This window comes from Panthera uncia, chromosome C2 (genome assembly GCF_023721935.1).
Source record: "Panthera uncia isolate 11264 chromosome C2, Puncia_PCG_1.0, whole genome shotgun sequence".
In the NCBI taxonomy this organism is placed as follows: Eukaryota; Metazoa; Chordata; class Mammalia; order Carnivora; family Felidae; genus Panthera; species Panthera uncia.
In genome coordinates this window covers 91,520,651-91,592,739 of record NC_064810.1, presented here as the reverse complement: position 1 = coordinate 91,592,739, position 72,089 = coordinate 91,520,651, and the positions used below count along the sequence as shown (strand labels likewise).

General features: G+C 39.3%; 2 protein-coding genes across 2 annotated transcripts; both read right to left on the bottom strand.

Annotated features, from left to right (window-relative positions):
- Positions 1–11,898: 11,898 nt before the first annotated feature.
- On the bottom strand, positions 11,899–15,228 carry GHSR (growth hormone secretagogue receptor). The gene is made up of 2 exons (XM_049629598.1): positions 14,433–15,228; positions 11,899–12,283 (listed from the first exon to the last, which is right to left on the bottom strand). The coding sequence occupies exons 1-2, from the start codon at positions 15,226–15,228 to the stop codon at positions 11,979–11,981; spliced, it is 1,101 nt and encodes a 366-aa protein (XP_049485555.1). The 3' UTR covers positions 11,899–11,978.
- A 35,675-nt stretch (positions 15,229–50,903) lies between these two features.
- TNFSF10 (TNF superfamily member 10) lies at positions 50,904–69,185 on the bottom strand. Its single transcript, XM_049629599.1, has 5 exons — positions 68,956–69,185; positions 63,249–63,386; positions 60,611–60,650; positions 54,696–54,800; positions 50,904–53,055 (listed from the first exon to the last, which is right to left on the bottom strand). Exons 1-5 carry the CDS (start codon positions 69,157–69,159, stop codon positions 52,622–52,624), a joined length of 921 nt encoding a protein of 306 aa, XP_049485556.1. The 5' UTR covers positions 69,160–69,185; the 3' UTR covers positions 50,904–52,621.
- Positions 69,186–72,089: the final 2,904 nt, after the last annotated feature.

The following is a 72,089-nucleotide window of genomic DNA, read 5'->3' as shown; positions in this document are numbered from 1 at the left end:
CATCAAAAGATTCAACTCAAATTTTGAGATGTTCCAAAGATCAATTCTAGAATATCAAAATTAAACCTATACAATTTATAATCCTCCTTACATAATTTGTTCAGTTTCTTATTTTCATAAGCATATATTTTAATGTTTTCCTGTTGTGAGCTGTGTTTTCAGTAACTTTACACATGTCTCAGAGCTTCAAACAGAGATGTTTTTAGTTTTTAGGGTTTTTTCTTGGTATTCCATTTGTTAACTACTCTGATTAAAGATTTTAACTGATTTTAAGCAAAAGATAAATATAGAAGACTCATTTACAATTCTATTTGAGAACATAAGGTTGATTTACAAAGTAGTTCTTCAAAAGCACAAGCATTATTGAAATTCAATTGATGATGGGAAGAAAAAAGAGAAAGAATGAATACTACCATTCTGAGACATTTTATTTTGTGTCTCAGTTTGTGTGTGTGTGTGTGTGTTGTAAATTTTGGCAACATATCTTCTATTTTAATTCGTGCAATATCACAACTTCTTTGGATGAATTGTAATTACGCAAGTACAATTCCAAGTTCTGCTGTCTGTTCCATAAGATTCATAACTTTAGTAAGAGTACTATTTTTATCATGGCACTTTGCCTCACCAAAATTATAGTTGTATTATCACTCCAAAATGAATACATTTAACTTCATGGGGAAAAGCTTAACTAAAATTACAATTATTCTCAATAACATAAGATGTTTCACTTTGGCAAAATGACTCCCAAAAGCGTTATTTCAACTTCATCAACTGGACGAGAAAACTCAACCCATTAGTGAGATTAAATAATCTTTTATTTCAAGTGTCTGATAGCATGGATATAAAATTGGCCTTGTTCAACCTTGGGCCAAGATCATTTTCTGACAATAGAACCAGCACAGTAACAGCTGTCATGAACTTTTGGTGCATGTGCAAGAAACTACAGAATCAAAAATGATTAAGATTAATTTGAAGAACAATTATTTAAATGAATTATTTACATTCACATGCTGAAATGTAAATGTATCTTCTGCAGTGCTTGCTATGTGTTAAATTATTGGCTCAAGCACAGTTTTCTTAAAATAATTACTGACTCGAGCAGATTTAGAGCAAAGTTAAAAGCCTGTTACCATTGTAACAAGAGTGTTTAGGGTGTGCTCTACATGAGGACTGTTCAGCTTCTATTTCCTGGACTTATTACACATATTCCTATAATTTTCCCCATTTCCCACTGACCCTGCTGACTGGCAGCCTGGTGAGTATGCATCTTTAAGACTACAGTGAAAGCAAAGGCACAAGTGGAGGAAAACAACAACAACAACAACAAAAATGCTTAAATATTTCCCCTGCCACCACTCCTGAGATAGGAAGAAGTTGACTTTCCTTACAGTATGTATCAAAGTCCACTTTTTTTTTTCTTTCAGGAAGTGTTTTGCATGCTTTAGTGGGAATAGAGATGGGTTGGTCATCTCTCAGTTTACTATGTGTTAAGGAGAGAGCTCTGTTCACTGAGCATGCACTACACATGCACCTAGACAAGATTATGGCAGAAGCTGGAAATACCAACTGGCGGTCTGACAACTGCACCCAAGCTTTCTTTAATGCGACTATTAATGACAAGTCCTTAAAAAAAAAAAAAGAGTCCGACTTCGGCTTAGGTCATGATCTCGTGGTTCATGAGTTCAAGCCCTGTGCCAGGCTCTGTGTGGACAGGTCAGAGCCAGGAGCCTGCTTTGGAATCTGTGACTCCCTCTTTCTCTGCCCCTCTCCCACCCATGCTATATCTCTCTCTGTCTCTCAAAAAATAAATAAATGTTAAAAAAAATTTTTTTAAAGAAAGAAAGAAAAATCCATCATAAATGCAAAACCAGATGGGATGCCTAGACAGGAGGAGTAACCCGTACTGTCACAGGCAAAAGGGACACATTGTCTCCCTAATGTCCTTCCTCAGCCAAGTTTCTGGGAGCCTACTACCAATTGATGGGAGTTTGCCTACAGCATGAAACCTTCTAGAACCCCTAGGACTGTAGACAATCTGTAATGTGTTCTGCACTAGGACTTATTCTGTTTGAATGGAGCCAAAAAGTTACTATATTTGAAGTGCTTTCACATAGGAATTAGAAGTGTTCTTAATCAGATTGCTAGGATCCAGTGTCCTTCCTCCCCTGTCAAGGGTCCTGAATGTGTCATGTGCCAGAAGGCCATGCTCTAGCTCACTCCTGCACTTCTTCTCCACCAGCTTTTTGTTCTCAAATCTATCTACGCCAAAGTGCCCCTGTTATTCTAACTACTTGATTTAAATTATATAAGTTGAATAAAATATGACTGCAAAAAGAGAATCATTATTTCTTGGAAAACTACACTGAATTCTTTGGAAAGTCTCAATAAAGTAAGTCACCAAAGAGCTCATTTAATTAGCAGTGGGTAAAACTGTCAAAATTGGGGTTGGGGAACTTTCTTACACCATACACGAAAATAAATTCAAAATCGATCAAAGACCCAAGTGTGAGACAGGAAACCATCAAAATCCTATAGGAGAACACAGGAAGAACCTCTTTGCTCTCTTCTTACTAGACACGTCATAGAGACAAGGAAAACAAAAAGAAAATTGAACTGTTGGGACTTCATCAAGATAAAAAGCTTCACAGCAAAGGAAACAATTAACAAAACTAAAAGGCACCCTATGGAATGGGAGAAGATATTTCCAAATGACATATCTGATACAGGTTAATTATCCAAAATCTATAAAGAACTTATCAAACTTAACACCCAAAAAACAAATAATCCAGTGAAGAAATGGGCAGAAGACATGAATAGACACTTTTCCAAAGAAGACATCCAGATGGCTAACAGATGCATGATAAGATGCTCAACTTCACTCATCATCAGGGAAATACAAATCAAAACCCTGATGAGATAACTAACCTCACACCTGCCAGAATGGCTAAAATTAACAATGCAAGAAACAACAGGTGTTGGCGAGGATGGAGAAAGGGGAACCCTCTTACACTGTTGGTGGAAATGCAAACTGGGGCAGCCACTCTGGAAAACAATATGGAGGTTCCTCAAAAAGTTAAAAATAGAATCTACCCTACAACCCAGCAATAGCACTGCTAGGTATTTACCCAAAGGATATAAAAATAGATTCAAAGGGGTACATGCATCCTGATGTTTATAGCAGCATTATCAATAATAGCCAAACTATGGAAAGAGCCTAACTGTCCATTGACTGATGAATGGATAAAGAGGATATGGTGTGTGTGTGTGTGTGTGTGTGTGTGTACATATAATGGAATATTACTCAGTCATCAAAATAATTAAACTTTGCCATTTGCAACAATGTGGATGGAGCTAGAATGTGTTATGCTAAACAAAATAAGTCAGAGAAAGACAAATACCATTTGATTTCACTCATATATGGAATATAAGACACAAAACAGATGAACATATGGGAAGAGGGGAAAAAGAGAGGGAAACAAACCATAAGAGACTCTTAAAGACAGAGAACAAACTAAGGGTTGATGGAAGAAGGTGGGTGGGGGATGGGCTAGATGGGTGATGGGTGTTAGGATGGCACTTATTACAATGAGCACTGGGTGTTGTCTGTAAGTGATGAATCACTGAATTCTACTCCTGAAACCAATATTGCACTGTATGTTAACTAAGTAGAATTTAAATAAACATTTAAAAAGAAAAAAATTGAGGTTGGGAGACACTAAAACTATAGAAGGATTCTGCATTCAAATTTCTTCACACGTTTTGGGTTTTTTCTCTGCTTTAAGGAAACTCAAATTGGAAATTGGAAATTCTAAACAACCTAATAGGTTGCTGTAATAAAAAGAGTTAACGTATATTGGGCTCTTCTATGTGCCAAATGCTGCCCCTTGACATAAATTATGTCACTGAAACTGTCAAAAACCACAAAAAGCAAATACTTTTATGGTTTCTATTGTAGTGTTAAATCATCTGAGATTCAGAGAGGTTAATGCTAAGTTTTGCCCTGTGTCACATGGCTGGTTAATAGTTAAGCCAGGAGAGAATTCTGTAACTCTTCAGCTCCAAAGCCTATGCATACTTCACTTTTCATGCTTTGTTCCTAGGAAGTAAATTCTGAAAGAAAAAAGTTTTTTTAATAAGGGTTTGGAAGAGGGGCACTTGGGTGGCTCAGTTGGCTCAGCATTGGACTCTTGATTTAGGCTCAGGTCATGATCTCATGGTGGTGAGATGTAGCTCCATCTGGGGCTCTGTGCTGAGCCTGGAACCTGCTTGAAATTCTCTCTCTCCCCCTCCCCCTTCCCTCCCTGCTTGTGCTTGCACTCTCTCTCACTTTCTCTCTCTTGAAAAAAAAAAAGGTTCTGAAGCAGTTACACATGCCAATATAACGAACATGTGGCCATGAAGAAAGGTATACTTTCAGGAAACGGATTTTGCCAAGCTCTTGTTCCCTCTCTTCCTCCCCCTTGCTGACTGAGTCTGAAATTATCTTTTTATTCCATAAGTAGAGGTGCAAATGTCTCCTGGGAGAGAGGGTCCAAGGGTTCACTCCAAAATATGTCTGCTGTATTTTGAAAACCTGACAGAGGCTTGTCAACACCCTGGGCAAAGCAATTATCCAGCATTGTTAAATTTGCAGCTGCTCTTACCAGCCTCTCTAAATATCTGCACATGGTCAAAAAAGTTGTGGGACACCTCGGCTAGACAACCTAGGAGGGTGGGCACACCATGGTGCTGTTTCATGCTGTGCCAAGTAACCAAATGATAATAGCAGCCATTTAATAAGCATCTGCTAGGTTTTGGTACTTTTCATGGGTTTGGTAAAGAACTTGCCCAAAGCAATGCAGCTCCAGAACTAGAATGTAAGCCTAGTTGATGAGTGCTGGCTTTCCTCTCCCACCGCTTCTCTGTAACTTTCTCCCCTGGAAGAGCAGGTGTCCCAGTCAGGAGCTGCAGGGGTTAGTGTTGGGTATGGAAGATGTCATCCTGAGGATGATACTCCTCAGAGAAACCAGGCAAACCCAAGTTGCTAGAGGCAAAAAGCAGAGAAAAGTGTAAGAACAGAGCAGGGCTGGGAGGGAAGCCAACCTCTGAACTGTTGTAACGCAGTTTGCTATTTGCCATTATTACAAGGATAGTACACATTCTTTGTAGAAACAGTGGAAAAAATAGAGGAAAGTCTTTTCACAGATCAGAGAAACACTGTTAATACTTTTATATTGCTGGATCTTTTCAGTCTTTGGCTTTGTGAACATCTTTATTTTCCTTTACAAGATGGGACAGTATTTTTTTTCCACTTACTAATAGCAGGTAAACATTTCCCCCACATTATTAAAATTCTCCTACATGATCATTTTTTTAAGTTTAGTTATTTGAGAGACAGAGACAATGTGAGAGGGGGAGGGGCAGAGAGAGAGGGAGAGAGAGAATCCCCAGCAAGCTCCATGCTGCCAGCGCAGAGCCCATGGAGGGTCTCGAACTCACAAAACCGTGAGATCATGACCTGAGCTGAAACCAAGAGTTGGACACGTAATCAATTGAGCCACCCAGGCGCCCCTCCTACAATATCATTTTTAATGCCTGCCTAGTACTCTAGAATAGGGGAAGTGAAAGCGCTAGAACCTCGCTGGTCTGGGGTCCATTTCTAGCTCTGCCATTTCCTGGCCATGTGACAAAACTCTCACCTCAGTTACCCCCTCAACACCCATGGGTATAATAATCAAACCTCCTCCTAGGTGTGTTGGGATGATTATATGTGAAAAAGAATTGAAAGCATGTATCACAGTGCTACGTACAGGTTAACTGTTATCGTTGCTGGGATTTATTTAACCAATTTCCTATTCTCCAACATTAGAGTTTTTCAGGTTTTCACAACTATGAACAAGATGCAATGAACACAATTACAGGTAAATCTCTGTGTTCCTCCGTAATTATGTCTTGATGTGCAATTACTGCATCAAGAAATATGCAAAATTTGTATGTATTTGATACATACTGTCCAGCTATTCTTCAGGAGACGTGTATTGATTTATAATTATTTTGACGACCCCTTGAAGGAAGCTGGCTATGAAGTCGGGAACTGATGATGGATTATGAGTCAGGAGGCCAGGAACAATCAGCATGTGAACACTGGCCTCGGAATGTGAGACCTGCCAAGTCCCAGGCAGACATGCTAACCTCTCCTCTCTCGGCCTTAGAGTCAGTCTCCTCTTTTGAACTTAGGACACAGGGATGGACTGAGAGAATGTGAGGGGCAATGGCTGACACTGAATTGAAGGAGGGATGGACAGAAGGGGTCAGAAGACACTGGAAAGGGCCTTAGCAAATCAATAAAAGTGTATCTCATGTAGGATTACTTTACTATATTATTAATTATTGCCAGATATTATTTGTACATTTTAACTCAGATACTGCCTTAAAGTTGTAATTAACTCTCATGTTAATAGCATATGTGTACGAATACATTGAACTTTCACACTATGATTATCCTTTATTCACTTCTCATGTTCTTCTTAAGTAGAAATAATGATAGCGGCAGGGCACCTGGGTGGCTCAGTCGGTTCAGCGACAAACTTTTGATTTCACCTCAGGTCATGATCCCAGGGTTGTGGGATCAAGCCCTGCATTGGGCTCTGCACTGAGTGTGGAGCCTGCTGATGATTCTTTCTCTCTCTCCCTCTGACCCTCTCCCCCACTCGCTCTCTAAAAAAAGAAAAGAAAGAAAAAGAAAAAAAAATGATGGTGGCAATAGGTAGTAGAGTATTTTAAAATCATTTAATCAGCAAATTAAAGTTGGCCACCTTATTGGTCCTCCAATTTTAGTTTTAAATTTTATTGGTCCCAGGAATCCATATGTCTAGAAGATAGTGCCCAGGTAACACATACCCAGTCTTTAAACCTTCATTTATGCAACCAGCATTCAGTGAGGGGCTGACTGCTGTATGCCAGATGTACAGGAAGTCTGCCTTTGACTCAGAGAGCTTGTGGTCTTTGGGTCTCACATTAGGGTAGCACCATGCAGGTGCAACACCCTTGGCTCTGGGGATTACAGACTGTAAGGGACAGAGAAGTGAAGAGGGCGTGGGGATTACAGTCCATCACAGGGTCCTCGACTTTTAGCTTAGAAGCCACCTCTTCTTCTAGAAATTGTTTCACTCATTATTAAATATTGGAGTCCTTGGGAAAATAATGTTCACTATAATAAACACCTCCTCATTGTGGCAAAATACATTATTTCAGAAATTAAAAGGACAAAGAAGAATTGAATCTAGGATAGGGGTAGGGGCAAAATATCCCAGACACCAAGATTTATAACTGCACATGGAAGAAATTATCTATAGGCTTTTAAAATATATTTATTAAGCTATTGTTTGGTTTAGAACATCCATAAGAAGGAAAACCAGTGTCTAATTTCATAAGACGTATGAGCTAGAATAAACACCTCAACATTTACAAAAGCCTTAAATAAAAAGAATCACAAATCAAAATACCAGTAGTGACATGACACATTGTAACAACACAAATCAACAAAGTTGTAAATTCCACATTACGTAGAACACAGCAGGTTATGAGTGAAATAGGAGACTATGCTGCTTGGATTTATTTATATGAGCAAGTGCTCTCTAGTGTGGTAAACGTGCCATGCTCAAAGGGTTAAATATAAGTGTTTTTGTTGTTTGAGCCAGAGAAATGTTTGGATTTGAGATACTAAAAATCACAGAAAATCTTTCAAACTATTCTTCACAAATGCTTTCTGTGGGGCTGAGGGTAGAGGGTGAGTACAGGGAGACTTCTTCTAGAAGGAACATTTGAAAACATTTTGGTAGAACTTTCTGAGCAGTTGTGTGAGGCATGTTTTCTGAGGGATTTACTGGTTTACCAGTTTTGGGGACAGTCGGTAGCCCCTTGTGCAATGGGTATACTATGTCATAGTGTGAAACATTAATTGAAATTCCAGCAAATATCCAGGCAATTGGGAGGGACATAGGCTTGGCAGCCTTTTTTGTTTCGGTTTGGTTTTTGGTTTTTTAAGGGTATTTTCCTCAACCAAAAATGACTAGCTTCCAAGACCCTTCAAGAGTTTGCATTCAAAAGGAAAAACACAATTGGGGCACCTGGGTGGCTCAGTTGGTTACATATTTGACTTCGGTGGCTCAGGTCATGATCTCACTGTTTAAGATTTTGAGCTCTGCGTCGGGCTCTGTGCTGACAGCTCAGAGCCTGGAGCCTGCTTCAGATTCTGTGTCTCCCTCTCCCTCTTGTGCTCTCTCCCAAAAAGAAATAAACATTAAAGAAATTTTTTAAATGACATTTGATTTGTATAAAATCTTTAAAAAAAACACAAAATAAGCCTTAGGCAAACTTCCTCCCTCACCTGCTCCAAACTTCGATTACTGCCAAGAATTAATATGACTGAATTCATTTAATATGAATACATAAGTGACGTGAGCTTAAAGTGGTTGGCCTTTGCCACCAGCACATCCCTTTCTGTTGATTTTGACTTGCAGCTTATTCTCCAGATAAAGAATATTTGTGTTATCAATTCATTGAATTAACATCGGTTACTAATTATCTAGTTAAGTTATAATTGGAAAGATTCTCGCCAGTGTTGCAAATTAAATTGCAAAGAAATCATGGGAGGATCATTAAAAATCTTTATCTTTAATGACATTATTTACACTAGATACAGTGTTTCTGAAAGCAGAAAGCTCTGTTCTAATCATTTAGACAATGTGAGAAGAAATGTTGATATATGTGTACATGTATGTCACGTTTTAAAGATATACACACTGTTTTTTAAAGGACAAGTGTTTTCAGGCACCAGTCTTGTGATAGATTGTTTTTGTTGTTGTTTTAAACTAAGTTCTAGTATATTGCTAAATGAAAAACAGCCAAAAATTATAGCAAAAATTGCCGATGTTAACTAACAATTGTAAATTGTTTGTAATGATCTCAGCCTCTTAAGAAATGCATTAGAGTCAAATAGCCTGTGTTTCAAGAAAAATCTCATCGCTGCGACCTTCACTGCAGTAAGAATGTGACCATAAAGAAATGGTTGCCAAGTCTGACCAGTCATTGGAAGTGTTTCTTAATCTCAGTGCCACAAAACTGTGATTTTAAATAACTCATGGCAAGAATGTTTTCTTTAAAGAAATTATTAAAAAGTTCTTAGTCATGTACAGTCACTTCCTATAATGAAAAAGACCCAACCCTTGATTCTGTGACCTGGTGGAAGGTATAGTGACAGATGCCTCATTGCTGGATAACCAGGAAAATGGAAACACAGATTAAAACTGAAACCAATTCCTTTACTTGCCTTACATTAATGAAGGACGCTGTGAGTGTAATTACTGCCAGCAGACATACTACGTGCATCTACAAATTTGACTGGTTTGTGTAGCAACAGCCCATTTTGAACTTCTTTTGAACCAAATACACAACAATACAGGGAGATGAATAACCCCTTAAAATACTGGAGAATAATCTGATTCAGGGTCAACTGGAGATGTTTATTTCATAACTTAAAGACATTTATTAGTTATCTACTGCAACACAAGACACAAGTGATCATGAGCTCATTAAGGATAAAATCCTTGGCTTATGAGTCTGTAGAGCTTAGAATATACCAGGCACATACTAAACATTTGTGACATGATAGACTTTTAGAAACAATTTTCCTCATCGCAAGGTCCTCTTTTCCCTGAGTCTTAAACAATTTATGAAGTATGATGATACGATGTTACAAACAATAAAAAAGGCAATGATACAAGAGGGCAAATTAAAGACCTGTTTCTCTAAACATTATCTCTGAGTTTGCTCATCAACACCAATGAAGGGCATTGGTGGTCCTTGCTATGTAAACTATGCCCTGTAAGTGAGTTAGGCTGAGACTGTAGGCTGAACTCACAAGACAGGAAAGACCATTAAATAGGTAGGTAACAAATTAAAAGTTAGATGTGGTTTTCTCCAAAGCAATCAGCTGTGTGATAGAAGTCAAGCCTTCTTTGCTTATTTTCTCTCAAATAGGATATACTTGTAGACAAAAACTCTAAGGTTTTGGGAAAGTGAATTACATCTTTGGGATTTGCTGGACCCTATTTAGGACAATAATGCTGAATGACCTAATTAGTATCTCATAGGCTTAAATGAATGAGAGTATTTTTTAAAATATTGATGTACTCCCAAGAGTAGCTGACTAATCAATTTGTGAAAGTTCTGAATTTAGACTAAATTGGTGCAATTTTAGTGTCAGGAAGGATTTCAAAAATATTTTTCCCCAGAAATCTTTCTAATTGTAATGATGTTTTTCATTTTTTTAAGATGAATAGTCAATTATTTCAGCATAATAATCTTTACTTTTGGTAGGGGAGAAAATCAATCATGGCAATAATTTCCCTAACTGGTTCATGCACTTCCATAGTTGAACCAATAACTTCATGTAGGAATTGCTTCTATGGCTTAATATTATACAGGATTATGACAAAATAATTTTTAGAATAATATAAATATGCAAAGAGTTGCCTATGCAGGGAGCAATGTCAATACAAATGAGAAGTTTAGTTTTATGACCAAAATGCTCAATATTTAGTTGAAGGTGCTTAATCATTCATAAGTATGAATCAGAGGGAGACTGGGAATCCAAGTAAACATATCTATCAGGCAAGCAGTGAGATGGAAATAGCAAAACTAATTTGGAGACAGGACATGGCATAGGCATTTTGAAATAAATGGCTATAAGATTTTTTAAAGTTTTGAATATCAATAAGCGGTAGCATTTAAGAGATTCTAAATTTTTCACCACTTGACAAATGTCTATGTTCACTAAATTCCTGTAAGCTTTCCAGAGTAAGTTATAAATTATTCCTTTATTCACAAAGCAAAGCCTTATGATTGGCTTAAGTATTTTTGTTAAGCCAAATAAGGCGGTTTGTGATTTTCTATAATTTCTATAAAGTCTCATTTCCTGAATATATAAATACACATGTACTTCAACCTAATTTAAAAAGGCCTCTTCTATTTCATATCCATTTTCTTCCAAGCATGAAGACTAGGGCATTTAGGTGTAATTTTGAAGGTTTACCACTCTAACATTCTGCTATGCTAAGTTCACTATTAAAAAACACTTCAGGGAATGAGTTTTATTTGTAAACATTTTTTATAAGATTAACAATAATTTCACATATACTCCTGAGCTGCACTGTCCAATATGGTAACCACTAACCACATCTGAAAGGTGGCTTGAGCAACTTTAAAAACTGAATTTTTAATTTTAATTCACTTTAAATTTTAAAAATTCCAGTAGTTTATTTATTGGAAAACCTTTAGGTGTGTTTGGGCCACTTAGATTTATGGAATCTACTTTTTCATCTGTGAATTTCATGAACCCTAAATACATCCAGTCTTACTGGTGAAAACTTAGCATCCAAATTAAGGTGCATTGTAAATGTAAACATTTGAGAGACTCTGTCCAAAAAAAAAAGAATGTCAAATTCTCATTTATACATTTTATATGAATTACTTAAGTACCTTGCATTATATTTATCTTGGACAGCACTGATCTGGAGCTATATGAAAATTGCTAGTAGTTAAAAGATATGTCTTAAATGTTTCACTTTAATGTCATTCTCTTGATCAAATTTTTTTTATCATTATGAACAAGTAAATCAGATTTAGTATTTACACAGTACAAAGTACCCTAATTGCCCCTCTGCACACCCTCCTTTCTCCAAATTGCCAAGTCCTTGCTAGCACCAACAGCAGAATGCAAAATCATAGACAGTGAATACGCAGAAATAGTGTATGAGAGCACTGATGAGCGTGCAGTCGAATAGAACGCTGCAAGTTCTATCTTTTCTTTCCTCCCAATTGTTTCCAGCTCTATGTGTTCCTAATTCCAAAGTTAACCTTCAACTTCTTCCCAAGTTCTGCTGTGCTATGGCTTCCGGTTTAGAATAAGCGATGACTTTGCTCAGCAATGTGCTCGGTCATGTATTAATGCTAGATTCTGTCCAGGCCCGAGAACTTTCATCCTTCAGAGTGGAGAGCTTCCTCTGGGGGAAGGGTTCAAATCCCAGAAGTCTGAACACTGCCACCCGGTACTTCTTGGACATGATGTTGTACAGGATGGGATTGATGGCAGCGCTGAGGTAGAAGAGGACAAAGGATACCAGGTTGCAGTACTGGCTGATCTGAGCGATCTCCAGGGAGCCAGGCTCGAAGGATTTGGAAAATAAATATCGCCCTACGTGGAAGGGCAGCCAGCAGAGGATGAAAGCAAACACCACTACAGCTAAAAGGACAACGGGAGAGAGAGTGTGAGTTCAAGACATGTCATAGCAAGCCACATTCTATTTTGAAGACACAGTTTTGTTTTGATTATGTATAGTATGACCATTGATTTCAGAGAAACATTACGTTCTGCTTTTCCCTATTGCTACTTTTTAACCAAGATTGGACTAACAGTTCAACCATTTTTATCGAGCTTCCCGATCATTTCTACTTAACAACTGTTTGAGTGGTTTTGTGACTAGACTGGCATATTGACACAACAGTTTGTTCACGAGAGTCCACCATTTCACATGTGTTAGATACAACCAGACACACATGAAGTACAGTGGTTACACTCAACGGCTGGTGGGTATCAGAGTTCCTGGGGCACAGATTCCTTGTATGTACTATAGACTCACAAAATTAATAACCCTAGGAAGGAGACCAGGACACCTGCCTTTTTCTTTACTGTTCTTTTTTCTTTTTTAAAGTTTCACAGAAGACTGGATATGCATGCAGTCAGGATTGAGAACCTCTCAGATGGACGATGCTCTGCCACGTACAATAGGCATAAGTGACCGTGAAAGCAACTAACGCTGATTATCCTCCATCCAAGTCTTCATTTTGCCCAGGCCAGATGATTTTTCCCAGGACCTCTGAATTTCTAGATTAGGTTTTTAAAATTCAGAAGTCAAAGGAAAAATAACAGAAAATAAGACTTTAGTCTTTCTACCACTTTAGTGATTCCCTTTATAATGTCAAGGCAAAAGAAAATTAGTGTTGCTGTTGAGACACAGTGAGGATAGTCAACAGCTTAAAAAGAAAACTGGAGGAAATTACTAAACTTCTCCTCAAAACTGACTGCCACAGTAGCAACGTGAATATTAGAATCCCCTGGAGGTCACTAGCAGGTGTGCAATGTGTTAGTCATATTGTGAGAATCACTGGTCTAGAAAATGAAAAAATTTCACATTCTTTGAAAAAACTGTGTCCCTTTAATATACAGGATTCCAGGAACTATAAAAATACAAATACAAAATCAACCTGGAACTTCTAAGAAGCACTAAATAGGTAAACAAATACAAAACGTTAGACTATAACGAGGAATAATAAAACATACAGATCCTGGTTTTGACAGAGCAAGTAAAATCAGTATTTTGCTTGTATGTGAACGCATTTTTGTATCACTTCACTTGTACTGAACACACATACTTAAATTTATGTAGTAAATAGGCAGTGCACTCGAGGCCTGATACTGCACCTCGATGCTCTTGGAAGGACCGTTTGGGGAGGGATAGTAAGTCCTGTCAGCTCACGCAAAGTCATCTTTTCTCATGTGGGAAGCCTGCATGTCTTAACTTATCCTGCTTTATCCTGGACTATCCTACCAGAAGAAACAGGTGGTCACAAAAACAAATGGAGACTCCAGCACTGATTTGTCATTGACTTCTTTTCAAAGCTAAAATAAACAGCAGCAGGGTAAACAGAACTGATGCAATTATCTAAAAAAAATGCAGGTCAGAAAGCCTACCGCAACATTGAAAGAAAAATGAATCATTTCCGACAGAACTACCCACATTGATCATGTCTTTGGTTAAATTTACCACTAAATGCTTTCTAGATCCAATGCCTACTCCTCCCCCCACCCCACCCTACTTTTTAAATGCAACTTGATATCCACAAATTGAGGCAGGAAGCTTAACCTCACCTTTAACACTTAAAGACCACAATAGACTTTTATGAAATATCTCATTTTTAAGGCAGTGTTTCTGGGCTGATAACATTCATTTAAGGGAAATATAAAGGTGGGGCATCTTTTCCTGAAAAAAAAAAAAAGGGAGACCAAAAGAAAGACACGAAGAGATAGAGAACAAAAGAAAGAATGGAGACCCTGACGTACTGGGGCTGTGGGGGGAGGAGCAGGGGACACAGAAAAACAGAACAAAAAACAGAACACAGAGAGAAAGAGGGAGACGCACACACCACAGAGAAACTAAGAAACCAGAGAGAGTTCAAGACAGAAACAGGAAAGAGTAACTGACAGACCTACAGATTGAGACTGAGAAAAACAGGGGAAAGATGTAGAGGCTCCGGGAGAAGGGGAAAGGGGGGAAGGCAAGGGGAGAGGAGAGGACGCGGGAGCGCGAGCTCGAGGGCGCGCTGAGACCCACCCAGCATTTTCACGGTTTGCTTGTGGTTCTGGTCCCTTAGCGAGGCGCCCACCGCCGCCTCGCCGCGCTTTCTCCGCCACAGCTTTCTGCCGATGAGGCTGTAAAGCACAGTCAGGCAGAAGACGGGCAGAAAGAAGAAGACGCTGGAAACCCATACCATGACCGTGAGCAGTCCGGAGCGCACCGCGAACTCGGTGGCGCGACACTCGTTGGTGTCCCGAGGGTCGGTGCCGTTCTCGTGCTCCACCCCGACCAGCACGAAGATGGGCCCGGCGCTGCAGAAGGCCACGGCCCAGATGACCAGGATGACCAGCTTCACCCGGCCCTTGGTGACTACCACCTTGGCCCGCAGCGGGAAGCAGATGGCGAAGTAGCGCTCGACGCTCAGCGCGGTGATGGTGAGCACTGTGGCATAGGTGCAGCTCTCGCTGACGAACTGGAAGAGTTTGCAAAGCAGGTCGCCGAAGTTCCAGGGCCGGTACTGCCACAGGCGGACGAGGTCGAGGGGCATGCAGAGGAAGATGAGTAGGTCGGAGAAGGCCATACTGGACAGGTAGAGGTTGGTGGTGGTGCGCAGCTCGCGGAAGCGCGACACCACCAGCATGGTGAGCAGGTTGCCCGCGATGCCCACCACAAAGAGTGCCACGCAGGTGGCGGTGACGCCGGCCAGCAGCGGCGCGGGGAAGAGCGGCAGGAGCTCGTCGGCAAACGAGTCGTTGTCGGGGGGAGCGTCCCAGCCCAGGTCCGGCAGCGTGAGGTTGTACCCCGGCTCCTCGCTCGGCGTCGCGTTCCACATGCTGCGGGCTCCCACTTAACAGCCTCTGGGATGCGACTGCCCTGAGAGGCTGGATCCGGCTGGCCCCAGAGGGTCCCTTTGGTCGCGAGAGAGTGCGAAGGAGGAGGCGGCGCGGGCTGGCGGGGAGGATGCTTGGAGAGGAAAAGAGAGGGAAGTGAGAGGCAGAAGCGCAGGGAGGTGAGATTGATAGCTTGGGGCGAAAAAGGGGAGGGAGGGAGACACACGCGCACGCACGCACGCACTGGTGGTGAGGACGAGTGACCCACCGCTCTTTCTGGCACCTCTATTTTTCCCCATTATCTCCCCCAAACCTAGCCTCTGGCTGGCCCCCACTCGCGTACCTTCACCTTCTCAGGGGAAGCCCCGCCAGTCCCTCCTCTCCTGCGTCTTCTCGCCCCTTCTGCATCTCGCACTTCCCCAAAGCGTCCCGGCTGGTGGCGGCCTCGGAGACCCGGCACTGCGAAATGGGAGCGAAAGGCGCTCTCTTTCCAGCCTTGGGCGCTGTCAGCTTAGAGTGGTCCAGAAGGACAGGTCACACCGGGGGCGGGGGCGGGGACGGTGGGAGTGGCGCGGAGAATGCCTTCAGTGGCCGGGACCTGAGTTTTTCCTCAAAAAGGGGTAAAGAGTTGGTTATGGACCTTGTGGGAAGAAGAAGCGAGTGTGCCCCACCGGCACACTCCAAAAGAGAGATCTCCAAAAGAGAGATAGGGAAGGAAGGAAGGAAGGAAGGAAGGAGAGGAAGGAAGGAGAAAGAAAGAAAGAAAGAAAGAAAGAAAGAAAGAAAGAAAGACCTAGTATTTGTGTTCCGACCAGAGAGGAGACCAGTGCGCACCTGGGAAGAACCTCACGCAGTTCTAGAACCTATCATCGTGTTAACCAAGACAAACTGGCTCAGAGTCGTGTAGCCACTTGTCCGAGGTCACACAGAGAGTTGGGGGACCCAGAGACTAGACTTGGAGCTCTCTTCGGATTTGGACTTCTGAGCACGAAGGACAGGATGTGCTGAATAAACTTTCTTCTGAATCCTAGCCCTTTGTAGGTCCTTCCCTTCAGCGGCTAGCTGTGGTAAGCGATTTGTTGTGTAAGAGATTACTTGCCTTATGCAAATCTCAGGGTGGAGGTGGGAGCGGGGAAGGAGGGGCAAAAGGAAAGGGACATGGAGGGAGGGTGGGGAGGGCAAAGGAGGAGCACGGGCTGTGAGGCTGGCACGTGGAAGGTGCGCAGTAAACAATTTTTTGAGGAATGATTGAGAGAGATCAGCTCTGTGTAGCTGTGTTCACATGGTCAAGGTCATTAACTTTTTATTTTAAACTGCAAGGATGCTTTGAGGACCACTGGGACTGGGTGTCAAGTGTCGGGGGCAGAGTTGGATCACAAAAAATACATATATATATATATATATATATATATATATATATATATATACAAACTCTATATATATATATATATATATATATAACCTGTATATATATATATATATATATAAATACACACATACACACACACACACACGCATACATCCACGGGCAGTATTACTGTTATGTGATAGCTGTTCCAGGAGCAGGAGCTGTGTCCCATGGAAATGCGTCGGAGGCCACTTGCAAGGTGACGCCCTTGGACGCGACCTGTTATGTCCCTCTGTCCGGAGCCCGGAATCTACAACCTAAGACGTGAGACTGGCGACTGCCAGCGATCTCACCAACCAGCTGGGCCTCTTCCTGCCAGGCATCTTGGGGCCAATTGAGGGCGTGTTCAGCACCGCGGCCAGCGACTGGTCCCCGCTTACAGCTCTCCACAGCTTTCAGTAGCCGCTGCCACACCGCCCTCCCCTCTTTCCACTTGCGCCTCAGCACCTCAGTCCTCCTCCACGCGGCACGCGGAAGCCGGAGAGGTTCCTCCCAAGCACAAAAGGGGTTAAGCCGCTGCACTGTACACACCTATTAGTGCTCACCTGCCCCTGGCCTAGATGAGAATCCTTTCACTGTGTATGAGAAGGCTTCCCGAAAGCATTTTAGTGTGCTTGCATATGACTTTGACAGGTGTTTTGCATCACATCTGCCGTCTAAATTGTTAATGCTTAGAAGTCCGCAAAGACCTATGGCTGAATGAATCCACACTTGCATGAAAGATTCCACACATAGTGAGAGACTGGATGAAGGAGGTTTGATACAGCCTGCTAGAGAACACACTACATAAGTTATCAGTGGTGTGTTACAGATGTTGTACCAAATTGACTTTTATTATTATTTTTAAATGTTTATTTATTTTTGAGAGAGACAGAGACAGAGAGACAGAGCGTGAGCAGGGGGAGGGCAGAAAGAGTGAGACACAGAACTGGAAGCCGGCTCCTGGGTTCCACGCTGTCAGCACAGAGCTTGAGGCGGGGCTTGAACTCATGAACAATGAGATCATGACCTGAACCAAAGTCAGATGCTTAACGACTGCGTCACCCAGGCGCCCACCAAATTGACTTAAAATTTTTTTTTATTTCAAACTACTAACTACTATTTTAAAAAAAGATTACAACCAGGTCAGGCCACCAGTTACAGTTGACTTTTAATACTTCCCACCCTACATATCAGTAGATCTATGTGTGCAGACAGGTCTTTAGCGCAGAAAACAGAGTGGGATAAATAAAAATACTGTAGGAAATTACTGTCTAAGAATAAAAATCAGAAAAAGATTGTGGGGCATATTTCTAGTCTACTTAGTGCTAAAGCAATAGATGATAGGAAAAAAAACTTTAAAAAAATCCATGGTGATAAACATTGGGCATGTTGGCTAAAATAGCCAGGTATTTAACTGCATTCGAGCATTTTCTAAAATATAGACAAATTTGTATTGTGTGATGAAGAAGAAACAAGAGATAATATTGAGATTGATCCATTCACCTACAACAAATAATGTTATATAATATATAAAATTGTCTATAAGTATGTGTTAGGCACTGGAATAACAAAATAAATAAAACTCAGACAGGCCTTATATTTATAAACTTACAGTCTAGAGAGAAAATACAGTTAAACAATCAATTCCAGTACAGTATGATACATGTCTTTGAAGAAGCAGATACAATGAGCTCTGTTGAAATATGGAGAAACAATGAATTACATAGAGTTTTAGGGATGGCTTCTCAGAGGAAGTGGTATCTGAGCTGGATCTTGAAAGTTGAGTTTTATCAGATTAAGCAAAGCATGCTCAACTGTTCAGACAGGGGCACAAAGGCCCATTAGAGCAAATGAGCCCAGCATGTCTTGTCCTTTGAATGGTGTCGGGAGTATTATCATGGATTTGTGGATTTTTATATAGCCAATGCACACCAATCAATTATGGTTACTTCTTTTTTTCTTTCTGATTCTCTGGTTTTCCTGTCTTTGGCCTATGAGATCCTTTTCAAGCCAGCTTCAGAGTCTTTTGACATGACTCACTTAGATTTTGAGAACTTCCTTGCTTTGTGGTACAATAAGATACCCCTAACTCACCTTGTAAATTCCCTACTCTAGACCTAGGGTAGCCATTTCTCCAAGAATTCCTGGTATCTTGTACTGAGAATGGCATTTAGAGACCTAAATTTGGGCAATAGGGCTGGTTATTGCCCCTGGAGCATTGTGGACTAGACCCTGTCTGTGGACAGAGCTAGAATATATGTTTTTAAAGAAATCATGGGATGATAATGATGATGATACAGTAGATAAATCAGAAGTACCCTTATCAAGTGATCAAAATTAGTATCACCCATGTGATACTCTGGGAAGGACATAATGTCACTTACACAGTGGAATGTACAACCTCAATCTAATCACAAGAACATCAGACAAATTCAAAATGAGGAATATTCTATTCTAAAAATTCTCTGTTTTATAAAACAAAGAAAGACTGAGAGAATGTTCCAGACTAAAGGAGACCAAAGAGGTGTAACCTCCAACTATAATTCCTGATTCTAGACTGGATCCTAAACTGGAGGGGAAAAAAACTGCAATGCAGGACAATTTTGGATCCTTGGCAAACTTAGAATATGGCACATAGATTAAATAGAAATATTGAATCAGTGTTAAGTTTGCTGAAGTTGGTGATTGTATAAGAGAAAATATCCTTATTCTTAAAAATATACACCCATCATGATTTATGCACCTGTTTCTGAAAAATAATTATCTGTGTGTCGATAAATTGAACAAATGATAAAGCAAATGGAGTAAAATATTAATAATAAATGAATTGAGGAAAAGGGTTAAAAGATTTCTTTGTACTTTTCTTGTAACGTTTCTTTAATTTGGAATTATTCCATATAAAAAATTAAGAAGTCATAGTTTACATAGGTACTTCCATTTCCAATTATTTCCTCAACTTATTTGATTTTATACTTACACCTAACACCCTGGTTTCTAACAACATAAACATAAATTATTTGTTACAATATTCACTAAATGATTTCAAGCTGATAACATCAGCATTACCACTAATAGTAAACTTAACAAATAAAGTTAGAGATTTTTTTGAAGATCTCTTTTGTCTTCAGAATATATCCCACTAAGTGTATATAGCTACTATGTTCTAAAATTACTTGAAATAATGCTTTTCTATGTGTGGTTATGTTACCAATTTGACAAATAATTAGATTTATTTGTTTCAGTTCATCTCAATTTTAGTATTATTTCAAAATTTAAATTTTATTTTATTTATTTTAAATTTTTTTTAATGTTTATTTATTTTTGAGAGGGAGAGAATCAGAGCATGAACTGGGGAGGGTCAGAGAGAGAAGGAGACACAGAATCCAAAGCAGGCTCCAGGCTCTGAGCTGTCAGCACAGAGCCCGATGCGGGGCTTGAACCCACAGACCGTGAGATTATGACCTGAGCCAAAGTTGGACGCTTTAACCGACTGAGCTACCCAGGTGCCCCTAAATTTTATTTTTTTAAAGTAAACTCTGTGCCCAACGTGGGACTTGAACTTACCACCGTGAGTTCAAGAGTCACATGCTTTACTGATTGAGCCAGCTAGGTGCCCTGAATTTTATTTCTTAATATGTAAAACATTTATATGATTTGACAAAACTTTAAAACAAACCATGGTCCTAAATTTAAAACTTTAAACTGAACAATATTCAGGAAAAGTTTACTTCTTTTTCATACTCCCCAATAGACATTTAAAAAATTTAGCTTCTGGTTTGCCTGTCTTGTTTGTGTTTCTATAAACGTGTGTGTGTGTGTGTGTGTGTGTGTGTGTGTGTGTTTCTGTAGCCTGCATAAAAGTTATTACACTATATACATTGTTTACAATCTTGATTTTTTATAACATTACATTCTACAGTTCTCTCATATCAATACTTTTTAAAATTTTTTTTTTCAACGTTTTTTATTTATTTTTGGGACAGAGAGAGACAGAGCATGAACGGGGGAGGGGCAGAGAGAGAGAGGGAGACACAGAATCAGAAACAGGCTCCAGGCTCCGAGCCATCGGCCCAGAGCCTGACGCGGGGCTCGAACTCACGGACCGCGAGATCGTGACCTGGCTGAAGTCGGACGCTTAACCGACTGCGCCACCCAGGCGCCCCTAAAATTTTTTTTTAACGTTTATTTATTTTTGAGACAGAGAGAGACAGAGCATGAATGGGGGAGGGTCACAGAGAGAAGGAGACACAGAATCTGAAACAGGCTCCAGGCTCTGAGCTGTCAGCACAGAGCCCGACGCCGGGCTCGAACCCACGGACCGTGAGATCATGACCTGAGCTGAAGTCGGACGCTTAACCGACTGAGCCACCCAGGCGCCCCTCATATCAATACTTTTTAAATGGTTTTATAGTACTCCATCTTGAGAAAGGTACATAGTTTCCATTATGGAGATGTACTTTATTTTCATTCTCTCAATGTTTTACTGTTTTTATTTGTTTGTATGCTTTAATAATTTTTTACTGTTATAAATAATGCTGTCACATATGTCAGGTATATTACAGAATGTATTACAGAAAAATATAAAACAAAATTACAGTTTAATAAAAAAACTGGCACATGGCATATATAACTTATTGAATAGCACAAATAAAGAAAGTGTGGAGAGACAGTATATAGTGCCCGAGTGTTGATTCTGAGCTCTAAAAATGCGTATGGAAATATAGTATAAAATGACAGATATAACATTACTTTATATTTTTAGAAGTGGAATTGTTGGATTAAAGAATAAAAGTGTCTGTAGTTTTCTTATACATTAGTTCCCATTATCCATTCCAAGATCCCCAGTAGATACCTGAAACTGGGGATAGTACTGAGCTCTATATACACTATGTTTTTTCCTATACATACATACCTATGAGAAGTTGAATTCATAAATGAGGCACAGTAAGAGATTGACAATAATTGCCACTAGTGAAGTGAAACAATTGTAATGATATACTGTAATAAAAATTACATGAATGTAGTCACTCTCAAAATATCTTGTTGCACTGTTCTCACTCTTCCTCTGATGATGTGAGATGACAAAATGCCTACGTGATAAGACGAAGCGAGGTGAATGAGGTGGGCATTATGATGTGTCATTAGGCCACTATTGACTTTCTGCCAATACTCAGGAGAAGGATCATCTGCTATGGACTGCGGTTCATCATGAGTAGCTGAAACCACAGAAAGTGACACTGTGGATAAGGGGGGAACACCGTATATCACCACATGTCTCTCCCTGGGTTTGTACCAAATTGTATCTTCATTAACCATGAATAAGAGTGCTTGTTTTCTTCCAACCTCTACAACAGTTTGGTCGGCTCTTAGATTTTTGCCGATTTGTTAGATGAGATATGGTTTCTCAGTGTATTTTTAATTTACATTATTTTATTAGGAGTGAGGTAGAACATCTTTTAATATGTGTAAGGGTTATGTGCCTTTCTTTTTGTATGGGCTTCTAGGCTATCACTTTTGCTTATTTTTCCTATTGGGCTGTTGTTTTATTTAAAATTGATTTTTAGGAACTCTTTTTGTGTTAGAGAGACATCTCTTTGAAACAACAAAACTTGAAAATATTTTCCCCAGCTGTTCACTTGTCTTTTTAATGTTATTGCTTATGGGGTTTTTATTTTGACATTCAAAAGCTTACAATTTTGGTGTCATCAAGTTTGTCAGTCTTTTTTGTTATTGTTTCTGGATTTTGAGTTATATTTGTAAAAGCTATACTCGTGGCCAAATTATGAAAAATTTTATCCACATTTTACTATATTACTTTGTGCTTTTGGTTTTTTTAATATTTATGTTTCTAATCCATTCGCAATTTATCCTGGTCCATTAAGCGATATATGGTTTCAATTTTATCTTTTCCAAATGATTATACAGCTGTTTCCACATCATGTATTAAAAATTCCACTTTTTCTTAATAATTTGAGGTGTCCCCTTTGTCTTATATAAAATTTCTCTATGTATTTTCAGAGCCCAGACTCAACACTTGGACACTGTATACTGCCTCTCTATGCTTTATTTGTGCTTTTCAATAAATAGTGTTCTGTCATGTGCCATTTCTTTTTTTATTAAGCTGTAATTATATTTTATATTATTCTTGAACATTTTGCTTAATTATATATTATTTCCTACATTAATTAGAACTAGGATTGGATACATCAGGGACTTTAAAAGAGAGGAAGAGACTGAAACATGATTCAAGTTCATGGTTCTTTTTTTTTTTCTAAAAGAAATCAGAATATAGGATGTGCAGGGCTGATATGATGTGATCAAGAATGGTGCTCCTTCTGCCTTTCTGCTTTATCATACCTTGTGAGTGGCTTTCAATATCAAGATTGCTTCATGGCCCAAGATTGCTGCTGGAACTATAGGTGTTCAAATGAGTTCTAGGCAAGAAAAAAATAGAAGAGGAGACAGAAAGGGCTTTCCTACTTATGTCACATTGGCCAACTCCTTTTCAGGGGAGGCCGGAAAATATACTTTTATAGCAGGGAGCATTATCACTCCCGAGGTCCTAGATTTGATCAAACAATTTACAATCTCTACTGTTATTTCCCAGCCAGACTGCAATTTGAAAACAGAAATATTTATTTCCTTAAATGACCCATAATACTTAGTATAGTGTCTTATGAGTAGTAGATCATTTAAAATAAATACTTATTGATTTGATTAAATTTCTATTTCCTTTGAAATCATGTATGTAAACATAAGACACATAAGAAGATTCATAAGGAATACTAAGTGTTACATTTTACCTTTAATAAAAATACATAATTTATTTTCATGTTTCATTCAAACCTTGTACATATATTTGGCTTCATCACTTTTACTTTTTCTATCACATCATGAAGCCTCATTTAAAGAATATCATGCACATATTTCCAACTAAGAAATACACTTTTTTCAGATGGGCAAGCTGTAAGAATCTAGATTTAATATCAAGTACATCAATGGAGAGAAAAATTAAATCTTAGCATTCAGGCACCTAACAAGCATTTTTCTAGTTAGTAAATAAGATACATTATCATGAATGATCACTATCAATAATTAAGTAATTATGCATTTTAGAAGTCCATTTAAAAATATTTATGCTTTTCTAATTATAGAAGGAACATATATTGCTTAAAACTCAAATGTGTTAGAAAATCCCAAATATCCATCTCTTTCCAAAGTTTCTCCATAGATATTCCAGTGGGACTTTCCATATTTTTTGTTGGTATTCATACAACTACTATTACATCTGCTGTTAAGCATTATGACTTTCAACATAGCCATTTCAAATATAAGTAGTACCAAAATGTATCTATTATATTTATCAAAGTTATACATTCTAATTTAAATAGTTATACAAAACTTACTAACTATGCTCACACTGGTTTGTGTGTTATTATTTATTGGCATATTGTTATGGAAGAAGAGTATTTAGCTCTCTTACATTCTTAACCCATGCTTCACTTGTATTCAGAGTCGCATGCGCGCGCGCATATAACTTTTTCATCTTCCAAATACAATCACACTGTAATTTTGGGTTAGATCCATCTTCAAGCACTCATACTTCAGGCTGATATAGATATGACTAAATCCAAACCATGTAAGATAACATTCTCCTTTCTTGAACCATGTTTTGTTTTCCTTGCCTGTGCAATGTAAAAGTATGGATTTGCCATTAATAGATATAGAAAAGATTGGAAGTGTAACAGATTTTGAAAAGAAGATTAAGAGCTTAAGTTCAGATGTGCAAAATTAGAAAAGCTTACTAGAAAGTTAAAAAAACAACTTAAGAAGGGAGTTGGATATACTGGTATGGAGATCAGGACTAGAGATGCAAATCTGGGAATAATTCGCGATAGATAGCATTTAAAGTCAGGATGCCAACTGAGATAACCTAGGGAATGAGTTTAGCTAGAAAATAGAAGGGGTCTAAGACCCTTGAGTGTTGGAGCCCTTCGACTTTTAGAGGTAGGAAATCATGAGAACTAGAAAAAGAAACTCATAAATGGCCAGTAGAATAGAATTACAACTTTGGAGGATGTGATAGTCTAGAAGACAAGTGAAGAAAGTATATCCAGGAAGAAGGTGTGATCAATTGTATCAGATACTTCCATGGGTCAAGTAAGATGAGAACTGACCATTGTATTTAGCAACATGGAAGTAATTGTTCATCGATGATCTTGGTGGCATGTTGAGGATAAACCTATTTGGTTCAAATAAGCATAGGAGAAAATACTTTGGAGACATTGAGTATAGACAACTTTTTAAAGAGATTTATTATAAAGGGAAGGAAACCAATGAAGTGGTAGGTAGAGGAGGATGTGGGTCCATGGAAGTTCTTTTTAAAGCTGTGATAAATAGCAGTGGTTTGTGTGCTGTTGCGAATAATATGCTCTAAAGGGGAAACTTGAAAGTGTAATCTAAAAAATGACAAGAAAAAAAAAAATAATGGCTGGAGTGGTGTTTCTAAGAGGCGCTGGACCTAGTAGTCAGGTAAAAGTGATGACTTCAGTAGGAGTGTGGCTAGTTCATCATCAAGGACTTGAGAAAATGCAGAGTATGTGAGCACAGATGTAGGAGGGTAGATAAGTATGCAGGGTGTGGCTTGTGGGAATTCTTTGACAGCTTTGGTTTCCTCAGCAATATAGGAAACAAGGGCAACAGCTGAGAGTGGGTGGGGAAAGAGGTAGTGGAGGATGGAGGAAAGAGATACAAGTATGAGATAGTTGTCTAGGAAAGTGGGAAAGTGAACACACGAGGGTAATGTGTGATTACTGGGCAGCAGTAAAGGCCCACTTGAGGTTAATGATAATCCAATCAACATGACTGTTGGTTTTCCCATCTTTATGTTCAGTTTCACTGGTGCAGAAATGGAGTGGAAGGAAAGTTTAATTTGACTGTGGTTATGATTTTGTTCAGAAAAGATGAGAAAGCGTAAGAGGAACAAAGATGTGGAGGTTCTAGCCAAGGAATTGATTAGAACTATTGACCATTGAGTTTAAGCTGAAAGAAGGAAGAGAGTACATGAGGAGGGTAAGGAAATGAGAAGAGATGATTAGATCAATGAATTGTCTCTTTGTTTCCAAGCTATAAAAATTGCCCAAGATGTGCCTTGGTGTGAGTCTTTTTCCATTCGTTATGCTCCATGATCTTTTGGCTTTTCAATTTATGTTCTTCAGTTCTGGAAAATTTTATTGAATTATTTTTTTTTTTGTTATATACCTCCCCCTCCACTTTCTCTAGTCTCCTTTTTAAGACTACTGTTATTTATATGTTGGGCCTTCTAAAGTATCTTCTGTTTTGTTTTCTTTCTCATTCTTATTTCATGAATGCAATATCATCTCATAGTGCCCTGGAAATACTAATTATAATTTTTGGAAATTTTATTTTGCTCCTTGTGCTTTGTTTTTTTCAAAGTTCTTACATTCCAATATAATGCAACCCCATGCACCCACCCCCCACCTTTAAATGTTATCAATATTTTGCCAATTTTTTTCATCTAATCCATCAACTTTTGCATATATATATCTTTTAATACAAAATAAAACAACAACCCAAAATCAAATAACAATAAGGGAAGTATTAAATAAACTATGGTTAAACCATGCAAAGAAATATTAAGAAAGGGAGAGAACCAGTGGAGGAAGAGGCCCTGGGAGAAGTGGATTATATGAGACCACCTCTGAGAGGTGTGAAGAGACATCTCTTGGACTCTAAGTGTATTTGCAAGTTCTTAGAAGTAATATTTTATTCTTTTAGATAATAGATTGTAATGCCCATTATTTTAGATAGGAGAGAATAATGACAAATCTACATACAACACTATATTATGATGATATGAAAGAGTGAGGTCCTAATTAATATTTTAAATTTGTTTCCTGTTAATGATATTTAGTACTCCACCATTATAACTCATTCAACATTTGAGCTTCAAAATCCCCAACTATGTATCAAAAGCATGAAGGAAAACCCCCAAATGAGCAGTCATCTGTGTAGTGGGATTACAGGTCATATTTACTTTGTTCTACACTTCTTGATTTTCAAATTTCTACAGTGGAAAAGTATTACATTTATAACAACAACATATATAACATGTACTGAAATTCCTTTATCTATTTTCTTTTTTCTTAAGTTTTATTTATTTTGAGTGAGAGAGACAGAGAGACAGTGTGAGTGGGGGGAGAGACAGAGAGAGAAGGAGAGAGACAGAATCCTAAGCAGTCTCTGTACTGTCAGCACAGAGCCCAACTCACGAGCTGTGAGATCATGACCCGAGATGAAAGCAAGGGTTGACGCTTAACCAACTCAGCCACCCAGGCTCCCCGCTTTGTCTATTTTCTTAAAGAGGAAAAGGTTTAACCATGAAATGTGTGTTCTAAGGATACAATTGAGATGAGGTAGTTTCCCTCAATGCAGTCTCCATTCTGAAGGTTCCCTTAGCTGCTTTTTTGGTCCCATCTGGGAGAAAGATGAGGGGTCATTCTTGGGAAGACATTACTATAGACCTAGGTCTCCCCTGAATGATCCCTCCTTCTTCCTTGCTTCCAGCCTTCTGCACCATGAGGTCCATCGGTACTGACACTGCAGTGTGACAGACACTGGAGGCCCCATCTCTGATAAAGTGGATGTGCAGAGTGATGCATAATTCAACTGATTTGGCTCAACTTTCAGCTCTTTATTAGGGTCTTTCAGTCATCAGATGCCTCCTCTGCATCCCTTTGACTCTTATTGTGGTAAAATACACTGTGTGTGTGTGTGTGTGTGTGTGTGTGTGTGTGTGTGTGTGTATGTGTGTGTGTTTCTAACCATTTTTAAGTGTCCAGTTCAGTGGCATTAAGTACATTATCATGGTTGTGAAATCATCACCACCATTGGTCTCCAAAACTCTTTTCATCTTCCTAAACTGAAACTCTATACGCATTGAATAACTCCCCATTCCCCACTCTCTCCAGCCACCAGTTACTTTCTATCTTTATGAATTTGACTACCCTAGGTACCTCATATCATTATAAGTGAACAGTATGTGTTTCTTTTATGAGAGGGTTATTTCATTTGGCATAATGTCCTTGAGATTTGTTTATGTTGTAGTATATGCCAGAATCTCCTTCTTTTTTTCAAGGCTGAATAATATTCTATTGTGTGTATATACCACATTTCGCTTATCTGTTCATCTGTCAATGGACAATGAGTTACTTCCACATTCTGGCCATTGTGAATAATGCTGTTGTGAATATCGGTGTACAAATACCTGTTTGAGTCCCTGCTTTCAATTATTTTAGTTATACACTCAGAAGTGGAATTTTTGGATCCTATGGCAATTCTATTTTTATTTGTTTGAGGAAATGCTATATGGTTTTTAGCAGCTGCATCATTTCACATTCCCACCAGCAGTGCTTAAGGATTCCAATGTTTCCACAGCCTTGTTAACACTTATTCTCTGGTTTTTGTTTATTTTTCTATTTTGTAATGGCCACCTTAATGGGTGTGAAATGGTATATTGCGATTTTAATTTGCATTTCCCTAATGATTAGTGATGTTGGGCATATTTTCATGTGCTTATTGGCGATTCATATATCTTCTTTGGAAAATTTCTATTCAAGTCCTTTGTCTTTTAATCAGGTTTTTTTTTTTATTGTTGAGTTGCCCCTTTACTCTTGAGATTGTGTTTTTTTCTCATTAACTTATTGTCTAATGATTCTAAAAGCATTGGAAAATAAAGGGTAAGATGAAAAGTTAGTACAAAGTAGTATTCCCTTTCAACAGATATGATTGTTACATCCGGTCCTACATAAGCAAGTCAATTTCAAGGCCTCAACAGATGGTGCACAGCAATTGTGCTTTACTGATGTAGTTATAACAAATTCCATTAAATTAAAAATCCCACTTAGCAGATGCCTTCAACAGTTGTTACCCACTCTGAAGCTAATTTCTGTAGTAAAGACATTGTTCTTTTGGAGTTTCTAATTTGTAGTGTGTTTGGACTTTTGACATTTGAGATTTTCCACAAAATATTCTATTAGTATTTTGGTGATAGTTTATTTCAGGAGAGCTGAGGGGCGGGAGGATGGAGGGATAAAGAGTACTTTTATCTCTGACAAAAAGTCACAACGAAGGTGGTTATTAATAAAGTAGAGAAGATTAGTAAACAAGATATGATTGTATGAGTTTCTCTATAAATATGAACAATACATCCTGAAGCTGTTTTGCTATAGACTATAATATACATTAATTTTAGTGGAAGTTAAATATAAGTTATTTTGTATCTCCCCAAGCTCACTAAAATAGGATTCTATTTATAGGTCAAATTTTCTAAAAATCAGCAATTATGAAAACTGGTAAAGAATACAAACAAGTCTATGACTGCTTGGGTAGTTCAATTTTATTATGTCAATATATTTAATATGAAATTAAAGTGATATCTTAAAATAGTTAATTCTGTAAAGTCTTGCCAAGTGCTTCAGAAGGCAGGATTTTTCCTTTGTGCAAATCACGGAACATTCCTTTTGGTAACACTAATGAGGAAAGACAACATGGGATTGTAAACAATGCAGAGGAATGCAAAGAAACTCATCCAGTCTATGTTGCCTTCTGAACATTTATTTCTGGAACCCTCATCATCATTTCAAGCTCATTGTGTGTCTAAAGCAAATTCATCATCTCCAGCCTGTTGGATGTTCCTAATATCCATCCCTCATCCCCATTCCTAACTGCCACCACCTAAACCCAGCCCACCATTCAACAACCATGCAGGTAGCAAGTTTTTCTCAGTCTAATTAGCCACAAGGGTTCGGTTAAGCTAAACTTTTTAAAACGTTGCCTTCATCTTTTATCCTTCCCATGTAAACCATTTATAGTGGCTCATTCTTTATTTATTTATTTTTTTTTAATTTTTTTTTAACGTTTATTTATTTTTGAGACAGAGAGAGACAGAGCATGAACGGGGGAGGGTCAGAGAGAGAGGGAGACACAGAATCTGAAACAGGCTCCAGGCTCTGAGCCATCAGCCCAGAGCCCGATGCGGGGCTCGAACTCACAGACCGCAAGATCGTGACCTGAGCCGAAGCCGGACGCTTAACCGACTGAGCCACCCAGGCGCCCCAGTGGCTCATTCTTTAATCTCATATCAAGTCTTTCAAACTCTGGCTTTTTTGAGTTCTCATAATTTGGACTTACCCTGCATATCCAACAAGACTTGTTCTTCCCCTCAATGTGCCATATCTCTATAGGCCTCTCCCCTCATTGTCCTGCCTCTTGCAGCCTCTTGCTTCTCTCTCTAAATTTTAACCGTTGGAGTGCTGACCCATTTTTCATTCTCAATTCCTATGTCCCTCAAATTTTGAACTTCTCAGCTTACTTCTTAATTATGCACTGTTTCTGTGATTTCATAGCTGTGAGTCACCTCTTCAGTTACAACCAGATCTTCAGGGAAAAAAACAATCCAACAACCTCTGTTTGTAATGTTTGCCAGTTTCTGTGGTGTAATTCTTCCCACCACCCTCAATTTTACACTACCAAGGTCACTGAAGGCAGTTTGAAAGTGATGCTAACAGTGGACTCTTACATATCGGGAAAAACTGGGTCCAGCACAGCACTGGGTGGAAAACTATTTAACCAGTATGACTTGGGAAAGTCAGTGATTTGATTTTATGTAGGTATGTTATGTAGATTGGGTTTCTCCAATTTGGAAAAATCACATGCAAAATTGGTAAAATATATCTAATCATGTAACTATGGATGAGATAAACTTAGGTTTCACTCTGTAATAGTCAGGGCTCTCCAGGGAAAGAAGACACATACACACACACTCATACACACACACACACACATACACACACACGTGTGTGTATATATGGTTCTGCTGTGTGTGTGTGTGTGTGTGTGTGTAAACACACACACATATAAGTTCTGTTTCTCTGGAGAACATGTGTATATATTTGTGTGTGTGTGTGTGTGTGTGTGTGTGTGTGTGTGTACGTGTGTGTGTGTGTATAGAAAGAGAGAGAGACTTACTACGAGAAATTGGCTCATGTAATTATGGAGGCTAAATCCCACAATCTGCCATCTGCAATCTCCAAACTGAAAATCCAGAAAAGTCAGTGGTATAATTCAGTCAGAATCTGAAGACCTGAGAATGAGGGGGAGATGACAGTATAAACCCCAGTCCAAGGGAAGGAGCAGATAAGATGGGATGTTCCAGCTCGAAAGTGAGGCAGGAGAAAAAGGGTGAATTCTTCCTTCCTCTGCCTTTTCAGATCCTCAGTGGATTGGAAGATGCCCACCAGAAACGGGGAGGGCAATCTACATTACTGAAAACATATCATTTTCAAAAGATAGTTTAAAGCAAATAAAAGGAAGTGCTGCAGTTAACTCTAGATCAGAGTTGGCCAACTTTTTTTTAATTTTTTTTTTAAATTTTTTTCAACGTTTTTTATTTATTTTTGGGACAGAGAGAGACAGAGCATGAATGGGGGAGGGGCAGAGAGAGAGGGAGACACAGAATTGGAAACAGGCTCCAGGCTCCGAGCCATCAGCCCGGAGCCTGACGCGGGGCTCGAACTCACGGACTGCGAGATCGTGACCTGGCTGAAGTCGGAGGCTTAACCGACTGCGCCACCCAGGCGCCCCCCAACTTTTTTTTTAAATAAAAAATCAGATAAAAATATTTTAGGCTTTGTGAACCATAGGATCTCTGTTAGAAGTCCTTTGTCATTGTAGCATGAAAGCAGAGATCAACAATACATAAAGAAATAAGGCTGTGTTCAATAAAACTTTATTTACAAAAACATGTGTGGGCCACTGATCTAGATTAACTAGAGTTATAGAGATAAGGAGATACTGATTATCCCAATCACAATGAAAACAAATGTGCAATCAGAATTCTCACACCCTAGATGTTTATTGAGCCCATCCCCCGGCAGTGATGGATTCAGGAGTGGACGTGTGACCTAACTCTGGCCGGTGAAACAAGACAGGAAGTATGGTTAGGGGCATCTGGGGAAAGTCTTGCCATTCCTAATGGGCAGCTGCTGTTCTGCCCCTTTTGAACCTTGCCTTGACTAGCTGTGACACCTGGAATCACTACAGCCACCAACCTGAGGATGAAGCCAACACTAAAGAAGGCAGAACCAAGAGATGGAAAGAGCCTAATCAACCAACACTGGAGCCTGCCCTCCTCTGGATTTCCTATGATGAAAGATGAATTTTCCTATTTCACAAATGGGGCTTCTGTACATCGAACTGAAAGTATTCTAGTTGATTCAGTTATGTTTCCCCCAAGATTTCTTTTAGTTACAAATTTAATACTGAACCACTGACTCCTCCATGTAGGGAATTTCTTGTCTCTTTTAGAAGACATAATCACATTAGTTTATCTTTCCCTAAAAAAATCATTAGGGGGTTGAGATTGTCATATCAAATCAGAAACAAAGAAATAGTATTTTCCAGTTATTCTTTGGCTTTTATTCTCCTCCCACAAGGCAAATACCCAAAAGCACCAGCCCTGCTTTTGAAGCAGATTCCTTTTAGGCTCTTTCTCTGACTCAACATAGCAGTCACTGTTGACCACCCACCTTGCAGTCATTCTATCCAATAATCTTCCCTTTGATCAGAACCTTGATTTTGTTCAGCTATCAGGAGACCACATAGTTTAGAAAAGGGTGGACCTTCCCCCAGACCTATAGAGGATGATAATTAATCTAATCCAATCCTGGAAATTCCATTTTCCTTGCCAGCGAATGATTTAAGAATGAGCATGTCTGTATTTCTGAATAGTGAGTGTGGAAGAGAAAAACTCAGTTTTACAAAGGGATACAAGGAAGCATTTTATAGTTGTGAAGTTGACTCTTGAACAATGGGTTGGGGGGAGAGGAGCTAGGGGCAGCAACACTCTGGGCAGTTGAAAATCCATGTATAAGTTTTGAATCCCCCCACCCCCTGCCCAAACTGAACTACTAAATAGCCTACTGTTTATTTTTTCTTTTTTTTCTTCTATCTTTTTTTTCAGTTTTATTTATTTTTGAAAGAGAGAGAGAGAGAGAGAGAGCGCTTGTGCCAGAAGGGGAGGGCAGAGAGAGAGAGAGAGGGAGAGAGAAAATCCCAAGCAAGCTCTGCACTGTCAGCGCAGAGCCTGGCGCGGGGCTCGAACCCACAAACCATGAGATCATGACCGGAGCTAAAGTCGGAAGCTTAGCTGACTGAACCACCCAGGCATCCCTAATAGCCTACTGTTGACCAGAAGCTTTATAGAGAAGATTAACACATATTTTGTATGTTCTATGTATTATACACTGTATTCTTACCATAAAGTAAGCTAGAGAAAAGACAATGTTATTAAATCATTAGGAAGAGAAAATACATTTACAGTACTGTACTGTATTTATATAATTAAAAAAAAATCCGTGTATAAGTGGACCTGTGCAGTTTAAACTGTGATTTTCAAGGGTCAACTGTCTTGAATCTGCAGCAGCCCCCTTGCAAGCCTGTGATCAGAAGCCAACATGGTGAGCAAAGAGTAGCAGAAGATTAAAGAGAACCTGGATCCTTAGTGATGGCAATGAGCCACTGCCTTCACCAAACCTGGAATCACCCTCCCTCAGGCTTTCCACGTTTTTGGTGCCAATTGAATTGATCTTCTGTTAAGTGCTGCAGAAACCACACCAACTGGAACACTCACTAATAAGTTGCCTTGGGCAGACTGCATCGGGTTCCTGAACTTGTCTTAACTGGTTACGAAGAAACAGCATGATGCTTGCACTATACTGATCTGAGATAATATATATACTATACATTGGTAAATGATTTTATGGAACCTATGAAGACAGTATGACTCTGGAATTATTTTAAAATATTAGCCAAGCCTAATGAATAAGCCAGGATGGTTTATATTTCTAGGACAAATTCAAATTTGTATATACTTTAGATTATAGGCTATCAAATCATTCACTTTAAGGTTTGTACCAGGAATCATATTTTTTTAAGTTTAGTTATTCATTTTGAGAGAGACAGAAAGAGTGAGAGAGAGAGTAACAGAGAGGGGCAGAAGGAGAAAGGGAGAGAAAGAATCCCAAGCTCCCCTATCAGGAATCATATTAAAATACTCCGGTCTCCTGAGGTGCCTGGGTGGCTCAGTCAGTTCAGCTTCAGACTCTTGATCTCAGCTCTGGTCATGAGCTCACAGTTGGGTTCGTGGGATCAGGCTCCCTGGGCTGTCAGCTAGGAGCCTGCTTGGGATTCTCTCTCTCTCTCTCTCTCTCTCTCTCTCTCTGTTCCTCCCTCGTGCATGCACACTTGCTCTCTCTCTCAAAATAAATAAATAAAACTTAAAAAAATAAATGAAAACATCTTCTCTAATGCTGTATTTGTCAAATTCTTGTTTTTATTCTTTTTCTTTCAACACATTTTAGAGTTCCCAAAATGTGGTGATGATGACTTTATATTGCATTGTCACAAAGAATAATAAAAATAATTATTACCTCATTAGTATAAAGAATACAGAAAATCATCATTCTCTATAATACCCTAAGGAATGACAAACTGTCTACATTTCCTTTAGTGGCAATTCATGGAAATTAAAAAGAATGTGGTATGTTGTTATTATTTTATTTAATTCTTCAGTGAAACATTCTGGAGAGTGAAGCAAAAATAATCCCACACTTTTATTTTTTATTTTTTTTAATATGAAATTTATTGTCAGATTGGTTCCCATACAACACCCAGTGCTCATCCCAACAGGATAATCACACACTTTTAGTGCTAAATAGAATAATTCGTAATGACCAAGATGATATAAATATACCATTTCTCTTGCTCTGTATCCTTAGCTTTAAGAAAAACTTTTTCTAGAAGGGATTAGCATAAAAATGAGGTGGAAGGCTTAGCTGTGGAATCAGACAAACCTAAGGTCAAGACCTGGATCTTTCACCTACTACTAGCTCCATTCCGGGCTTCTCATATGTAAATGGATGATTAGCCCAATCCTTCCATTTTAAGGTTTTTGCAGGGATTAAGCAAACAGGCAGAAAGAGTACCCACAATAGAGAGAGTGTTCAATAAATGGTTCCTCCTTCTCTTCCACGTTATTATTATCTAGCTAGAGAGAAAGCTGCCCAAGTGCAAAAGCACCACATTCAGGTCACTTTTCACCTCCTAGTCCTGTGATGAGCTTCCTCAGGTCGGGTGGAGGGGAAAGGGGCTTTGTATTATCCTCCCAATCTTCAGCCATTGTCTGTACCCGTCCTGGACGGGATTGGAAAACAAAAGAGGGCAGACTGCAGGCAAATAGCGTGGGGAGCTTTATGGGAAAGGGGAAAATTTATAAAAAGGGGGAAGCAAAGAATGCAGAAGGCAAGTTGCTGCTTCACAATTTATCTTCAGGAATCCTTCATCTCCCTTCACACAGCAGCCAGGAGCAAATTGAATTTAATAAGTTGAATCAAATCCTTAAGGCAGAAAGGCAACGTACTTTCAAAGGAAGTCCATGATGATCTCTTTTGAAAATACTCTTGCAAACTCTTGAATTTATCCATTTTACAAACTTGGAGGTTTTGTACATTGATTTTCAATTTTGACATAGATATGATTTTGTAGGGGATTTTAGAACAAATAGGAATCTAAGGAACAAACTGATGGTTGGTAGAAGGGAGCAGGGGGATGGGCCAAATGGGGAAATAGAATGGGAGATACAGGCTTCCAGTTTTGGAACCAATAAGCCAGGGGGATAAAAGGTACAACGTGTAGGGTAGAGTCAATGCTATTGTGATAGCGTTGTATGGTGACAGATGACAGCTATACTTGTGAGCAGAGCATAACGTGTAGACTTGTGCAATCACGATATCTCACGCTTGAAACTAATGTAACATTGCGTGTCGTCTATATTTCAATTTAAAACAAGAGAATAAACAGAAATCTGAAATGGAACTCAATAGAAAAGCAATTAAAATGAGGTTGCAATACCAGAGGCTTTTTCAATTATAGCTTCAAAAAAAAAAAAAAAAAAAAAAAAAGGCTTATTGGCTGCTTAGAACTTGCCAGGCAGGGTCTGAGCACTTCATACATATGAAGCACTTCCTCACAACCTCCCTGCAAGGTGGGTGATGTTGTCTGAGACACAGGGAAGCTAGGACATAACTACCATGCATCCTTGTCCCCCTTCACTTTTGTTTTATACAGATAGAGAAACTGAAGTCATTTATGCTCTCCCACTTTTAAAGCAAATCGGGCTTTGAGGAAAATAAGGGAACCTCGCCATCTGGTGGCTGCTCATGGTATGTGACGATAAGGTGACCCCATTCAGCTGTCCAGGAGATAGGAGGTGAGAAGGCCTCCCCTTTGCTGCTCAAACCTGCTAAGGTACCTCTCAAACAGCTGAGCTGGCCTCTCCTGAAGGGTCACTGTCTTTAAAAATCCCATGCTCTGCCCAGATCCTTCCTAATAAAAACTGAAGTAACACTATTTTTTTTCTATTCTTCAAGTGAGGAAGTTTCATGAGACACGGTCCAGCAACAATGGGCCAGAAGTCCCCTGATCTTATTTCATTAAAAACAACAACAACAACAACAACAACAACAACAACACAGACATTCAGTGTCCATGCCTTCTAGAAAGGGATTCACAGTTGACCAGAAAATTGTTATTTGAAAATATCCACTTCATAGTTGCCTCCTGTATCTTGGGCTTTACAGCAGAGAAGGGGACACATAAGCCTCCCTTGTTTTAAATAAGTCATGGAATTAAAATGTTGCATGTAAATTGAATATTTGAGTTTCCAACCATAATGATTATCTGGGCACGTTGTTTTCTTTTCTTTTCTTTTTTTTTTTTAAATTAATGTTTATTTATTTTTAGAGGGAGAGAGAGAGAAACAGAGCATGAGTGGGGGAGGAACAGAAAGAGAGGGAGACACAGAATCCGAAGCAGGCTCCAGGCTCTGAGCTGTCAGCACAGAGCCCAATGCGGGGCTCGAATTCATGGGCCACAAGATCATGACCTGAGTTGAGGTCATATGCTCAACCTACTGAGCCACCGAGGTGCCCCTGGGGACATTGTTTCCTTAAATACTTAATTCATAAATCACAGCTTTTGAAATTTGGGTTTCTCAACTCTAGATAGGTTATGTTCATGATTTTCTATCAGATGTGTGCCCATCTAGCTGTATCAGAATCACTTGGGGATCTTAACCGAAACAAAAAGATCCCAGACCTCTTCCCAGACATTCTGATTTGGTCCCCGGCACCTGCATTTTTAGATGTTCCTCAGGAGTTACTGAAGGGCAGTGAGCTTAGGGAATCACTGCTCCTACACCACTTTGCTGACCATAATAAAGAACATTGGTGGAAAACACACAAATTAGATACTCTTTCCACCCATCAGTTTGGCAAAACAGAAGAATTGTTACTATCCCCTTCCAATGACGCTATGGAAACAGCTATTCTCATTTCCTGCTGCTGTGAGAGTGAGCTGTGACCAAAGTTGAAGAAAGCAATCAGACATTATTTGTAACATCTAAAATGTTAAATTGACCTAGCAATCCCAATTTAGGACCCAAAGGCCAAAAAAGGATCAAGGCCAAAAAGGTTTATCGTAGCGTTATTTGTAGTGATTAACTAGGAACACGCTGATGGTAGAATAAATTAGGATTTAGTCATTCAGTGAGGTATTATGCAGTATTTTTTAAAAAATCAATTAGACGTGAATGTTGGAAAGGGGTCTAAATACTATTAAAGAGTCGCTGACTTTTATACACACAAGTGTGTGTATAAAAGAAAAAATTAATAAAGCTGGAATATTAGTTATATATACTTGTGTGAGAAGGGAGAAAGATGTGAAAGAACACATCATTTTAACATTAGATTCTTCATGGTGGGAAGAAAGTGGTGGAATCATTGATTTTTAACTTGTTCCTCATATATTTCCACATTTCATTCATCATAAACAGCATGAATTTCTTTTGCAATTTCAAAGACCCCATAGATTTTTTTTTTAAACATGTTGTTGGACCAAAGAGTAGTGTATTCTCTTCCAAAATCTCTCCTTTGGCGTGATTATCAATACCACTGAGATAAAGCTTAATTTATAAAATATTAGTAATACATGTTCAAGACGTAAAGAATAATACTAAAGAGAACCAAGGCTGTGCGCCCACATCCAGATTCAGAAACAGAGCATTACCCTGTCCTTTGATGCTTTCTGGAGACCCTCAACACTCGCATCCCCTCCCTCCATCCTGGAATTATGCCTTTTTCATACTGGTGATTTTCATTATAAATTCATACACATGTATCCTAGACAATATATAGGTGGCTGAGTAATAGTCTATTGTGTGTATAGGCCACATTTCGCTTATTCATTCACCTGGATAAAAATGGGTATTTGGGTTGTTTCTTCCTTTGTGAACAGTGCTGCTATGAACATGTGTGTACAAGCATTTGTTTAAGTATCTGTTTTCATTTCTCCCGGAGTTACACTTGGGAGGGGAACCGCAGGGTCATATGGCAAGTCTATGTTTAACTTTTTGAGGAACAACCAAGTTGTTTTCCACAGCAGCTGCACCATTTTACATTCCTACCAGCAGCAACGTATGATGGTGCCAATTTCTCCACACCCTTACCAGCGTTTCTTATTGTGTATAGTTGTTGTTGTTGTTGTTGTTGTTGTAGAGTAACCATCCCACTGAGTACAAAGTGACATCTCATTGTGGTTTAGGCCTTTATCCAGTTTTTAATTGTGTTGTCTTTTTGTTGTTAAATTGTAAGAGTTCTTTACATATTGCGGATATGAGTCCCTTATCAGATATATGATTTGCAAATATTTTCTCACATTCTGTACACTGGCTTTTCACTTTCTTGATGTCTTGTCACTTTATAGACAATATTCTTTGATGTACAAGAGTTTTTAATTTTAAGTCCACTTTCTCTATTTTTTTTTCTTCTCTTGCTCACGCTGTTAGTATATATCTAAAGTCCATTGCCAAATATAAGGTCATGAAAATTCACTGATATTTTTTTTTCTGAGTTTAGTAGTTTTGCTTTTATATATAGGTCTATAATCCATTAGGAAAAATTTTTAAATGTTTATTTATTTTTGAGAGAGAGAAAGAGAGACAGAATGTGGGTGGGGGAGGAGCAGAGAGAGGGAGACAGAATCCAAGGCAGGCTCCAGGCTCTAAGCTGTCAGCACAGAGCCTGATGCATGGCTTGAACCCACGAACTGTGAGATCATGACCTGAGCTGCAGTCGGACGCTTAACACACTGAGCCACCCAAGCGCCCCCATTTTGAAAGGTTCTTTTATATATTGTGAGGTAGAATCCAACTTCATCCTTTTGCATGTGGATGTCCAACTGTTCTAGCACCATTTATTGAAGAGGCTATGCTTTCTTCCATTGAAGGGCATTGGTATCCTTGTCAAAAATCAATTGGATAAAGATGTGTGGGCTTATTACTAGACTCTCAATTTTATTCCACTGTCCTGTCTATCCTTATGCCAGTGCCACACTGTTTTTGATTACTGTAGTTTTGTAATATACTTTGCAGTTAGGAAGTGTGATGCCTCCAGATTTGTTGTTCTTGCTCAGACTTGCTTTGGCTATTCAGGGTCTTCTATGACTGTGTATGAAATTTTAGATTTTTTTTTCTATTTCTGTGAAGAATGCATCAAGATTTTGGCAGAGATTACATCAAATCTGTAGATCACTTAACACAATAGAAGCATTTTAACAATATTAATTCTTCCAATCCATGAACACAGAATATCTTTCTATTTAACTGTGTCCTCTTTGATTTCCTTCATCTTCATGCTTCAGTATAGAAATCTTTCATCTCTTTGGTTAAGTTTATTTCTCGTTATTTTATTCTTTTTGTTACTATTGTAAATGTAATCATTTTCTTAATTTCCTCTTTGGACAGTTTAATTGTTTGTGTATAGAAATGTGACTTAATTTTCTAAGTTGATTTTGTATCCCACAACTTTACTGAACTCATTTTATTAGTTCCAACAAATTTTTTGTTGTTGTTGAATCTTTAGGGGTTTCTACATATATGATAATATTACCTGCACAGGTAATTTTCTTTCTTTCTTTCCAATTTGGATGCCTTTTACTTATTTATCTTCTCTAATTGCTCTGGCTAAGACTTTCTATACTCTGTTGAATAGAAGTGGTAAGAAAATGCCTCATTGCCTGGTACTGGATATTAGAGGGAAAGCTTTCAGTTTTCCCCCCACAGATTATAATGTTAGCTTGGAGCTTTCACATATGGCTTTTATGTTGTTGAGGTGAGTTTCTTTTATCCTATTTTGTTGAGAGTTTTAATCATGAATGGATGTCGAACTTTGTCAAATGATTTTGTGTCTATCGAGATGACCATGTTTTGGTTTTTTTCCCATTTTGTTAATATGGTGTCTCACATTGATTGGTTTATAGATGTTGAAGCATTCTTGTAATGATTTAATTGTTGTTGAATTCAGTTTGCTAGTATTTTGTTGAGTTTTGAATCTATATTCATCAGGAATATTGGCTTGTAGTTTTTTTCCTTATGGTATCTTTCTCTGGTGTTGTTATTAGGGTAGTAGTGGCCCCATAAAAGGAGTACCTCATAAAAGCTAGTGGACTCATAAAAGGAGTTTTCCCTTTTCTCTTTTTGGAAGAGATTAAGAAGGATTGGAATTCTTTTTTTTGTAATTTGTTTTGTATTTTTATTTATTTATTTATTTATTTATTTATTTATTTATTGTCAAGTTAGCTAATATACAGTGTAGTCTTGGCTTCACGAGTAGATTCCTGTGATTCATCACTTGTGTACAACATCTGGTGCTCATCCCAACAAGTGCCCTCCTCAATGTCCATCACCCATTTTCCCCACCCCTCAAACCCCCGTCCCCATCAACCTTCAGTCTCTTCTCTGTGTTTAAATGTCTCTTATGGTTTGCCTCCCTCACTGTATCTTATTTTTCCTTCCCTTCCCCTATGGTCTTCTGTTAAGTTTCTCAAATTCCACATATGAATGAAATCATAGGGATATCTGTCTTTCTCTGACTGACTTATTTCACTTACCATAATACCTTCCAGTTCCATCTATGTTGTTGCAAATGTCAGGATTTCATTCTTATTGCCAAGTAGTATTTCATTGTATATATATACCACATCTTCTTTATCCATTCATCAATTGATTTTCCATATTTTTGCTGTTGTTGATAGCGCTGCTATAAACATTGACTTACATGTGCCTCTATGAATCAGCACTCTTGTATCCCTTGGATAAATTCCTAGTAGTGCTATTGCTGCATGGGGTAGTTCTGTTTTTAATTTTTTGAGGAACCTCCGTACTGTTTTTCCAGAGCAGCTGCACCAGTTTGCATTCCCACCAACAGTGCAAGAGGGTTCCCCTTTCTCCACATCCTCGCCAACATCTGTTGCTTCCTGAGTTATTAATTTTAGCCACTGTGACTGGTGTGAGGTGGTATCTCAATGTGGTTTTAATTTGTATTTCCCTGTTAATGAGCTATGTTGAATATCTGGATATCTTCTTTGGAAAAGTGTCTATTCATGTCTTTTGCCCAGTGGTAGAAATCCCACTTGGTCGTGGTGAATAGTTTTTTCAATGTATTGTTGGATCGCGTTGGCTAATATCTTGTTGAGGATTTTTGCATCCATGTTCATCAGGGAAATTGGTCTATAGTTCTCCTTTTTAGTGGGGTCTCTGTCTGGTTTTGAAATCAAGGTAATGCTGGCTAATAGAAACAGTTTGGAAGTTTTCCTTCCATTTCTATTTTTTGGAACAGCTTCAAGAGAATAGGTGTTAACTCTTTCTTAAATGTTTGGTAGAATTCCCCTGGAAAGCCATCTGGCCCTGGACTCTTGTGTTTTTGGCAAATTTTTGATAACTAATTCCATTTCTTTACTGGTTATGCGTCTTCTCAAATTTTCTATTTCTTCCTGTTTCAGTTTTGGTAGTGTATATGTTTCTAGGATTTGTCCATTTCTTCCAGATTGCCCATTTTATTGGCATATAATTGCTCATAATATTCTCTTATTCTTGTTTTTATTTCTGCTGTGTTGGTTGTGATCTCTCCTCTTTCATTCTTGATTTTATTTATTTGGGTCCTTTCCTCTTTCTTTTTGATCAAACTGGCTAGTGGTTTATCAATTTTGTTAATTCTTTCAAAGAACCAACTTCTGGTTTCATTGATCTGTTCTCATGGTTTTTTTTTTTTGTGGTTTCGACAGCATTAATTTCTGCTCTAATCTTTATTATTTCCTGTCTTCTGCTGGTTTGGGGTTTTATTTGCTGTTCTTTTTCCAGCTCCTTAAGGCATAAGGTTAGGTTGTGTATCTGAGATCTTTCTTCCTTCTTTAGGAAGACCTGAATTGCTATATACTTTCCTCTTATGACCACCTTTGCTGCATCCCAGAGGTTTTGGGTTGTAGTGCTATCATTTCCATTGACTTCCATATACTTTTTAATTTCCTCTTTAACTGCTTGGTTGGCCCATTAATTCTTTGGTAGGGTGTTGTTTAGTCTCCAAGTATTTGTTACCTTTCCAAATTTTTTCTTGTGGTTGATTTCAAGTTTCATAACATTGTGGTCTGAAAATATGCACGGTATGATCTCGATCTTTTTGTACTTACTTAGGGCTGATTTGTGTCCCAGTATGTGGTCTATTCTGGAGAACGTTCCATGTGCACTGAAGAAGAATGTATATTCTGCTCCTTTAGGATGAAATATTCTGAATATATCTGTTAAGTCCATCTGGTCCAGTGTGTCACTCAAAGCCATTGTTTCCTTGTTGATTTTTTGATTAGATGACCTGTCCATTGCTGTGAGTGGGGTGTTGAAATCTTCTACTATTATGGTATTACTATTGATGAGTTTAAAAGTGGGTCTCTTGTAAACAGCATATAGATGGATCTTGTTTTCTTATCCATTCTGTTACCCTATGTCTTTTGATTGGAGCATTGAATCCATTGACATTTAGAGTGAGTACTGAAAGACATGAATTTACTGCCATTATGTTGCTTGTAGAGTTGGAGTTTCTGGTGTTGTTCTCTGGTCCTTTCTAATGTTTGTTGCTTTTGGTATATATACATATATATACGTATATATATATACGAATATATATATACGAATATATATATATATATTCATCGTTTCTCCCCTCAGAGAGTCCCCCTTAAAATTTCTTGCAGGGCTAGTTAAGTGGCCACGAACTCTAATTTTTGTCTGGGAAACTTTTTATCTCTCCTTCTACTTTGAATGACAGTCTTGCTGGATTAAGAATTCTTGGTTGCATGTTTTTCTGATTCAGCACATTGAATATATCCTGCCACTCCTTTCTGGCCTTCCAAGTTTCTGTAGGTAGGTCTGCTACAAACCTGATCTGTCTTCCCTTGTAGGTTAAGGACTTTTTTTTACCTTGCTGGTTTCATGATTCTCTCCTTGCCTGAGTATTTTGTGAATTTGACTATGATATGGCTTATTGATGGTCAGTTTTTGTTGAATCTAATGGCGTCCTCTGTGCTTCCTGGATTTTGATGTCTGTGTCTTTCCCCAGGTTAAGAAAGTTTTCCGCTATGATTTGCTTACATAACCCTCTACCCCTATTTCTCTCTCTTCCTCTTCTGGGACCCCTATGATTCTGATGTTGTTCCTTTTTAATGAGTCACTGATTTCTCTAAGTGTTAAATCGTGCTCTTTTGCCTTAATCTCCCTCTTTTTTTCTGCTTCATTATTCTCCATAAGTTTGTCCTCTATATTGCTGATTCTCTATTCTGCCTCATCCATCCTTGCTGCCACTGTATCCATCTGTGATTGCAGCTCAGTTATAGCATTTTTTATTTCATCCTGACTAGTTTTTACTTCTTTTATCTCCACAGAAAGGGATTCTAATCTATTTTTGACTCCAGCTAGTAGTCTCCTTATCATGATTCTAAATTCTCATTTAGACATCTTGCTTGTATCTGTGTTGGTTAAGTCCCTGGCTGTCGTTTCTTCCTGCTCTTTATTTTGGGGTGAATTTTTCATTTTGTCATTTTGAAAGGAGAAAAGGAATTAATGAGGTAGAAAAATTAAAATTAAAAAAATAAAATTAAGAAAATATTAAATTAAAAAATTAAGAACACACACACACACACACACACACACACACACACACACACTAGAATAAATGATGCTAAATCCTAGGTGTTTTTGATCTGGGTTTGAAAGTGGCTTGATAGATTAGTGAAAAAAAGGGGAAAAGAAAAAAAACAAAAACAAAAGAAAGGAAATCATTTGAAAATTTGAAAAAAATGAATACATTGAAGTATACTAAAATGGAATGATGGAAGTAAAATAGACTTTGTAAAAATTTACACAAAAGTAAAAAATATAGGAGAAAAAAATTAAAGAAAATATTTTTAATAAAAATTGAAAATAAAAATGAATTTTTTCTCTTTCTGTATTCAAGAAAAAGAAAAGAAAAAGAGAAAAGAAAGAAAGAAAGAAAGAAAGAAAAGAAAGAAAAAGAAAGAAAGAAAACTGAATAGATGGACTGGCTAACAGACTGAAATACAACTGAAATTACTTCATTTTCCCTTAGAAGTCAAACTATGAAGTGCTTTATAGTCCATAAACTAAGCTGGCAGTGAGACTTGTGTTCCTGAAGAGCGAGGTTGGCCCAGTTGAGCAGGTCTTAGTGTAATGGCTCTGTTCTCCACTAGATGGTGCTGCTAGCCTACTGGGGTGGATTGTTGTGGCACTTGTAGGTGCATATGCGCATGCGCAGGAACGGTGAAAATGGCGTCACCCAGCTACCCAGTCTCTAGTATCGGAACTCTGTTCTCCCTGATCAGCAATCGCACACCCGTCCTTCCTCTTTGGCTTCCGTCCACTCCCTGCTTCCACACTGTCATGATCAAGCCCCAGGCAGCACCTCCCTCCCGAGTTTTATCTCAGATGTGGCTGCCTTCTCCGGCCCCCCACTTCTGAGTGACTGTGGCTTTGACCCTCTCTGCCTCTCTGTGGAGGGTCTCACTGAGCAATGGCCAGGTGCTGGCTGCACTCAGGAGTGCTTGTGGGACTGTGCTGCTGCTGATGCCCAGAGAGTGCGGTCAGCTGCCATCCTGCTCCCAAAAATGTTCGCGAGATAGTGTAGCAGCAGCTTCTCAGGGATTACGGAAAATCACAATACACATCTGGCACCAGGCTTCACCCCCAACAAACTTGTTCCAGCACCAGCAAATGTGGCCATTCTCTGGGGTCTGCTGGCCCAGGTGGCCTCACAGCCTCTACCAAATGTCCTTCCAGCTGTGGAATTGCTTCTCCCTGTGTGGCCCAAGAAACTCCCAGACCCCACTCTGCTCCTGGGGATTCGCCCTTTCCACCAGAGCACTGCCAGGTATCAGACTCTGAGCTCTCCCTGTTTAGAGTCTTAATGGAATTTAAACCCTCTCCTTTCTTTCTCCCTTTTTAGTTCAGTCCCTGCGGCTGTTTCCAATTTTCCACTTTCTCTCCATCTGCTTTTGGGGAGGGGTGCTTTTCCTGTATTTTGACTCCCCCAATCTCTGTCATTTCCAGATGCAAAAGTGGCTCCCTGCCCTCTGCAGCTTCTCTCTCCCCAAGTTCACCTCTCCATGCCGCATACCTGCTGAATTCTGTGGTCAGTTTGTGAAGATTGTTGTGTTAATCTTCAGATCAGTTTTCTGGGTGTGTAGGATGGTTTAGTGTTGGTCTGGCTGTATTTCATGGATGTGAGACACACAAAAAACTTCCATGCTGTTCTGCAATCTCCCTAAGTGTTCTATCCATTGTTGTAAATGGGATATTGAAGTCCATCCCTATTATTATATAATTGTCAATTTCTCCCTTCAGATCTGTCAGAATTTGCTTATATGTAGGTGTTCTGATGTTGAATGTGTATATATTTATAATTGTTATATCTTCCTGGTGAGTGGAACTTTTAGCATTATATATGACCTTGTCTCTAGAGACAATTTTTTACTTAGAGTCTATTTTGTTTTATGTAAGTGTAGCCACTCGTGTTTTTGTGGGGTTACTATGTGCATGGAATATTCTTCCATCCCTTCATTTTCAGTCTATGTGTGTCTTTTTATTTAAAGGTTATCTCTCGTAGACAGCATATTGCTGGGTCTTATTTTTTAAATCTATTCATCCACTCTAGGCCTTTTGATTGGAGAGTGTCTTATTTGATCTAGGCTGCTCTAACAAAATGCCACAGACTAGATGACTTATAAACAACAGAAACTTATTACCACAGTTCTGGAGGTTTGAAGTCAGCATAAGAGCGTCAGTATGGTCTTGTGAGGACCTCTTCTATTCTAAGCCTTCTCACTGTGTCCTTAAATGACAGAAGGAGCAAGGAGCCTCTCTCAGGTCTTTTTTATGAGGGCATTAACCTCATCCATAAAAGTGGAGCCCTTATGACCTAATCACTTCCCAAAGACCCCAGCTCCTAATACTATCACATTGGGCATTAGAATTTCAACACATGAATTTTGGGAAGACACATTAAGACCATAGCATTCTGCCCCGGTCCCCTAAAATTCATGTCCTTGTATGCAAAATTAATTCATTCCATGTCAATAGTTTTAAAAGGTGTTTTAAAATGTTTTTAACTTGGGGCGCCTGGGTGGCTCAGTCGGTTAAGCGTCTGACTTCGGCTCAGGTCATGATCTTGAGGTTCGTGGGTTCGAGCCCCGTGTCAGGCTCTGTGCTGACAGCTCGGAGCCTGGAGCCTGCTTCGGATTCTGTGTCTCCCTCTCTCTCTGACCCTCCCCCCATTCATGCTCTCTCTCTCTGTCCTAAAAATAAATAAACATTAAAAAAAATAAATAAAATAAAAAAAATAATAAAAGGTTTTAAACTTATTCTAGCATCTCTAGCAATTCAAAAGTCTAAAGTTAAAAGTCTCATACAAATACTTTCCAAATCAGATATGGATTAGGCTTAAGGTACAATTCATTCTGAGGCAAATTGTTTTCCAGCTGTGAATATGCAAAATAAAACAAGTCATGTGCTTCCAAAATACAATGGTGGGCTAGGCATAAGGTAAACTCCCCATTCCAAAAAAGAGAAATAGGAAAGAAAGAGATGGTCAAGCAAGTCTAAACCCAATAGGGCAAACATCAAATCTTAAGGCTTAAATAATCTCTAATTAGATGCTCTGCCCACCGGGTCCAGTAGGGTGGAGATGGCATCTTTTGGGGACATTCGGGTATCCTTGCCCCCATGGCTTTTCTGAGGCATCCCAGATGGCAGCTCTCATGGGTTGCATTTGCATACCTGCAGCTTTCCCTGTGTGAAATTGCACACTGGTGGCTCTACTGGTATGGGATTGTGCATGACTCCACTAGGCATTTCCTTAGCAGGGAGCTCTCTGCATTGAGCTTGCCCTCTCTGTGGTCTTCTATCTGGTTTGTATGCCCACAGTTCTGGGTGGGTCCATTCTCTGAAATATAGGTGGAGGCAGACACACCCCATCACTCTGCTGGGTAAGGGTCAGCCCTCTATGGCTTTGGGAGGCCTGATCCTATAGCTGTGGGTGGCACCACTCTTACAGCTGTGAGCAGGAATTGTCTGGTCTGCTGAAACCCAAGGGATAGATTTCCTCTTTTTAATACCAAGGCAGCAGCCTTAATGATCTCTGAATCATTTGGGACGGGGGGTCCTTCTTCTCTTATCTTGAAGAATACTGTGTATTCATAGCTTAATTGCTCTATGGTCCCATCCTATAAAATCTAAGAAGTCTCACAACTTTTCTTCATTCCATTTTATCTCTTTCCCCTTCAGTCAAATTGGCTGTTTTCCTTCTAGGGTGATTGTTGTTTCTATTCACATGTTCAATCATATTGATTGGGTAGTTTAATCCGATATATTTAAAAGATGCCATTTATTTGTTTTCTGTATGTCTTATGGCTTTTGGTTCTTTACTTCCTCCATTATTGTCTTCCTTTGTGTTCAGTTAAAGTTTCATGGTGTCTTGTTTTGATTCCCTTCTCATTTTGTTTTATGTATATTCTATAGAGATTTTCTTTGTTGTTACCATAGGGATTATATTTGACATCCTAGAATTATAACAATCTAATTTGATTTGATACCAACTTCACCTGCATACAAAATTTACTCCTTTACAGCTCTGTCACCCTACTACTTCATGTTATTGGTATTACAAATTACATCTTTATATATCTTGTACCCATTAACAGATTTATGATTGTCTTATGCATTTGACTTTAAATAGTATAGAAAATAAAAATGAGTTTTACAAACTAAAATTATAATCATAATGGTTTTTATATTTTATCATGTATTTTCCTTTACTAAAGATATTTATATGTTCATATGGCCTCAAATTACTGTATAGTGTCCTTTTACTTCAACCTGAAGCATTCCCTTTAGCATTTCTGGGAGGGCAGGTATAGTGGTAATGCACTTCCTCAGCTTTTGTTTACCTAGGAATGTCTTAATTTCTCCCTCATTTTTGAAGGACAGTTTTGCTGGATATAGAATTCTCAGTTGACATTTTGGCTTTTAGCATTTTAAATACATCATCCCATCATCTGCTTGGCCCCTACTATTTCTGCTGGGAAATTGACTCATGATATTATTGAGAATCTCTTCTGTGTGACAAGTCACTCTTCTCTTACTGCTTTCAAAATTCTCTCTTTGTCTTTGACAGTTTGATTTTAATGTGCCTTGATATGGGCCTCTTTACCTGGTTGGAGTTCATGGAGCTTCTCAGATTTGTAGATTCACATCTTTCCTGAAATTTGGGAAGTTTCTGGCCATTGTTTCTTCAAATAATCTCTTCACCCGTTTGTCTTAGTCTGTTCAGGCTGCTCTAACAAAATGTCATAGCTTTTAAACAACAGAAATTTATTTCTCACAATTCTGGGGGCTGGGAAATCCAAGATTAAGGTACCAGTAGATTTCATGTCTGGTGAGACCTCCCTACCTGGCTCATAGACAAAACCCTGTTAAACTAACCCTTACCTTCCTAGTCACTTCTCCATCCAATTAACTACCCTTACCCAAGCCCCTTTGCTTGGTCATGTTTTTACAATTTACCACTCTTTGTCCAACTCATTTAAGTGTTCAACTCTAACTGCTTCTTTGGGTCTTCATTTATCTTGTGAAAGCTCCCATGTATATTTAAGAAAAATGATAATAATGAAAACTTGTTTCTTTTTTTTCCTGTTAATCTATCTTATGTCAGTTTAATTCCTAAGCCTAGCTGGAGACCTTAAGAGGGTAGAAGAGAAATTTTGCCTCCTCTACACTATCAAAAAAAATCTAAAAGATTGTGTGTATGTTTGCAAGTATGTGTGTGTATAGTCATATGACTTCCAGGCAGTTTCTAAATTCATAGGGAAAGTAAGAGCTAAGAATTGACCACATTATTTTGTGTGTGTGTGTGTGTGTGTGTGTGTGTGTGTGTGTTTAGGTTTATTTATTTATTTTCAGAGAGAGAGAGAGAGAGAGAGAGAGCGAGAGAGCATGTGCATGCAGGAATGGGGGAGGGGCAGAGAGAGGGCAAGATAACACCCCAAACCATCTCAACACTGTCAGCATGGATTCCAACGTGGGGCTTGAACCCATGAATCATGAGATCTTGACCTGAGCCAAAACCAAGAGCCTGATGCCTATCCAACTGAGCTAGCTAGGATCCCTGCTTTTTAAAACTTTATTTATTTATTTTGAGAGAGAGAGGGGACCATGTTATTTTGAAACAGAGGACTAAAGAAGGTGAACATACATATTGGATATCTAGATTTGTAGTAAGGCAAATAGTAACCATTAAAGCTGGATGATATGATTGACAGGTGAATGAATAAACAAAATATGGTATATACACACAATGGAATATTATTCAGGCTTGAAAAGGAATAAAATTCTGGCATGTACTTCAATACAGATGAACGGAATATATTATGCTAAGTGAAATAAGGTAGACACAGAAGGGCAAATATTGTATAATTCTATTTACACGAAGTACCTAAAATAGACTCATAGAGAAAGAAAGCAGTATGGTGATTACCAGGGGCTGGGGGAAGGGATAATGAAGAGTTACTATCTAATGGGTACAAAGTTTTAGTTTGGGATGATGAAAATGTTCTAGAGATGTATAATATTGGTGGTTGTACCACAATGTGAATGTACTTGATGCTGCTGAATTGTATACTCAGAACGGTTCAAATGGTAAATTTTATGTATATTTTACCACAATTTAAAAAACCCAAATGATATGGATGTAAAGATGGACAACTAGATCAATAAGGGGGGAAAAAAAGGTAAGCATAGAAAGAGACCTTTGAGTGCTTGATATATGACAGAAGAAAAATTAAAATCAGTAGGGAAGAAAATGGACTCTCCAATGGACAGTAGTGGACAATCAGCTACTACTATGGTAATAGATAAAATTTCATCCTTATCTCACATCCCATATAAATTAGATTATAGTTGAATGATGCTATCAAACTATGAAAGGCCAGACCTTAAAGCTTTTAGAAAAAAATAGCATTATCTGCATAGTAGTGGTAGAAAAGATATCTTGGGCATAAAATGAAAATCTGTATTAGCTTTCTAGGGCTGTTGGACCAAAGTGCCACAAACTGAGTGGCTTTCAACAACAGAAATTTATTCTGTCACAGCTCTGGAGTCCAGGAGTTCAAAATCAAGGTGTCAGGAAATTTCTGAGACTCTGGTCTCAGATCCTTCCTCTGAGACTGTGAGTAGAATCTTGCCTTGTCTCTCCCTAACTCCTGGCAATGGCCATCAATCCATGGTGCTCCTTATCTTGCAGTTATTCCAATCTCTGCCTCTGTTGTCACATGGAGTTCTCTCTGTGTGTCTGTTTCTAAATTTCTTCCCTTGAATAAGCATACCAGTCTTATTGTATTAAAGATGCACACTATTCCACTATGGCCTCATCTTAACTTCTTGTATCTACAACAACCCTATTTCCAAATAAGGTCACATTCTGAGGTATTGGGGAATAGTAATTCAACATAACTTTTTTGGGAGACCCAATTCAACCCATAACAAAAGCATTAACTGTAAAGGAAAGGACTGATACATTTTATCATATTAAATACCAAAGTGAGCAATTAATTCATTTCTTCTGTAAGATACGTCAGATAAAATATACCATGAAAAAGAAATTAGAAGTCCTACCCCCTCCCCCAAAAATGTCCTTTTCCCCATTTTTAGTAATCTTGGTACTATAAAACAAATGCAAGTACTAGATCAACAAAAACCACACATTTTTAACATGTCATTTTTATTGAAAAAGTAGCATTTTTAAAATTTAGTATAAAAATAGAGTAAAAATTGATATTCTCTTTCATTTCTGAATTTTATATTCACAATCATTGCAGTTTTTTACTTTGAGTTTTAAATCTTTGCTTAAAAGTTCTTCTTTGAGGCGCCTGTCTGGCTCAGTAGGTGGAGCCTGTGACTCTTATCTTGGGGTTGTAAGTTTGAGGCCTTTGCTGGGTGTAGAGAGGACTTAAAAATTAAATCTTAAAAAAAAATTAAAAATAAAATAAAAAATAAAACCTCACTTTGAGGTTACTTTTTAAATTCCTTGAAGTTTTTTCAGTGTAAGGGTTAAGGCAGGGGATATTTTTCATGTTTTCCCCCATATGATTAGATATTCATTTACTCACTCATTCATTTATTCACAAATACATTTTGTGTGGTTACTATATTCAGGTACTGTCCCAGGTACGGAGGTTACAGATATGAGCAGGACTAAATGTTCCCTGCTATCACAGCCTTATATTCTAGAGATAGGAAGCAGGCTTTAAAAAACAGAGTAACAAATAAGCCAATTTGTCAGTATGTAAGAACTTGACTAGTGCTATGGAAAATAGAGTACAAAGGGCCAGAAGTACAGGTATCTGCAGCATGCTGTAAATTTAAATTTAAGTGAGCCTTTTTGAAAAAGCCCTATTTGATCAGACACATTTAAATGAACATTTGAGCACACAACCTGAAAGTGTAAATTAAGCTGTGCTTAGGATAATAATTAGAAGAGATTAAACAAATACGCCAACTAATTTTTTTCTCCAACTGGTTAGATTAAATGGCACAATGAACTATTTTGTGTCACAATTTTGGAAGATAAAAGCAATTGCTGTTCTGACAAAGGCAAAAAAATGATACAACCTTAAGGAGATGTATACTAGATAAGACATTTGGCAATGGAGAATAGGGTCGGGAGTGGGAATCAGATCTTTCTTTGGCTCTTTTCTGCTGATTTACCTGTGTTTGTCATTTCCACTTTCCCATTTCTCCTCCTGCCCCCATGAGACCAAATTCCCTGATTTCTGATTGGCAGTTCACTCATCATAGAGTCCTTTATCAAAAATATTAGTGCTTTTGCCCAGTTTGACTTTTGGTAGGAAAAAGCACAAGCCATTCAGAAATAGCTCCTTATTTGGGCATCATAAATTTAGTTTGTTTTTTTAACAACATGATATTATTTCCACCAAATCCAGATGTATGAGATACCTCCTTTGACGTCATGCACAACACAAATTGCCTTCGCACATCGCATGTATAGGCAGAAGATTGCCTCCCAAGATCATGACCTTTTACTGGTTCCCCTTTCTCTTCCAACTTTGGGAATGGCAACTTGGAAGCAACCAAGGTGATATACTACTTAAGAGATGGTCATTAATCTTCTGGAATCTTCACAAGAATAGATAATAAAGACAGATGTTTATAGGTACACAAGTGTTTGGTAACAGAATCTTCTAGATTCCTGCTAGCAAGCTGGTATCAGGAAGAGCCCAAGGTCTTTTGGCAATTTCACTTTCTTCTTGGTTGCTTTCTTAGACTTGGTCACTTTCACAGATATTAGAAAACCGTGTGTTGTTTTGGTCTTTTGGTTGAGGCAGCTTTGCTCAGGCTTCCTTGCTTTGTTGTGACAAGCAATATTTATTGAGAATACTGTTTTTCCTTTGAAGATTATTTAGCCAATTAAAAAGGCCCCGAAAAAACTGGCTTCTTGGTCCATGTCAATCAATTGCTCATTATTTACAGAGACAAAAATTCTGTCATTTTCCTTCAGCTCAAATATCCCACCTTGATAGATGGAATAGAGTCCATATTCTGAATCCTTAGACCAACAACTATTTCTAGCACTTTTCATTAGCAGTATCGGGTCAGGATAACTTGTGTATTTGTAGATATATTGTACCATTTGTTTGTTTCTCTTTCTGTTCTGTTCTGTTTCCTCAGGTTCCTGAAATCTAAAGTATGTTTGGGAATAGATGTAATAAAACCCCCTCTGATGAATAACCAGCTCACCATTCCTCAAGTGCAAATTATTCAAGAATGAATGTCCTTTTCTTGATGACTCCCAGGAGTTTATTTTCTGACCCAAAGCTTTTTCATTCTTGGAGCCTGGAGGAAGTTTAGAGAGAAAGAAAGTTTGTAGCAAAGGCAAGAAATATCTCAGTAGCCATGGCTAGCCAGTTTTTTTTTGGTTGGGATTGTAAAGAATTTCAATCTAATATAAACCTTCTTGCTCCTTCAATCTTAACAAGATTCTGATTTTCTTATAGAAATCTGGAGGCTACTGTATCATTGTGACCTGTTGTGAGTCCCTTTCCTTTCTGTGCCTCATCCACCACTTAACACTATATCTGCCAAACTCAGCTCTAAACTGTAGCACAGGGGATGATTAACTCAGATGGCAATCTGCCTGGGCAGAACTTCTGTCCCAAACCCCTGCCTCCCTTCCTAGGCAGGTGAACTAAAATGAACAACACATAATGAAACCAAAAGAAATATATCTGTTTCCTTAAGCCTGGAGCTCAGAACTTATTGCTATTCCTTTGGATCACTTTGGGTTCCTTCTTGGTCTTTCTCAGCAATCCAGAGTCAAAGGCACCATTCAGACAGAAAGCATCTCTAGTACACAATAAGACAGGGCATAAGGTTTGGCAAAGAGGTCCAGATTTAAAGATCTTTAGACCCTTGGATCTTTAACTCCCAAAGACTTTAAATGAAAAAGGGCCCTACCAAAATAGGATATTCCTTTAAACTTTGGGCTCATCTCCACGATTGGTGTAAAGTTTAGTTTTTCAACAGGGCAAAACAACTGTTGTATTTCTTGATAAATAGTAAACACTAACATTATAATAATGATCTCACTCATAGGCAGAACATGTCTCTCATTCATAAAACATGAGTTCAGGAATACCAAGAAGACAACTGCCCAGGAAAAAAAAAAAATGAAAAAAAATTCCAAATCTTTTCATCTTTTAACTGATACTTGAAATTTCTTTAACTTGAGATAAAACCTTTTGTAATAATAAAAGCAACTATTTATTAAGTACTTACAATACACAGGAATTTTGCCTGTGCTAATCTTCACTATTTTATGAGTTAAAGATTATCTCCACTTCATATATGAGGAAACTGAAGCTTTATTTGATTAGGTAATTTGCTCAAAACACATCTAGGTAAAGAGGGGCTGGTATTCCAATGTGCATATTTAGACTGTAAAACTCTTGCATTGTTATAGCACTGTATGGACACCTGTTCTTTAGTTAAGAAGTACGCTTACCATATTGGCTAAGCTATATGAAACTGACATTTCTCTAAGTGAGAAATGGTCAAATATTGGCAATTTCCCATAGTTCGACCAAGTACAAATGCCACAAGGAATAACTAGTCACTTCTGGTGAAAGTATATGACTGACTCGGAACTCCTAAGGAGGAGGAATATTTGATGGAGGGAGAAAGAGAAATTACTTTGAAGAAGAAGAAGAAAAGCACATATAGGGGCATGGGAAACTCTAAGACAGAGTTCTCCCACCAGAGGATTCTCCTGAGAGCATTTATGCCAGAGTAGTTACTGAGCTATTTTCTCTTGTAATCTTCCTTCTGAGAAAGCCGATCTGAGCCCCAGTTACCACTGAGCATTTTGTAGATAGTCATATAGACATTTCATGTAGAAAGTTGAAAGAACAAATTATTTGGAACGAATTTTTTCATTGCCTTCCTTGAAACCATGATATATTTGTTGTTTCTCTTACTTGGAACTGGGAATGTGCTTCTTCTCCGACTGGTTCCAGTTATGTGAGCTGCTACTCTCTGAGGACCTCTTTCTCTTACTAGGTAAGGAATATTTAGCTGCTTTTCTAAAAGAAAAATGACAAAGAATCTTCAGCACTTGTCAAACTACTTTTCAAATACATTGCTATTCAGAACTGTTGTTGATCAGACATCATAAGCACACTGTGCTTCCAAAATTGATTGTATGGTCGCTCATAAAAGCAGCCCATATATTAATATGATGATCCATCTATTCAAGCTTATGTTTAATTTGGAAAGTATTTTAGATGAGAAGAATAAGCAGCAACTTGGATTATAATTTATTGACATATCAGAGATAAGGTCCAACCAGAATACAACAAAATGAAGATTATGGCCCTTTTCCAAAACAAACAAACAGACAAACAAAAACCAAACAAGTAAATAACCATAGACATGTAATAACTCTGCTTGAGTCATTTAAAATGCACAAATAACCAAGTCTTGGCAAATTTCCACTTTGAGTTATATATAGAGACAATCAGAGTGATTCTGATTCTAAAGGAGTAGCAGTGTAACAGTGGTCCAAAGATGCTACGAACTGGTATCCAACAGTCATCCCTTCACCCCCCCCCGCCAAGAGAAATATGAATTGGCATACTGGTCATGATAATCAATATGTAAACATAAAAATCACTGGCTCACTAGATCATAATAAACAAATAACACCTATTGATCACATTCCAAAGTACTTTGGAACAGACTTTAAATATACAAATTCAACATATTACCCTTTAATTTTTAAATTTTTATTTATTTTGAGAGAAAGAGAGAGAGATAAAACATGAGTGGAGGAGAGGCAGAGAGAGAAGGAGCGAGAGAATCCCAAGCAGGATCATGTTCAGCATGGAGCCCATTGTGGGACTCCATCCCACAACTCTAGGATAATGACCTGAGCCAAAATCAAGAGTGGGACACTCAACTGACTGAGCCACCCAGGTACCCCAACAAACTACCTCTTCTTAAAAAATCAGCTTAAACGTCCCAAGTGTGCTTCTACTGGTTGTTAAGATAAATTATATTCTTTCATCAAGCAAATATTGCCAGAACTAAGGCACTGCACTATGCTGTATATGGGTTGCAAAGATTAGCCATGGATTACACTGACTGAGCCCTCAAAGGACTTACAGTCTTTTAGGAAAAATATAAATTAGAAAGTGAAAATTTACCTGTGAGAAATATAAATAAAGGGTGATGGGTGTTCACAAGAGGGAGAGATTCCTACTTATTGGAGAATTGAGGTCAGGGGAGGGTTTGTGCTAACGCTTACTCCAATAAACCAAAGTGCCCATCACATCTATGCCAGGCACTCTTTTAGGAGCAAGGAGACAGAATATAAATAAATGAATGCAAACAAACATTTGAGGTGCAAATGGCAATTTGATCTGAATAGGATGAGGATGGGCAGGCTTGGGAAGGAGGGCTAGAAGAAGGGCATTCTCTGAGATCTAGGCCAGAGGCCAGAGGCAGGACTCACAAAGCATTCCTGGGACACAGACAAGGGAGGAGTTCAGTTTTAGGCTTGAATGAGGAGCCAAACTATAGAGGATTTGAATGTTAAACTAAGAGATTTGGATTTTACAGGATGTGGATTTTGAATGATTTGGGGCAGGGAAGTGAAGGGACAATGTGTTGTGCTTTAGGCTATCCTGTCTCAAAGAAAGCTGTGATGATTAGAAGGTGAGAGGGCTGGAGACTGGCAAGTAAGTGATCAGGACTGAGAACAGGAGGCCTTAATCTAGGCTAGTAGGTGGGGGAACTGAGAAGAGGTGGTAAAAAAGGGAAATAATAAATAGGAAACGGGAATCTCTTCCATCTATCTGGTATGAGTTGTTGCTTATTCAGGATGGGAAGGCATTTGTACAGTACTGAATACCAAATATATCATGAGGATGCATGGTCAATTACATAATGCTCTCAGAATGCTCAGCTTTCAAGGTTGATGTGTCCATTCACCTTGAACTCCCACTGTTAAATAATTCATAATGCCTTGCCTGCCCTTAGACCTTAACACTTTGTTTTAAAATATTCAATAACTGAATCCAATTATAAATATCTTGCATTTGAGGTCATTGCAAGGATATGGGAAAGCCTAGATAGAAAAGCAAATTCTAAAGAGGATATTTCCTCTTTAGAGGCTATAGCAAACACTTCCTAGAAAAGAAACCTGTCAATGTGTCTATTTGGATGTCATCAATACATCTAGGTATGCTGATTAGTATATGATTTCTACATTTCATTGGGATGAGTGAAAAAGAGTATTTTTCTTACAACACTGAAAGTGTTATACATACATCTACTATAGATCGTAGATCTGTTGTGCCTCATCAGAAGAGGAAGAGTATTCAATGTTCTGACTACCACTTTTGCTTTTGGGGAAAGAATGCTTAGACCCTGGGATCAGGTCTTATCTTGTTTAATAAAAGCTATTTAATAAAGAAAAATGGGAGTTGTTAAGTAATGAGGAAGCTTATCATATTGAAAAAAGATAGGTGACTGGGCACTTGGGTGGCTCAGTTGGTCGTGTCCAACTCTTGATTTTGGTGCAGGTCATGATCTCCCAATTCATGGGATCAAGCCCTCCACTGGGCTCTGCATTGACAATGAGGAGCCTGCTTGGGATTACCTCTCCCTCTTTCTCTGACCCTTCTCTCTCTCTCTCCCCCTCTCTCCCCCTCTCTCTGTCTCTCTCTCAAGATAAATAAACATTAAAAAGAAAAAAAGGAAAAAGAATAGTTGAAAAGTAGAAAGACATCATTACAACACTTATATTGAAGAACATTTTCTTCTCTGCCAGGCTGGTATGCCCTAAGTCTCTGGTATATGTATTCAGGCCTCTATGGCCATTAACATGGGAAAATGGGACTATGGTGGGCCAAATGCAGAAGTAGCAAACTGATTTAATAGTTTCATTTACTTATGTATTAACTTTAAAAATATGTATTAAGAACCCTCTTTTTTGAGAGAGAGAGAGAGAGAGAGAGAGAGAGAGAGAGAGAGAGAGAGAGAATGTGTGCATGAACAGAGGAGGGGCAGAGGGAAAGGGAGAATCTTAAGCAGACTCCACACCCACCACAGAGACTTGCTCAGGGCTCAATCTCACGACCATGAGATCATGACCTGAGCAGAAATCAGGAGTCAGACACTCAACCACTGAGCCACCCAGGCACCCCTGTATGAAGAACATTCTACGTGGAGAGAGATGGTGGTGGCACAGTATTGTGAATGCACCATTTGCCACTACACTGTGCACTGCAAAATGGTGAATTGTAAAATTTTTGAAGGTAGTGGGGTAGGAGGGTCCTGAACTCACATCCTCCCATGGACACACCAAGGCTACAACCACATATAGAGCAATGCTCTCTGAGAAGGACCTGAAGACTAGCAGAACAGCTCTTCCACAGCTAAAGATATAAAGAAAGAGCCACATGGAGAAGAGTTGAAAGGGGCAGAGACAAGTCCGGTCAGGACCCACACCCCAGGTGAGGCGATCTACAAGTTGGGGGGATATCATAGGCGTGAAATTCCCCCTGGGGAGCAAGGGATTCAAGCTCCACATGGGACACTGACCAGGGGCCTGCACTGGGAAGACAAGCTCTCACCATGTCCAGCTTTGAAAATGAGTGGGGCTCAACTCCAGGGGAGCCAGCTAGCACCACTCGCCTCATCCTGGCATTACCCTGTGGACCTGTCCCCCTCAATCTTCCCATCCCCTAAAGCAGCTGGGCTGAGATCAATTATCCCCATGAAGCTGCTCCTTCCCTGCCACATGCCAGGGGTGACCTCAGCTGAGACCGGCATCCTTCCAAAGTGGCTTCTGACCCAGGGCAGGTAGCCAGAGCTAGGGCCAGCCACACCCACCAGCAGTTGTGGCCTAGTCACTACAGGAGGATACACACAGTCCACACAAGGATCACTCTTGAAGTGCCTGATTCTGGTGACCAGAGAGGATATATATTGCTGGTCGCCACAGAATACCTTCTACATAAGGCCACTCCTTCATGAGAAGATGCTCAGCATTGCTCATCATCAGGAAAATAAAAACCAAAACCACGATGAGATACCACCTCAGACGTGGTAATAACAAAAGGACAAGAAACAACAAGGGTTGGTAAGGATGTGGAGAAAAGGGAACCCTACTACATTGTTGGTGGGAATATAAATTGGTGCAGTCACTGTGGAAAACCGTATGGAGAGTTCTCAAAAAGTTAAAAATAGAAAAACCATATGATCCAGCAATTCCACTTCTAGATACTTATCCCAAGAAAATGAAAGTGAAATCACTGTCTCGAAAAGATATATCCACCATTATATTCATTGTAACATTGTTTATAATAGCCAAGATATGGAAGCAACGTTAAGTGTCTATCAACAGATGAATGGATAAAGAGGCTGTGGTACACACACACACACACACACACACACACACACACTGGAACATTATTCAGGCATAAAAGAGAATAAAATTTAGCCATTTAAGACAACATGGATGGATGCAGAGGGTATTATGCTAAGTGAAATAAGTTAGACAGATAAAGACAAATAACATAAGATTTCACTTATATGTGGAATCTAAAATCAAACAAACAAAACAAGACAAAAATACTCATAGGTACAGAGAACAAACTGGTGGTTGCCAGATGGGAGTGGGGTGAGGAGATGGACGAAATAGGTAAAGGTGATTAAAAGGTACAAATTTCCAGTTGTAAAATAAATAAGTCACGGTAATATAAAATGCAGCATAGGGAAGATAGTGAATAATATTGTAATAATTCTGTATGGTGACAGATGGTAACTATACTTATTGTAGTGTGCATTTTGTAATGTATATACATGTCAAATCACTATGGTGTACATCTAAAATGAATATATTATTGTATGCCAACTATACTTCAATTAAAATATAAAATGAGAATGACACCTTTTATCCCCCCCAAAAAAAGATTACTTGTATATTATGTGAATTTCATCTCAATCAAAATACATACATGCGTGTACAAAAGGTGGTCCACCTAAGGGCCAGGGGAATAAAAGATTCTACTAGGTTTGGAGCATAGAGTTAGGTGCTAGGTATAGAGAAATGAGAGAAATAGACATGTGTTCTATCTTTATGTATCTTTAAAGTAGTGGGGAATCAGCACACAGATAAAAAATATATAAAAATGGAAGGAGATGAAAGGAGGTGCTTGTTATCTTACCTAAATAAGGTAGCCAGGGACATTCTCTTTGAAGAAGTAACATTTAGGCAATAGTTTGAGAATGAGAAGGAGTCAGTTGTATGAAAAGCCAGGAAGGGAAGAACCCAGCCTGGGGAATAGCCCTTTGAGGGGAGCCCTTATGGGTTAAGAGCAGGGTGCTGACCATGAAGAAGGTGACCATGGGTGAGGGACCATGAGAGAGTTGTGGTGGGTGGGTCGGTGGGTGAAGGATTGCTGGGAAAAATGACGAAGTGAGGGGCTCTTGCATAAAGAAGGGCATAGAGCTTAGTGGTGGTCAGAAGCAGAGAAAAGATGAGTTACTTGGGGGCCTTTACTTATCTTACTTCCAGCCATGTACCAGAAAGGATTTAGATGGCTCATTTATGAAACACTGGCAAATAAAAGATAAATAATGGAAGAAATTGAGATGAAAGGAAAATCCACATTGGGAGAAATAAAGTTTTGACCACAGGTGGGCCACAGATTTGGCCCTAAGTGTTCTGCCAGTGCAAATAGGAAAATAGAATCAAGTGTTTTGAGACACTGAGTAGGAGTTGGAGGGGGGATATGTGGATGCGAGCAGAGAAGAAGAGCTGGAGAACTAGTCACCCTGTCATGAAGTTGACAGTAGAAAATTAAAATAACAAAAAAAATACTACCTGGAACTGTAGGAATGGTTTCCTCATAGGTTCTCAAAATCTGCAAACAGTATTGAATAAAGCTTGTTAATTTCCCTAAAAATAATTAAACTGACTACAGAATGCCTATGGCTCTTCTTGCGGGTGTCTGAGATGAAATTTCTACATAAGACATCAACCCCAGAAGCTTTAGTTGTTCAAGCACAGAGTTTGTGTGGGGTAGGGTGGGAGATGGGGTGAATACTGAGGCAGAGGCAGCTGTTCCTGCATGGTGACCGAGGATGGTCCTATGTCTGGGAAAGTTCTGTTTCTGGATGAAGTCTTCAAAAGGCCACACCTGAAGCAACACAGGAGGAAGGTGCCAGCTGCCAAGTTAGGACAGGCTAATGTTCCCTCAAACCCCCTTGTAGCTAATGGATGTGGCAACCATGCCACTTCACTCTCTCTGTGTGGGGTGTGTGTCTGCACACAAATGTGTGTATATGTGCACTACGTAATAGCATTCAGGAGCTTTGCATTGGGCAGACCCAAGTCTCAAGATATAAGGCACACTTCCTCTCTCTTGGGATGCCCACAGACACAGAGCCCATCAAGCCGGGACCTGCAACACTGTCATTCTCTCATTTCTGACATGTGGCTAGGGCATTCTTCACATCAACATAAAAAATAATGTCTTTACTAAACAACTAACATCACTTTCTTTGTACTAACCAGTGGGGAAAACCAGTAAGAAAGAGAGAAACCTTAGTCTTTCTATCAGACGGGCTAATGCGGACTGCTCATCCACAGCTTCTAAACTCCCCTCTACCCAGCTCTGCTACTTGGACCTTTATCCATCACTGTCTTCCTTTCCTGCCACTGTTGTTAATTTTGAAACTGCCAGAAACTCCCCTCCTCTGTACTCCCACCCCAGAGCAGAAGCTCTCTGCCTTCCCCTTGGCCTCAAGCCCTGACCTGGTAATGGAGGGTCTGCCAATAGCACAATGGGCACTGGGATATGGAAGGGAAAGGAGCTGTGCCTCGGCATAGTCTCTGTGTCTCTCTCATTCTGGGACAGAAGGGAGGAAGGAAGAAGGAGGAGCAGCAGGAAAGAGAGAAGGGTAATTCCTACAGCTTGGGAAACAGATTAAAAGAATAATGACTGTCTGGTCAGATGGTCCAGATTCAGATCTGTCAATCATTAGCTCTGGAAAACTTTGCTCGTTGCTTAACTGATGTAAACTTTAATTTCTTCATCTATTTAAAAAATAAAAAAGAGGAAGATAATAATGCTTCCTTCCTCACAGAGCTGTTATGGGGATTAAATGAGATATCCTACGTAATGGGCATAGGATGTTTACTGGAAATAGTCTGTTCCATTAATGGTGCCTGGAAAAAAAAAAAGGGAACTCTTTTCCCCCTTTTTGTCTGCATCCTCTCCCAGCTTCTGACTGTTCTAGTTAGTGGCAGCATATGAGGATGGGGGGGGGGAGAGAGAGAACAGCAAGAAAGAGGTATGTGCAATCTATCCCCACCCCTTTTCAGTCTCCAGATTTCTGCCCTAGTTCTGAGTTTCTCTCCCCTGCCACCTGTGGGTTTGCCCCCATGAACACCAGGGACTGCAGAGTCCCATTCATTCCTCGGTCTTCTCAGGATGTTTCCCACCCCTGGGCCTTTCCTCGTCCTCGCCACTTGGGGCCACAGAGTCACAGCTGCATCACTATAGCTTGTGCTGTGAGCTGGTGGGCACCCTTTTCCGGCCTCCAGCCGAAGTGAGATTTCATTTCTCATAGAAATGGCATCATAGATGACATCTGGGCTCTACTATGAGGACTGTTTGGGGTTATAAATCAGAGCTCTAACCACTGACATAACACTGTTTCAGTGGAAAGACAGGGCACCAAACAATGGACTTTCAATCATATCTTTAAAACACATCTTCTTCCCGCCCTGGGAATGTCCCCAGTATTTTTAAAACAATAACGGTGTATCCTAGTTTACAGAGTATTTTTATATCCATGTTCTGTTCTGACCTTTCTGGGAGGCAGAAGGCAAAACTATGAAAGCAAAATGATATAATTTAGTGAAATAAACTACTAGCTAACATAGTGTTTCTGCTAGAGATCCTGCATCCATAAACAGATCATATTTTGTAATTTGTCACTTATTGACTATATATTGAGATGTCATCACCTTCAATTTCTCAAAGCGTCTCTTCGTTCCCTCTTCTTTCCTCTTTTTTCATCTCTATGTGCATACACAAATAAAGATATATTTAATTGCAGACATCAACAAGGTGCAAAGATTATAAAACACCATTATTTGGCATCTTTTGTCTTCTGGACAACAAAACCACACACATCTTTTATCATTGTGTGATCTTGAACACATTGCCCAGTCTGTGCCTCAATTTTCTACAATGTGAGATAAAAAGGGCAGACTAGTTGGGGAGGCTCTCTGGAGGAGAGGAATGAGCTCTAGCCTGGGAGTCAGCCAGGCCCCTCTGTTTGGTGCTGTTCCACTTTCTTCTAGTTTTAGGAATTTGGGGGAGATCACTAAAACACTCTGGGCCTCTGTTGTCTCCTTTGCAAAATGAGGCATCTACGCTTGATGATCCTAGGTGTTCTTTCTCTTGCGACCCTCCACGTCTGCTGGCGGAGTGATCCGGTGGTCCACCTACCTTTCTAACAAACTGACGGAGCTGCCATTTCACTTGCCAGCACGGGGTGTTCATACTCTCTTCATCATTGGGGTCCCAAGAGATATCGTCTTCCTTTAAGAAACAAGCAATGCCACTTTGGGAGTATTTGTCCTGCATCTGGATTAAGATGGAATATAATACATTATTATAGAGAAATGCTTTTTATTTTTGTTAATTTACAAGTTAAGACAACAGGAACTGATGACAGATTCAGAGAAGTCTTGGTACCTTGGATAAGCTTGTGGGTTGAAATAAACAGTAAGCATGCTGTCCTTTGTCTTGTGAATAAAAATAAGCAGTCAGACGTGGTGGGAAGGATACAGGTGTGGGCCAGACATCCTGGGTCACAATGCCCTTCACTGATCCTGCCGTTAAACAGCTGTGTGTCCCTCAACAAATTGCTTTTTCTCTTCTGTGTCAATTTTTCATTTGAGTTTTGAGCTGGTTCATTGTGGTGATCTTTGAGGTCCTTTCCACCTCTGAGATGGGGGGGGGGCGTCCCATTCTAAAGCTGGGAAGCTATCTAGGTACAAAGTAGGCAATAGAGTCCATTTAAATTCCAGCATCCTAAATAAAAAATTAAACAAATCCTCTGGGATGCAGACGATATTGTGTAAATTCTAGTTATTGTGATTTCCAGTCCTCTGGATGGCCAAATCTGGACCATATTGCCACTGAAAATCTTAATGTTGTCTCATTAAATGTCCACACTAGCTAGGGATTTACCTGCAGAGACCTGAAACACCATTTGAAGGTTTGCCCCCTCCTTCTGAGAGCAAACAGTTATAATGGCCAGGTAATTTTCAATAAAGTCCTAGCTTGATATTAAACACACACACACACACACACACACACACACACACACACACACACACACACGTGTGCATGCACACATGGAACAAATGCATGCACGCATATATCCCAAACCACTCAGCACATTGCAAGGTGATAACTGGTTAATTTTACAAAGAAAAATGGGAAGTCCATGCAAGGCCAGACATTGTTTTTTGGTTTTTTTTTTTTCTTTCCTGTTTTCGTTTTTAACAAGTGGGATTGAGGATATGTTATTTCTCTGTACAGATCTGAATTGTCTTTCTCTAGGGAAATAAATGGGGAAATGGCCATTTTTATCTGTTGTTTGAACTTAGGGGACTCCCAAGGTTGAAGGAAAGACCAAACAATGATGCTCCTTCTCATAAAAAGACAATCTCATTCCAGATCAAAATAACTTGTTTATGGGAGGTCCCAGCCAGAGTCAGCTGGTTCTGTACTCAGTCATGCACTCCTTGGACATTTGATCCAGGTCCTTCAAGTGCAAAAGTACAAACCTAAGCTGATTAATTCCTTCCACACACTCTGGCATAGAACATTCATTTACTTTTAAATGTTTGTTTTCTTTCTTCCTGTTTTAAATTACAACAGTAAAACATTCAGCCTAGTAAATGTAGTAGGGGTAACAGCTGGGGCCACCTGAGTAGAGACACAACTAGCAGTGGAGTCAGTCAACATCACTTTGTCCCTACCCGCCCCATGGCCTTCTCCTGTAGAGTTCTGTTTGCATCTCCAACATATGTGGGAGCTGAAAAGCATTTCCCAGAAAAGCACTCAATTACGTATAGTTTAGAAATATGAGAACATATCTAGCAAATCGGGGCGTAGGATTGGAGAGGAAAAGCTGGATGTAGTACAAGGCCTGAGGGTGATTCCAGGAAGAGCAAGTTAGCTTCATTGGACACTGTCCCAGTGCAGCCGGTATGGGTGTTCTCTGGCCAGACATTGGTATGATAAAACTGAATAAACAGGCTCACAAACTTCTGTAACATGTTGAGATGAAAAGTTGTGCATGACACAGAAAGGAGGGAGTGATTTATTTTCTTACTTCACAGCAGTTAGAAGCTGTCTCAGCAGGAAAAGATGGAGGATAGGGCCAGGGGCAAGAAAGGGCAGAGCTGAGCACTGACTGAGACTGGGCAGCCATGGTAGCTGGCAGCTGACTGTGAACCAAACTGGGTGGAAGCAGGGACTAGCCTAGGCCAGAACCAACTGCTACCTATAGTCTCTGGCTGCCCACTGGGGGTTTTCCAGAAACATCTCTAGCAGGTGGGAGGGAGAACCCTGAAAGCTGAGTAAGATCCTAGGTGTACATGGGAGGGAGCGTGACAAGCTAATGTGACTCCATTGTTACCCCCAAACTTAATGAAGCCTAGAAACATTGTTGGTACACAGGCAACCTGGAAAATATAGGAAAGTAAAGGACATTTTACTAAATGAAAAATAAACAAAAAACACACTAAAATCACCCTCATCCTACTTCCTAATTAAGCTCTGGATGATCTCTCTTGTTTACAGGGCTGTCTGTGGGCAGTTTTGTGCGTGATTGTTTTCTCTTAAGACTACATAAAAATGTCATGTTCTTTAAATCTACATGAAAATCATATATAGATAGCATAGATGCTTTTATGTCATTCACTGTAGAAAATTTATAAAATACAGAAAAACAAGACACCCATATACACCAAAAATACAGGAAAAAAGACACCCATAATCCCACCACTTAGAAGTCACAATGACCAGCATTTTGGTATTTCTCTTCTAGAAACCCAGAGAGAAAGCCCCAACCACCCTCCCCATCCCCACATTTTCTTGTATTATCATATTTGGTGGTTTCTTCTATAGACTTTGGCCAATGCTGGTGACTAGATGCATGAGTGAGGGGTTGCTGTGGTTGTTTCAAGAATGATTCATGAGGATTAATATGATGTGTCTCTCTTTCCCCTTCTTTTGCACATCCTTTCCACTTCAAAGCATGAATTTCCTGCCTCGCACCTCAGACCAGAGCTATTCTCTCCCTAACCACATGTGGGTGTTGGGGCAGGGGGATGTGTGTGCTATTTTCATTTGTATGCTTCTCAGGGACACAGCTTTCACACAGAGTTCCTGCTCTTCTGCTCCAAAAGCCCTTGGTTTTGACAAGTGGATTTCCACTGTCTTGGTGTCATCACAAACATGGTGGTTGTCTAGGCCACGGCCAGCCAGTCCTTCGCAGGGCTTTTGGGCTACAGGGTGGACTCCTTTGCCAGTTGACTCAGGAACTTTAAGGTGGCAGCACCGACCCTCTCTGCTGCCCTGACATTAGTGTCTAACAACTATTTTCTGCAAACCACAAATACCATAAAGAACCACTTATGGAGATTGGTAGATAATGGTCCCCTTCTCCTTTGTCTTACCCATCTATGATACCACAGTGATAGGCAGCCCCCTTGTCACAAAACGTTCTCAGAGAGACAAACTTTAGAGACTAAGCCCATATTTATTGATCATGCTTGCTAGTCTATAGGCTTATTTGGGAACGTCCAGTTAGACGTTACTCAGCTCTCCTTAGGCCATACTCCCTAAAGTCCGCTCAGTGTCTTTTCTAGAAAGTTTCATTAGCCAAAGTAGAATCTGTGATTTATTTTAGAAAATTAGTACTTATGTTAAGTATGCTTTTCCAAACTTTACACAACCAAAGAGACTCAGATTCATTTTTCCTTGCAAGCATTCCTGGTGAAGAGGTGGAAACTTCAAGAAACTTCTCAATACAATGGCCACAGTTTATTGAGCACTTACCTAATGCCAGGGTTCAAAATTGGACTTTCCCTTTAACCAGCTTTATAATCTTGGACAAATCGCTTAACTCCAAGAGTCTTAGTTTACTTATGTGTAAAATGGGGTAATTATATTTATAAGACTTTTTTTTAGAGACAGAGAGTGGGGGAGGGGCCGGGGGGGGGGAGAGAGGGAGAGGGAGAGGGAGAGAGAGAGAGGGAGGGAGAATCCCAAGCAGGCTCCATGCAGAGCCCAATGCAGGGCTCAATCTCATGACCCTGGGATCATAACCTGAGCCAGAATCAAGAGCTGGATGCTCAACCAACTGAGCCACTCAGGCACCCCTACAGGATTTTTATAAGGATCAAATAGAGCAATATTTTGCAAAGTTCCTGGAACACAGTATTTGCTCAATATCTGTTAATTCTCTTTCCTTTCTGGCACTCTCAATGAATTCTTCTGCGTGTCTATAAACATATGTGTATATATATGTAACTACACAATCAAGAAAAACATATGCACACGGGGACATGTTAAGATTTGAAATTTCCATTTTTATAGAATTCAAAAAATTACTTGACCATAAACACAGACAATTGCATGAGTCTGCTCAGTCAAGAACCAGTTAATATAGTCTTAAAATTAGGCCAACTTGCAATGTCAGCAAATTGAGGCAATGATTTTCTTTCGTAATAAAGATACAGACTCATTCTGCTTATGCTGCAAAGTCAACAAAGGTTAGGACATTCTAGATCCAAACTTGTAAACACAGCAGTATTCCAGACTCTCATGCAGACTTAGAACTAGAGGCATGCTTATAGTTACATTGATGTTTTAGTTGCAGACATACAGCCTCTTCTGAATACAGCAAAGCTGACTTTACTGGTCACCTAATGGTAACCATCACTTATATAATTACTTGCGAGTCAAACAAGAGTCTACTTCATCCAAAGTCAAAGGAAAAATTTGCAAGTATCTGAGATAACCAAATTTATACTCCACAGGGTATACAAACTACATTTCCTTAACAGATACTCACTCTATGGCATTTGGATAATTTATATTTTTCTGAGACCCTTCTACTTGCATTTCCTAGCCAGCTGGCAGATGTTAAGATTGCCTTATCAGTGTGCATCACAGGGTGCAAATATATTAACCCTGTAGACAAATATATTAACACCTGTGGAATGTTACTTAGCTGCCTGAAGACCTGATTTCAACTCTGCTTCCAAAGCTCTGTCTGAGCCTGGATAAGTCATTTTGCCTGGGGGTCTCTAGTCCCCTCATCTATGAAATAGGGGGTGTTCAAAGTTCCTTCCAGCTCACAGTTCTCTACTATATAATACACAATTAGTCAAAAAATACATAAGAAGCCACAAGCTGACTTGGTTTATTGTCAGCAATTCTGCATTCATAGTTCCAAACGGTTTATACAGTTGAGAAGTACATGAACTAAAAAGCCACTAAGGTTTTTTTCTCTGTCAAATGTACCTGGATTCCTACTTGACCACCCACAGGCATAGAATAATTGTTTTATTTTCAATTATTTTATCATGAACAGTAAAATGCTGAGTCCATATGGTAACCTCTTTATTACAGGCTTTATGCGTGGCATGTCCACGGCCGAGGAATAGACGCGTGCCAGTCCTTAATATCCTCTCTACTGTCAACACAGAAGTGCCACAGATCTAAAACCAAAACATGTTTCTAAGATCTGACTTACCCTCCACCCCATGTCTTGGAGGAAAAAGAGAAACCTGATAACATTCCAAGACTCAGGTCTGATTTTAGTTCGATTGCTAGTATTGTAAACTATACATAATGTTGAAGAGGAAAAAAAAAAACCACCTCCGGAGTTTTGTTCCTGCATCTGCTAGTAGCTGGTACAGCCAGTTCTGTAGCTGCATTTGGTTCACACAATCCTTTCAACTTACACTTTGACAAGGTCCTCAGCAATTACATGCGTTAGCAGTTAGGGTCCACAGGCAGAGAGAGGGAACAGTTTTTCCTACTGTAAAGTCTTCACAAAGGAGGAAACAGAGGCAGTTAACCAGGTTTGCCGAGAGCCTCGGTCAGGAACTGTGTGCATTGTACTGACCTGCCTCAGTTCACTGGTGAAGTACATGTAAGTCACGGCCACGCAGAGGGACTGCAGGAGCACAGTGAAGATCAGGATCAGCACACAGGTCTGCCCGGGACTGGGGCCCGCCGGGGCCTGCATCTCGACCACGGTCCTGTCCTCTCCGACAGTCACTGCTGCAAAGGCAGCCAGACAGCAGGTTGTTGTTGTCGAACCAACCATCGGGGGTGGAGCCCTTCTTAGGTTTCGTTTATTAAAGAAATAATCAAAGTGAAACTGAAACAACATGCTGGAAGCCAGAGGAGCCAGAGAAACACTAGTAAAATTCTGGGAAGTTCTTTCCATTTTATAGGAATGTCAGGGACCAAGGAAGTAAACACACAGGAAAAAATTGTTCAGGGCACGTGGGTGACTCAGTAGGTTAAGTGTCCCACTTCAGCTCAGGTCATGATCTCACGATTCAGGAGTTCAAGCCCTGTGTCCGGCTCTGTGCTGACAGCTCAGAGCCTGGAGCCTGCTTCAGATTCTGTGTCTCCCTCTCTCTCTGCCCCTCCCCTGCTCATGTTCTGCTTGTGTCTCTCTCTCAAAGATAAATAAACATTAAAAGAAGGTTTTTTTAAATGTTTTGAAGTTGGAAGGACTGTGCGTTAAGTCAAACAGCTCCTCCCGCAATGCTCAGGGCCTTTGGGGTCCTGTGGATGCACCTTTGCCCAGCAGCTGTACTGGTTCCTAAGCTCCCAGGCTGCATCTCCTGTCAGCAGCCTATCACTGGGAGCAGGACCACAGAGGTGACCCTGAGCTGAGGCCACTCTGGTCTGGAGATGCAGACTGCACTGGGAAAAGCATCCTTTGTCATCTACCCAAGGTCACTCATGGCCCCATGCAGCACTCAGCAGCCTGGCTGGTGTCTTTGGTTGGGAGGTGTGGTGTGGGGAGAGCAAACAACCCCTGGGGCTCAGATGCCTGAAGTCAGATACTGGCCCTGCTGCTTCCTGATGTGTCACCCTAGGTGGATTTCTAAGGGCCTCGTTCTTAAGCTCCAGCATCCATGGGATGATGGTAGCACCTACCCCAAAGAGCTGTTGGAGGGTGAAATGAAATATTCATGCCTGGCTTCCTGAGGGTGCTTAGCAAATATAGGCTGTAATGTTTCTAGCAACAGAAATGGAGAGTGAAGTGGACAAAGGGTGGAGCATAGCCAGCTCTTCAACTTAATAAAAATTAAGTCCCATTTTACTCCTAAGCAAGATTTTATTGACAGTGAGATAGGGAATTCCAGAAAATGTACCTGAGTGGTTTAGACCAGCTACATTTACGTCCAAGGATTAATGAGATAGAGATGCAAAGCATTCATCATGGTCTCTGGCACCCCACCCCAAATTATATATATACATTTGCTTTTCCATCTTTATCTAGGTTATTCTGTATATACATTAAAATTCATCAATTTCAAAGATACGGTTTGATTCATTTTGGTGATTGGGTACAAGGGTGTAGCCACAACCACAATCAAGATATAGAATAGTTACTTTGCTTTAAAAAGTTTTTCAGGGCCTGGGTGGCTCAGTTGGTTGCCGACTGACTCTTGATCTCCACTCAGGTCATGATCGCACTGTTGGTGGGATCAAGCCCCAAGTCGGGCTCTGTACTGATGGTGTAGAGCCTACTTAGGATTCTCTCTCTCTCTCTCTCTCTCTCTCTCTCTCTCTCTGTCACTCCCCCACTTGCACACGCATGTGTACTCTCCTTCTCTTTCTCAAAATAAATAAATAAACACTTTAAAAAAGTGTTTTCATCCCCCTTGGCCTGAATTCAGTTTTGAGACACTTCACTGAGCTCTGTAGCCTTCTCTAATATTGACTCTCCAGGTGATTTTAGGAAATTACTTCACCTCTCTGCATGTACCCTTATAAAATGAAGGATGTTGAAACAGATTTGTCTGTAGGGGCTTTTCTAATACATCCAGAAAACAAGAAGGTGGGGTGTGGGCAGGAACCTCAGCTTTGCCTCCCACTTCTTGATATAGCACACAGCCGTAGTGGACTCTAGTGGGTAGAAGCCTACAGTCCCATCAGGCAGACTTAGGTTTCCACTTCCTCTTTTAGTACTGTGTGACCTAAGCATCTGTTTCTTTATCTACAATATCAGGCTTTTTTAAAAAAATTGAGATATAACTACACATAACTTTATGTAAGAACATAATTTGATATATTCGCATATATTGAGATTAATATTGGTATACATCATCAAATAATCCCCACAAGAAATCTAGTTACAATTCATCACCGTATATAGGTACAAAATTTTTTTTTCTTGTGATGAGAACTTATGAGTTACTCTCTTAGCAACTTTCAAATATATAATAATACAGTATTACTAACTATAGTTACCATGCTGTGCATTGCATCCCTAGGACTTATTTATCTTATAGATGGAAATTTCTATCTTCTGACCACCTTCACTCATTTTACCCACCTCTCCTTCTGTCAACCACAACCACCAATCTGTTATTTGTGTCTGTTGGTTCAGGTGTTTCTTTTTTGTTTGTTTGTTTGTTTGTTTTGCTTTGCTTTTGTTTTCTAGATTCCACGTATGAGTGAGCTCATATAGTATTTGTCTTTCTGTGTCTAACTTATTTCGCTTAGCCTCATACCTTCCAGGTGCACCTCGGTTGTCACAAATGGCAGGCTTTCCTTTTTTTTTTATAGGTGAATAACATTCCATTATGTATATATACCATCTTTTTTCCCCCAAATTTTTATTAAAATTCTAGTTAGCATACTGTGCAATATTGGTTTCAGGAGTAGAATTCAGTGATTCATCACTTATCTACAACACCCAGTGCTCATTACAGTAAGTGCCTTCCTAATACTCATCATCCATCTAGCCCATTACCCCCCTTCCCTCCATCAACCCTCAGTTTGTTCTCTTTCTTTAAGAGTCTCTTGTAGGGGTGCTTGACAATGTTTGTTCTCCCAATCCATAAGCATGGAATGTTTTTCCATTTCTTTGTGTCTTCTTCAATTTCCTTAATAAGTTTTCAGAATATGTATCTTTTACCTCTCTGGTTAGGTTTATTCCTAGGTGGTTTATGGTTCTGAGTACAATTGTAAATGGGATCAACTCCTTGATTTCTTTTTCCACTGCTTCAT

Coding starts and splice junctions, on each gene's coding strand:
- GHSR (XM_049629598.1), bottom strand. CDS start 15,228: ATGTGGAACGCGACGCCGAGCGAGGAGCCGGGGTACAACCTCACGCTG. Junction 12,284..14,432: donor GCAAACCGTGAAAATGCTGG/GTGGGTCTCAGC, acceptor TTGTCCTTTTAG/CTGTAGTGGTGTTTGCTTTC.
- TNFSF10 (XM_049629599.1), bottom strand. CDS start 69,159: ATGGTTGGTTCGACAACAACAACCTGCTGTCTGGCTGCCTTTGCAGCA. Junction 54,801..60,610: donor AACCATTCCTACAGTTCCAG/GTAGTATTTTTT, acceptor TTTTTCTTTTAG/AAAAGCAGCTAAATATTCCT. Junction 53,056..54,695: donor AAGCACATTCCCAGTTCCAA/GTAAGAGAAACA, acceptor AACTTCCTCCAG/GCTCCAAGAATGAAAAAGCT.